Raw genomic sequence first — 72,089 nt, forward strand, 5'->3', positions numbered from 1 at the left:
GAGTGGGTTTCCACACCCTCCTCCAGGGGATTTTCTCAGCCCAAGGAGTGAACCCGTATCTCTTATGTCTCCTGCATTGGCAGGCAGGTCCTTTAACACTAGCGCCATCTGGGAGGCCCTTCATAGAACTCAGAACCAGACGAATACAGACTGTATCTATTCACAGCATTGGGGCATACTAACCTTTACTATCATCTGCAAATAGAACTATTTATGGCTACTAAAGGATTTTAAGAATTAAACCTAACAATGAGTGTGCAAGTAGGCAGTTTAGCATCAAACCCATTTTTCTATACTTTGTCTGAGATTACATTGTCCCAATGTCCATTTGTCTCTTCTATATTATCAATATTAACAACAAAAAATTTCATTTAATAGTGGTAACACTGTATTCACTAAAACTCTGTTTCCCAGACTCCTGATAGAGGATAATCTAAAGGGTTTTGACTAATGAGAGGTAAAAATAAGTTGCTTTTCAGGATTTACATGGATGTCAGAAACAGCATGTGCCTTTTTTCTCTTTTCCTTTCCACTTCCTGCCTGGCCCCTGAACAGGAAGGTGGAGCAAAAAACTTGTCACCACAGAGGGGCACAACTACAGGCTAAGGATGGGCAAATAGACAGGATAGATCTCAATGACATCATGGAGCCACTGCATGACCCCTTGACCCCTTTACGCAAATCTTCATTTTGTGACAAAAAGTAAACATCCTAACTGTTTAAGTCACTGTTTGTGAGAATTTCTATAAGAGCCAAACAAATTCCCATCTGATATAACAAATTTCCTTTTATTCAACTTCTTCAAAGGGTTTCATAATCCATCCTGAATAGCACTGCTAGGTTAACATTTGTAAAATAAAAATAAATAACACATTGAAGACTTTGAGTCAGCTTCTATACTAAGAATACAAACATGCCTTAGTAGCAAAATAAGTTACTGGTGGAGCCAGAGTTCAAATCCAGGAGGTACACAATCAGACTCAGTCTATGCACCATTCCCTGTGATTTAGGGCCTGGTATGGTATGAAGAGTTGACTCATTGGAAAAGACTCTGATGCTGGGAGGGATTAGGGGCAGCAGGAGAAGGGGACGACAGAGGATGAGATGGCTGGATGGCATCACCAACTCAATGGACGTGAGTCTGAGTGAACTCCGGGAGTTGGTGATGGACAGGGAGGCCTGGCGTGCTGCGATTCATGGGGTCGCAAAGAGTCGGACACGACTGAGTGACTGAACTAACTAACTAACTAACTATGGTATGAGTTTTGGTTTCATGACTTGCCAATTGTGTGACATTGCCAGACATAGACCGAAAGACTTGGTTTGACCTTATACAGTAAAACTAAATACATCCCAAGAAGTAGGGACCACTACTATCACATATTACAGATGAGGAAAGAAAGGTTTGAAGAGATGAACCAACTTCCCAGGAGTACACATCTAGTGATGAGCAGAGCCCCGGAAGCAGCTCACTGATTCCAAAGCCACACTTCTAATGAGTACGCTCTGCTGTCTTAATTCCACATATAGAACGTCAACAGCCAATTCCTGCTATGAGAAATTTACTACTAAAAGCAGAAAACCTCTTCAGGAAAGTCTGAAAGCTTATATGCATACAGAAGCCTTTTCTGGTTGGAAATGAGGCCACATCATGTTAGATTTTCACTCTGTTCAGCTGTGTTTTAGAGGGCTCATGCTGACTAAATCCATGAAACATGATATAGTCTGCTGTTAAGTCACTAATAATATGACAGATTTCATACAGCTTAAAGAGTCAAATATATTCCTCAGAATATTTTGTTCTTGGTGGCAGATATTTACATTTGTAGGAAAATCCAAGAATTAACCCTTCAATGCCTAGGGATAGAGATAAATCAGTCTCTACTATCTAGTATAAAATTATCAGCCTTCTTATTGCATTTGGTTTTTAAATTCTCTCATGTGAAGCCAGACACCAGCATTTCTGTTTCCTTCCCCTTAGCATCTGAATATCTATGATCCAGGAAGTATTTCTGTGAATTTAGAGCCTAAAATGTCACCACATGCTGCTGCTAATAATAACACATCATAATAACTGCTGTGAAAGTTCTTTAGCTGTCAGCTCTATTTTTATTTCATTTAAAAAATAATTTCAGTGCCCATTGCTGTGCCTATGAGTGCATTTACAAACCAAAAACATATTTTCCATTTTGAAAAAAGTAAAAGAGCAACATCCAGCTCATTCAGATCTTAAGCCTCAGGCGAAAGAACTGCCTAGGCTTCCTGCAGACAAAAAAAAAAAAAAAAAAAGTGGTGAAGTTTAAGTGGCCAAGAACTGAATGAGGGTAGCAACAGAAGTTAGATTCATGGAATCCCAAAAGCAGGTGTCCTTCAAGGTTATCTGATTCAACTATCATCTGTTGTATTAACATTTCCCTCTTCATGAACACATATAAAAACGCAAACAAGATATCCCAGGGAATGACTATTTACCATAGTATTTCCCTTCATTGATGGGAAATTCATTCTGAATTAATCAATTCCATTTTAAGTCTTTAAAGTCAATGGCAAAATGTTTTTGTTTGTTTGTTTGCTCTTACTTGTCTCTTCTATTTTTGTTTTTCTATTAAGACTACACTATACTCCATGAGAAGGAAATGGCAACCCACTCCAGTATTCTTGCCTAGAAAATCCCATGGACAGAGGAGCCTGGTGGGTTACAGTCCATGGGGTCACAAAAGAGTCAAACCGGCCTTACTGACTAAACAATAATAGTACTCCATGAAGCTTCTACTCAGTAACTCTGCTTCTGAGTCCTGTAGCCAACAGACTAGTCTATCCATAATCTTTCAGTTATCCAAAGATGGCAAGCATTTCTTTAAGTCCCAAGACTTATATTATGCAAAACAACTTATATATAAATTTTAAATAACTCTAAAACATTTAGAATAGAACATATTCAGCTGACTCTAAAAAAAATTGTCCATATTAAAATTAGCAAGAATTCCAGATGTGGTTTAAGGAAGTATAGAACTGAAATGGATACTTATAAGCTGCAATGATCTTTCCTATGAAACCCTTCCTCACTGAAGGCTATAAGGATGGTCTGGATACCTTCAACATCACTATCTTCAACACCAGTCATCACATAAATGCTTCATCTTTTCTGACAGTATGGTAAGTGTCCCATTTTCAAACTTATCTCTCCTCACTTCTCGTCTCCTCTTTACCTCCCACCTTCCTGGAGTTGCAATCAGCAGATAACTGCTAAAGGACTTTGGCATGTGATTTCTCCTATTGCAATATATTCTTAATTCTTAGTTTTCTTTCAAATGAAAATGCATTCACTGTTTCCCTGACCTCGTAAGTCAGATTTCATGTTACACAGTCTCATAACACCATTGATCTCTATATCCACAACTTGTAAAACATATCAGCCATTGTGATTTTACATTTATTCAATAACCATCTGTCTACCCATTTAGATTACTTACTCCATAGGGAAGACAGATTGCTTTTGTCTTTGCTTATGTATCCTCAGCACTAAGCTCAAATCTTAGTTCATAGTGGATGATCAGTAAATGTTTGTTGAATAAAACATTGCAGAGATGATTGAAAGGAAAGTGAAATACAATTTTCATAGAGAGAAACTAGGTAGATTGGTGGCAATAAATTTAGTAGAATAAATAAGCTAAAGCCTCAATGACCCTGTGAATGCAAGTGTGCATACATATATCTGTTTCCAAGTATGTTTATGAGTTAGGTTCACGTGGTAGAATGGGAATGAAGATGAGCAATAAGAATCAAGCTGAATCTCAATACTTAAGCCAGTATGGGGGAGGGTGTCAACAAATCAGGAGAATCTGTGAATTAGATATTCTTAGACTCCTGGTCCTCTTCTTGACTTATACAGGGAGGCCACTTCTGCAAAAAACTGGTGGTTTTACTTTCTGGAGAGTAGAATAACAGAAGTCCACCTTTAGAGACAGAACTGAGTGATGGTAAGAGTAGATGTGAAATGAAATGAGGGGAATAAAGGGAATGTCTACAGAACTGCCAGACAAGTCTTACTTCTCTAGAGTAAGGCAGTCAAATTTATGCTATCCAGATTGGTATTCAAATAGCACTGTGTTCAGTTCCTCAGAGAAGTAAAGATCAAGGCAAAATTAGACCCAAAGGTGATTTAATGGGGAAAGCATGTTAGACTAGAGTGGGAAAAGGAGGAATAAATCGGAGCCTTCAGACCACACAGTGGAAGGAGAGGGGGAAAGGGGGAGTGGTGAGGAGGGGTTTCTGATCACGCTGCAGTTCTAACAAAGTGCTGCCTAGACCAGTGAGGAGTCCTTGAACTAAAGTGGTCCGTTAAAGGGATTCCACATGGTACATGAAACAACTGCATCAATACCTCAGTGGGGACTATAGGGGTTCAGTAATTGGCTGAGGCAGTATTTCAAAAGAAAAGCCTCAACTTGGAGGCAGATCAAGTGGGTAACAGCTGTGGACATCAGTCAATTATGTTCTCTGTGACAGAGATATGAGTGAGAAATATTCACAGTCACCACAATTCCTTTTTGGAAAAACTGAGCTGCCTCCTTAAAATATATATTGACATTTGGGGTTCTCCACAAAGTACAGTTAGTATTGTTCGTAACTACTTAAATATGTAAACAGAGTCTAAAATACAAGTGCAATTGATATATACAGCATTCAGCTTGATTTGTAATATTTTACATCTGCAACAAAAAAGAGATCTGAAAACAAATATGGTAAAATCTTATAAACTCAATAGTGGGTATACTGGAGAAGGCTATGGCACCCCACTTCAGTACTCTTGCCTGGAAAATCCCATGGACGGAGGAGCCTGGTGGGCTGCAGCCCATGCGGTCACGAAGAGTCGGACACAACTGAGCGACTTCCCTTTCGCTTTTCACTTTCATGCATTGGAGAAGGAAATGGCAACCCACTCCAATGCTCTTGCCTGGAGAATCCCAGGGACAGGGGAGCCTGGTGGCCTGCCATCTAGGGTAGCACAGAGTTGGACATGACTGAAGCGACTTAGCAGCAGCAGCAGTGGGTATACAGCTGTTATTATGTCTTTCGTATATATTTTAAAGGCTCCAAAATATTGTTTAATATTAAAAATCAGACATGGAGGAATGTGAGAAATAATCTGTTGGGGAATACTATGCAGTTAATATACCTGGAACACAAGTTTTATGTGTAAAAGGAGAGGAGATCAGAAAAGGATGCATGATTAGACTTGATTATGGTCAGCAAGTAAAGGAACTTATGTATTAGGATATAGATTTGAAGCAAAATGAACAGACAACAGGGAGCTAAAGAAAAATTTGAAATCTGAGAAAAACTGTGTTCTAGACACTTGCAGATACCTACCAACCATCCTATCCTTTATCAGGCAATAATTATAATTTTGTATTTTATATAGCTCATGAAGTTCTCATAGCAAGTATACTGGGGTGGTTTGCCATTCCCTCCTCCAATGGATGGAAAGAATGGAAGAACTGTACAAAAAGATCTTAATGAACTGGATAACTATGATGGTGTGGGCAGTTACCCAGAGTTAGACATTCTGGAGTGTGAAGTCTAGTGGGCCTCAGGAAGCACTGCTGAAAAAAAGCTAGTGGATGCGATGGAATTCAAGCAGAGCTGTCCAAAACCCTAAACTGATGCTATCAAGGTGTTGCACTCAATATGTCAGCAAATCTGGAAGACCCAGCAGTGGCCACAGGACTGGAAAAGATCAATCCTCATCCCTATTCCCAAGAAGGGTAGTACTAAAGAATGTGCTGATCATCAGACATTTGCACTCATCTCACATGCTAGTAAAGTCATGCTTAAAATCTTGCTTGCTAGGCTTCAGCATTATGCAAACCAAGAATTTCCAGATGTCCAACCTAGGTTTAGAAAAGGCAGAGGAACCAGAGATCAAATCGCCAACATTCACTGGATCATAGAGAAACCAAGGGAATTCCAGAAAAATCATCTACCTCTGTTTCATCAACTATGCTAAAGCCTTTGACTGTGTGAATCACAACAAACTGTGGAAAGCTCTTAAGGAGATGGGAATACCAGACCATCTTACCCATCTCCTAATAAACCTGAATGAGGGTCAAGAAGCAACAGTTAGAACCCTGTAAGAAAAAATTGGTTGGTTCAGGATTGAGAAAGGATTTTGACTGGGCTGTCTGCCGTCACTTTGTTTATTTAACCTATACACTGGGCACATCATGAGAAATGCCTAGGTGGGTGAGTTACAAGCTGGAATTAAGATAGGCGGGGAAAACATCAACAATCTCAGATATGAGGTTGCTACCACTCTAATGGAAAAAAGTGAAGAGGAACTACAGAACCTCTTGATGAGGGTGAAGGAGGAGAGCTAAAGAGCTGGCTTAAAACTAAATATTAAAAAAAAAAAAAAAAAAACTAAGATCATGGCATCTTGCCCATTACTTCATGGCAAATAGAAGGGGAAAATGTGGAAGTAGTGACAGATTTCCTCTTTTTGGGCTCTCAAATCACTACAGATGGTGACTGCAGCCATGAAATCAGAAGATGATTGCTTCTTGGCAGGAAAGCTATGACAAACCTAGACAGTGTATTGAAAAGCAGAGACATTACTCTCCCAACAAAGTTGGTATAGTCAAAGCTATGGTCTTCCCAGTTATCATGTATGGTTTTGAGTGCTGGGTCATACAGAAGGCAGAACACCAAAGAAATGATGCCTTCAAACTGTGGTGCTAGAAAAGACTCCTGAGAGTCCCTTGGGCAGCAAGGAGATCAAACTAGTTAATTTCAAGGGAAATGAACCCTGAATACACATTGGAAGGACTCAAAATCCTGGAGCTAAAGCTCCAGTATTTTGGTCACCTAATGCAAACAGCTGACTCTTTGGAAAAGTCCCTGATTCTGGGAAAGACTGAGGGCAGATGGAGAAGAGGGCATCAGAGAATGAGATGGCTGGATGGCATCACTGATGCAATGGGCATGAACTTGGGCAAACTTTGGGAGATGGTGAGGGACAGGGAGGCCTGGCATGCATGGGGTCAGTCCACAGGGTCACAAAGAGTTGGACATGACTGGGCAACTGAACAAAAACAACAATTATAACTTTGCATTAAAAATACCATTCCTCCCCTACTCTTAGTCCATGTGGATTCTGTGTGGCTGATACTATCCCCTTGCATAAGGTAATACATATGACCCAGATGCAGCAAATGAAGGCATTTAATACAATACCTGGTTCAGGGATAGGACCCTAATCCAATGGATCCAACAAGATTGAAATATGAATCCATACAACTGCTAAACTCCTATACCATCAGCCCAGAAATTCTGCCACAATAAGCAGAGAATCAATCAAAAAATGAGTTACCACAAAGGAACATTAACACCAGAGAAGGGGAAAGTTGATGACTGATCATAATGTTTGGATCCAGAAGCACCTAGATTTGAAGCCAAAATCCAATAAATTATTTTGTTGTTGTTGTTGTTTACTGAAAGTGACTTAAGCAAAAATTTGGCTAAGGCTTTAGGCTACTGAACAGAAATATTTTGAATTCTGACAATGTTGGAATAATAGAATAAAGTCAGAAGTTGAAGAGAAGGGATACTTTATGTGTGCTAATTTATTTCTATTTTCAATACAAGTGATAGACTTAAAATTTAAAGTTAATTAATACAACGTAAGTATATTGGAAGACACAGATGTTACTCAAGACCAATAAATATATTGTGATGGTAGTATGTAAGTGAAGGGAAATTGTACCACCAAAATATAGTATGGTGGTAGAAGTGAGGGGAAGAAGAAAGTTGTAGCTATAGAAAAAATTAATTACTATTTAAAAAACAACTATAGATTAATACCAGAAAACTTCTCATTTATTGTTTGTGGGAGTTGCTGTTACTCTAGCCTCTAAGGGGCAATTTGGAAATTTATCTTTTTAAATTAAAAATGTACATATTCTTTGGTTCAGAAGCTCTACTCCTAAAATTTATTATGTGAACTTAATTATACAAGGACATAATGAAGTCTGCAGAAGATATTTAATGCAGGACTTTTGTTTAAAAAAAAAAAAAAAAAGAAACAGGTTAAATATGAATCTATCAGTTCAGTCGTTCAGTCGTGTTGACTCTTTGCAACCCCATGAACCCCAGCACGCCAGGCTTCCCTATTCATCATCAGTACCCAGAGCCTACAAAACTCATGTACATTGAGTCGGTGATACCATCTAACCATCTCCACATCCTCTGTCGTCCCCTTTTCCTCCTGCCTTCAATATTTCCCAATATCAGGAACTTTTCAAATGAGTCAGCTCTTCACATCAAGTGGCCAAAATATTGGAGTTCCAGCTTCAACATCAGTCCTTCCAATGAACACCCAGGACTGATCTCCTTTAGGATGTACTGGTTGGATCTCCTTGCAGTCCAAGGGACTCTCAAGAGTCTTCTCCAACACCACAGTTCAAAAGCATCAATTATTCCGTGCTCAGCTTTCTTTATAGTCCAACTCTCACATCCATACGTAACCACAGGAAAAATCATAGCTTTGACTAGACGGACCTTTATTGGCAAAGAAATGTCTCTGCTTTTTAATATGCTGTCTAGTTTGGTCATAACTTTCCTTCCAAGGAGTAAGCATCTTTTAATTTCATGGCTGCAATCATCATCTGTAGTGATTTTGGAGCCTCCTAAAATAAAGTTAGCCACTGTTTCCCCATGAATTTCCCATGATGTGATGGGATCAGATGCCATGATCTTAGTTTTCTGAATGTTGAGTTTTAAGCCAACTTTTTCACTCTCCTCTTTCACTTTCATCAAGAGGCTCTTTAGTTCCTCTTCACTTTCTGCCACAAGGGTGGTGTCATCTGCATATCTGAGGTTATTGATATTTCTCCCGGCAATCTTGATTCCAGCTTGTGCTTCATCCAGCCCAGGGTTTCTTATGATGTACTCTGCACATAAGTTAAATAAGCAGGGTGACAATATACAGCCTTGACGGACTTTTTTCCTATTTGGAACCAGTCTGTTGTTCCATGTCCATTTCTAACTGTTGCTTCCTGACCTGCATACAGATTTCTCAAGAGGCAGGTCAGGTGATTTGGCATTCCCATCTTTTTCAGAATTTTTCACAGTTTATTGTGATCCACACAGTCAAAGGCTTTGGCATAGTCAATAAAGCACAAATAGATGTTTTTCTGGAACTCTCTTCCTTTTTTGATGATCCAGGAGATGTTGGCAATTTGATCTTTGGTTCCTCTGCCTTTTCTAAAACTAGCTTGAACATCTGGAAGCTCACAGTTCACGTATTGCTGAGGCCTGGCTTGGAGAATTTTGAGCATTACTCTACTAGTGTGTGAGATGAATGCAATTGTGTGGTATTTTGAGCATTCTTTGGCATTGTCTTTCTTTGGGATTGGAAGAAAAACTGACCTTTTGCAGTCCTGGGGCCAATGCTGAGTTTTCCAAATTTGCTGACAAATTAGTGCAGCTGTTTCACACAATCATCTTTCAGGATTTGAAATACATCAACTGGAATTCTATCACCTCCACTAGCTTTGTTCATAGAGATACTTCCTAAGGCCCACTTGACTTCACATTCCAGGATGTCTGGCTTTAGGTGAGTGATCACACCATCATGATTATCAGGGTCATGAAAATCTTTTTTGTATAGTTCTTCTGTGTATTCTTGCCACCTCTTCTTAATATCTTCTGCTTCTGTTCAGTCCATACCATTTCTGTCCTTTATTGAGCCCATCTTTGCATGAAATGTTCCCTTGGTATCTCTGACTTTTTTGAAGAAATCTCTAGTCTTTGCTATTCTATTGTTTTCCTCTATTTCTTTGCATTGATTGCTGAAGGAGGCTGTCCTATCTCTCCTTTCTACCGTTTGGAACTCTGCATTCGAATGGGTTTATCTTTCCTTTTTTCCTTTGCTTTTTGCTTCTCTTCTTTTCACAGCTATTTCTAAGCCCTCCTCAGACAGCCATTTTACTTTTTTGAATTTCTTTTTCTGGGAGATAGTCTTGATCCCTGCCTCCTGTACAATGTCACGAACCTCCGACCATAGTTCATCAGGTACTCTATCAGATCTAGTCCCTTAAATCTATTTCTCAATTCCACTGTATAATCATAAGGATTCATAATCATAATTCACAATCGTTTGAATCTATAGGACATATATTGAATGATGCTATGAGGTCACCACAAAGGATGAGATAGTTTTATAGGACTGGAATCTAAAATATATATTTTAGGTGGAACAAATCAAAGTGAATAATATGTAGAATAAACAGTAGAAAAATTGATACACAGATTCTTTCAAATGTAAGGAGCTTCTCTGCAATGAATTGCCAAGAAATTAGATTACTAGTAGACAAAGAATGGGGACTTATTTTACCCAATTATTTATTTCACTCATTTATTCTTTTGATCCTTATTTTTTTTTTTTGTTTTTTTTTTTTTAATTTTTACTTTACAATTCTGTATTGGTTTTGGCATAGATTGACATGAATCTTTATTTTTTATAGTATGTGGAAATATTATCTATTCAAAGAATAAATGATCTTTTTTGTTAAAATGAGTAAAGCACAAGCAGAACCAGAAGACTTTATAAATAAGATTGAAAAGGAACTGCCAACCAAGATGGGGCAGAAACAATATGGATTGCTGCAGATCCAAAAGATTTTGAGGAAGAAGATGTGATTATTTCAAAGAGGTCTTGTACACACATTTTTGGGTTTTCTACACATGCATTTATCAAATCCCTGACACCCAGATAACTCAGTAATAGCTTGTAAAAAAAATTGTTGGTCTGTAGAACTATTTTAGATCATGACTGAAAGATCTATGCTGCAAATGCCCATGGAGTACAGAAAGGTGAGTAAGCTGTCAGTCCTCTTCTGAGCAAGAAAGAAAAATCTGCCAGTTATGCAGAGGGTGTGAATATATATATTTTTAATCTAAATGTATCCCTAAGCATCCTCTCAGGGTAACACTAGTTATTAAATCTCAGGTTACATTTTGCAATTGAGCAAGACTTTAAGTGAATGAGCCAAAGGATCAGGAATTAGAATGCCTTTCATTCTGAAAATGTAATTGCCTCCAGTGTGCTATACTCTTCATACTCGAACTGTAGGTGAAGAAACTACTGGGTATGTGTCAAACCTTCAGCTGAATATTGTTTTATTAGCTTTTATTATTAATATATTATGTCTGTTCATAGTCATTTCCCAAAGTTTACAATAAATGTTTCATCTCATATATTTCATAAAATGCTTCTGTATCTTGAAGTCATCAGGAAGATGCCAAATGTGCAGAGGGAACAGGTGGGAGGGGACACATGATGGGTTTATTTATGAGAAAATCGTCTCCTTTACGTTTTTTGTCCAGAAACTTCTATCACAACCATGTTAAAGACATCAAAATATTTAAACCATTTGTTTAGAATTCTCCACTGTTCCATCTGTTTGACTCTAGAATGCAAGCCACAGAAATCAAGATCAATGTTCCACATGCAAAAAAATGTGAAACTATGATAAATTGATTAAAAACAGAATATCTCTCAAATATATCATTTTTCATCATGGAGACTATTCTTCCTTATGAATCTAAGATGATAGCAAAACTTACCTCCCTGGACTGTCCTCTTTGTGACCCCCTCACCCCCTGCCAAGGTCTAGTCCAGAGCTGGGTTATATTTTGATATAACAGACATGCCACTTTCTCTTATCCTCTCAACCACTGTTTGGAAAGGAAAAGCTGTTCCTATCTTACTCATTTTCCTCAGCTACCTGGAAATACTAAAATCAATTCATACACACCTTTTCTTTATTGACAAACGTGTTCATCAGAACCTACTAGGATGATAGGGTCCCTCAAGACAGATGTTTGAGAGAAAAAAAAAAGTGTCATGTGTCAAGTATAATGACCACATAATATGCATGCCACTACAGAAAATAAATTGTGTGGCTCACTTAAAGTTGATACTGCCCAAGTTTTCTGGTTCCTTCTTCCATGTCCCGGAAAGTGATCTGAAGGAAAACTATGGAAATAAGCATCTTGAATAAAATCCATGATACTTTATATACATGGAAGAGAACAGTGTATGTAAGTTTTCTCAAGGAGGTACCAGAAAGAAATTTGTTAATAGCAATGAAGGCAGAAATCTTGATTATTATTTCTAACATTGATATTGGGTTTGTTGTTTTAGTCACCAAGTTCTGTCCAACACTTTGAGACCCCATGGGCTTACCCACCAGAATCCTCTGTCAATGAGATTTTCCAGGGCAACGGTACTGGAGTGGGTTACCATTTCCTTCTCCAGGAGATCTTCCCAAACCAGGGATAGAATCAGTGTTTCCTACATTGACAGGTGGATTCTTTACCTCTGAGCCAACAGGGAATTACATGGTATTAGATCAATAAAGAAGTTGGAAAACTTTTAATTTTTATAACCTACATATGATAAGTCTATGCCCCAACCAGTAATGCTGAAGAAGCTGAAGGTGAACAGTTCTATGAAGACCTACAAGACTTTTTAGAACTAACACCCAAAACGGATGTCCTTTTCATTATAGGGGACCAGAATGCAAGAGTAGGAAGTCAAGAAACACCTGGAAATTTGGCCTTGGAATGCGGAATGAAGCAGGGCAAAGGCTAATAGAGTTTTGCCAAGAGAACGCACTGGTCATAGCAAACACCCTCTTCCAACAACACAAGAGAAGACTCTACACATGGACATCACCAGGTGGTCAACACCAAAATCAGATGGATTATATTCTTTGCAGCCAAAGATGGAGAAGCTCTATACAGTCTGCAAAAAAAAAAAAAAGACCAGGAGCTGACTGTGGCTCAGATCTTGAGCTTCTTATTGTCAAATTCAAACTTAAATTGAAGAAAGTAGGGAAAACCACTAGACCATTCAGGTATGACCTAAATCAAATCCCATATGATTATACAGTGGAAGTGAGAAATAGATTTAAGGGACTAGATACGATAGATAGAGTGCCTGATGAACTATGGACTGAGGTTCGTGACATTGTACAGGACACAGGGATCAAGACCGTCCTCATGGAAAAGAAATGCAAAAAAACAAAATGGCTGTCTGGGGAGGCCTTACAAATAGCTGTTAAAAGAAGAGAAGCAAAAAGCAAAGGAAAAAAGGAAAGATGTAAATATCTGAATGCAGAGTTCCAAAGAATAGCAAGAGATAAGACCTTCCTTAGCGATCAATGCAAAGAAATAGAGGCAAACAACAGAATAGGAAAGACTAGAGATCTCTTCAAGAAAATTAGAGATACTAAGGGAACATTTCATGCAAAGATGGGCTTGATAAAGGATAAAAATTGTAAGGACCTAACAGAAGCAGAAGATATTAAGAAGAGGTGGCAAGAATACACGGAAGAACTGTACAAAAAAGATCTTCATGACCAAGATAATCATGATGGTGTGATCACTCACCTAGAGCCAGACATCCTGGAATGTGAAGTCCAGTGGGCCTTAGAAAGCATCACTATGAACAAAGCTAGTGGAGGTGATAGAATTCCAGTTGAGCTATTTCAAATCCTGAAAGATGATGCTGTGAAAGTGCTGCACTCAATATATCAGCAAATTTGGAAAACAGCAGTGGCCACAGGACTGGAAAAGGTCAGTTTTCCTTCCAATCCCAAAGAAAGGCAATGCCAAAGAATGCTCAAACTGCCACACAATTGCACTCATCTCACATGCTACGAAAGTGATGCTCAAAATTCTCCAAGCCAGGCCTCAGCAATACGTGAACCATGAACTTCCAGATATTCAAGCTGGTTTTAGAAAAGGCAGAGGAAGCAGAGATCAAATTGCCAACATCTCCTGGATCATCGAAAAAGGAAGAGAGTTTCAGAAAAACATCTATTTGTGCTTTATTGACTATGCCAAAGACTTTGACTGTGTGGATCACAATAAACTGTGAAAAATTCTGAAAAAGATGGGAATACCAGACCACCTGACCTGCCTCTTGAGAAACCTGTATGCAGGTCAGGAAGCAACAGTTAGAACTGGACATGGAACAATAGACTGGCTCCAAATAGGAAAAGGAGTCCTTCAAAGCTGTATATTGTCACCCTGCTTATTTAATTTATATGCAGACTACATCATGAGAAACATTGGGCTGGAAAAAGCACAAGCTGGAATCCAGATTGCTGAGAGAAATATCAATAACCTCAGATATGCAGATGACACCACCCTTATGGCAGAAAGTGAAGAGGAACTAAAGAGCCTCTTGATGAAAGTGAAAGAGGAGAGTGAAAAAGTTGGCTTAAAACTCAACATTCAGAAAACGAGATCATGTCTTCTGGTCCCATCACTTCATGGGAAATAGATGAGGAAACTGGAAAAAGTGTCAGTCTTTGTCTTTTGGGGCTCCAAAATCACTGCAGATGGTGACTGCAGCCATGAAATTAAAAGACGCTTAATCCTTGGAAGAAAAGTTATGACCAACCTAGATAGTATATTTAAAAGCAGAGGCATTACTTTGCCAACAAAGATCCGTTTAGTCAAGGCTATGGTTTTTCCAGTGGTCATGTATGGATGCAAGAGTTGGACTGTGAAGAAAGCTGAGCACTGAAGAATTGATGCTTTTGAGCTGTGGTGTTAGAGAAGACTCTTGAAAGTCCCTTGGACTGCAAGGAGATCTAACCAGTCCATTCTAAAGGAGATCAACCCTGGGTGTTCTTTGGAAGGTATGATGCTAAAGCTGAAACTCCAATACTTTGGCCACCTCATGTGAAGAGTTGACTCATTGGAAAAGACTCTGATGCTGGAGGGAGTGGGGCGGAGAAGAAGGGGTTGACAGAGGATGAGATGGCTGGATGGCATCACTGACTGGATGGACATGAGTTTTTGTGAACTCCGGGAGATGGTGATGGACAGGGAGGCCTGGCGTGCTGCGAATCATGGGGTCGCAAAGAGTCGGACAGGACTGAGTGACTGAACTGAACTGAACTGTGATAAGTATTTTTGTCATATAAACATCTATTAATCAAGTTCATAATGTTTAACTGTTTTTTGCTTTTCTCAGTATTAAGGTTGCTTTCTTGCAGCTCAGAACTTTTATTTAAATTCAATAGAATCTTAAGGGTATTATATTCTTATATGGTAGCTGTCAATGAAAGGGCGGGATGGCAGATGAGAGCAAAAGCAAATACAGTGCTAGACAATCATTTGACAAAACATTTAAACATAACTTCTTTAAAAAGCAATACAGGTGAGGCGGTTTTCATTGTAAATAAAGAATGGTATCTCCTAATAATTGTTGGCATTTATTAGCATTAATAGTCATCAAATATTTCTACTTAGGAAAATATACATGTTAAGTCTTGGCTAGACAGTTTGAATTAAATAAAATAGGACCTTTTCTTTGGTTCAACATGCATTTTAATCAAAGGATTTGTTCATTTAGTCAGAATCTCTATTTGTTATCCTTTTTCCTGACTATAGTTTTTTTCCATTGGTTTGATAATGACAATCATTTGAACTTCATTTTCCCCCATAGTTGTTCCTTTTTTGTTCTGGAAAGAAAAGAAAAGAAAGTGAAGGAGCTTAGTTATGTTTGACTCTTTGCGATCCCATGGACTGTAGGCTGCCAGGCTCCTCCATCCATGGGATTTTCCAGGCAAGAATACTGGAGTGGGTTGTCATTTCCTTCTCGAGGGGATCTTCTCGACCCAGAGATTGAACCTGGGTCTCCTGCATTGCAGGAAGACGCTTTACTGTCTGACCAACCAGGGAAGCGTTGTGAAGCTAGTTAAAAAACATTTTTATATTTGGTTCATTTCAGTTCAGTTGCTCAGTTGTGTCCGATTCTTTGTGACCTCATAGTCTGTAGCACACCAGGCTTCCCTGTCCATCACTAACTCCTGGAGCTTACTCAAACTCATGTCCATAGCATCCATGTCACCATCCAACCATCTCATCCTCTGTCATCCCCTTCTCTTCCTGCCTTCAATCTTTCCCAACATCAGGGTCTTTTCCAATGAGTTGCTTCTCTGCATCAGGTGGCCGAAGTATTGGAGTTTCAGCTTCTGCATCAGTCCTTCAAATGAATTCCTTTAGGATGGACTGGGTGGATCTCCTGGCAGTCCAAGGGGCTCGTAAGAGTCTTCTCAAACACCACAGTTCAAAAGCATCAATTCTTCAGCGCTCAGCTTTCTTTATAGTCCAACTCTCACATCCATACATGACTACTGGAAAAACCATAGCTTCGACTAGACAGAATTTTGTTGGTAAAGTAATGTCTCTGCTTTTTAATATGCTGACTAGGTTGGTCATAGCTTTTCTTCCAAGGAGCAAATGTTTTTAATTTCATGGCTGCAGTCACCATATGCAATGACTTTGGAGCCCCTGAAAAATAAAGTCTCTCACTGTTTCCATTGTTTCCCCATCTATTTGCCTAGAACTAATGGGATTGGATGCCATGATCTTAGTTTTCTGAATGTTAAGTTTTAAGTCAACTTTTTCACTCTCCTCTTTCACTTTCATCAAGGGGGTCTTTCATTCTTCTCGCTTTCTGCCATAGGGGTGGTGTCATCTGCATATCTCAGGTAATTTTTTTCATATTATATGCATATATACATGTGTGTGTGTGCATGTGTGTGTGTGTGTATATGTATAGTATATGTAATGTAAGTCACTCAGTTGTGTCTGACTCTGTGAATCCACAGGACTCTAGCCCACCAGCTCCTCTTTCCATGGGATTTCCCTGGGCAAAAATACTGGAGTGGATTGCCATTCTCTTCTCTAGAGGATCTTTCCGACCCAAGTATTGAACCGAGTTTCCTGCATTGCAGGTAGATTCTTTACTGTTTCAGCTACAGGGAAGATCACCATGGTATATGTAGTTGTATGGCAACTTTCTTCAGATTATGCAAGTCATAGAAATTTTATGCTAAGTACTTACTTTTAGTTCCATTCAATCTTCAGTTTTTAAATTAAGGTTATTTTATAAAATTCTTTGAAACTTACACTAACATCACATATAACAGTTTGAAAATTATCAGTCAACACTTTCTGGAAAGCCAAAAAAAAAAAAATTCTAAAATAAAAAACTCAGAATTCAACCTAGGTTTTTTCCACCTTAGTCATTTGCTTATGATGTTTGGTCAGAGGAAGCTCCCCTGCTCTTTTCCCCATTGTGAGTGGTGGGAAAATGTTCTTATCTTGGTTAATGCTTAGTTTACATATTATACAAGAGCACCATTGTAGACTATAGCCCAGCGAACCAGAAATGGCAAAACAAAACAAAAAAAGCCTGACCTGGGTTAACAGGAGAGTACTTACTAGATTTAAACTTACAAAGAATTTGATATGACATCCATGTTTCTACACAATACAGGATCTGTTTTCAGCCACATTTCACTCTGCTAATTAAACTTGCCATAAAAATTGATCCAAAAGTTTTATCCAAAACAGACACAGACATCACTGGTGATATTTTCAATATAGTGCAGGGTGTAACCAACCTTTCTTGAAGATTATCTGGTTTTCTAGTGTGTGTATCACTTTGACAGCAAAGTACCATTCATTAATGTTTTTATAATTCTATAATAGGAGAGATTAATTTTTAGAAAACTGATATCCATGCATATAATTCATGTCTAAAAGGACTATTGGAAATAGTCCTTGTCTAAGAGTATTTGTTGCAAGAGACTCTTCAACAACAGCAGTTCAAATGATTTCTGGTCATAAGGGATAGTAATGCAAGGATTACTATCTCTTATTTAGCACACATTAACCATTAACCAGTCATATATTCACTAGCAAATTTATTTCTGCATTTCTTAACTGACAAACTAGAAAAACCCCAATTCCTCATATTCCTTTAAAACCAGGTTTAACATCAAATTGGTTCTTTCATTAACATTAATAAAAACTTTGACATATTCATCTTATATTGTTATGAGCATCATGTTTTTAACTTTTTGAAAATTATACTTTAGCACTCTAACAAGTCTGCAACTAATAAAATAGCCCTTCAGTGATGACTAAAGGAACAAAAGGCTGATCACAGAAACACAGAATAAACTGGCAGGCAAATAGAAAATACTCAATTTTAACAGCAAGTTAAAAATCTACAGAATTAAACAAAGAGGAAATAAGGAAACCTAGTTTCTTAGGGCAGTACAAAAATCTTAGAGCTCCATGACACCAATGTGGTAAGCAAGGCAAGCTTCTCATGGAGGAAACTGATAAAGAGCAGCCAGGTGGCTTACTGTGTACCTTCAAGTGTTGCTTCAAAAACAGACATAAAAAAGAACATGGAAGAGGAACATGAGAGGACTATTTGTAAGTAAATGTGAAACATTTCCAAAAAATAGTGATTTTTTTTTTTTTTAAGCTGCACCACATCACATATGGGATCTTAGTTCCCCAGCCAGAAATCGAACCTGTGTTTCCTGGAAGCACAGAGTCTTAACCACTGGACCCTCATGGAAGTTCCAAAAATAGCATATTGAGAAATTAAAAGAACAGGTTTCTGGATTACAGAGCATTGGGTTCAAATTCTATCATCTCATTTACCAGATTTTTTATAAAATTTAAGCTAGTTACTTAAATTCTCTGTGCTTGTGCTTTCTTAGGGAAATCATTATTCCAAAGAGAGAATAATGATATTATCTATCTGAAATGAATATTAAATTTGAAAATGTACATAAAGCACTTAGCACAGTGTCACACACATACTAATGTAATTTGATAAATAACTTATTACTTCTAATGACTTAGGAAGATTTTGAAAGGTGTAGATAATCTGCAGTGCCTTGAAGAAAAGAAGCCATCAAACTTCAAACATTAATGTTGTGATCTTATTGTACGCTGAGGCTGGTGGATCCAGGGGAATAACTGGGTTTGCAGAAGCTAAGATAGATACAAATGCTGGGTGCTAAGTCTTCCCTGAGTAATGGTATTTGACAAACAGTAATTATAATCCACAAAGGAGACTGTAAACTATAATACAATTCAGATTATACAAGATTAGGGTGACACATATTAGAACAGATGGAGAAAAATATAACCAAGCAAAAAAGAAGTAAAATTGAACAAGACCAGATGTGAAGCATTCAGGTTCACTAAGGATATTTCTATTCCTAATAAATTAGAAGCCTGTATCTAAATCCTTCTAATTATTATTTTAAAATTTTAACCTACAATTGTGCTTACATTCACCATATAGAGAGAATATATGTTATCCTATCATGCCACTATCATTTCAGTTGCCTGCATGCATGCATACTCAGTTGCTCCATGGTTTCCAACACTTTGCAACACTATGGACTGTAGCCCACCAGGCTCCTCTATCCATGGAATTTTCCAGGCAAGAGTATTGGAATGGGTTGTCATTTCCTCCTCCAGGGGATCTTCTCAACCCAGGTATCAAACCCATGTCTACTTCATATCCCACATTGGCAGGTAGATTCTTTACCTTCAGTGATTTATTTCTAATTCTTGATATTCAGAAATACCACTCTGAACATAATTGGCTATCATAAGTAGACAGACTAGTGAAAAGAATCCATTACAGAAAGGTGTGAGAAGTACCAAATACTGCAGAATATAAATTTCTCTTCTCATCACATATTCCACCCTTTTATCAATCATAAAATAGCAATGTTGGAAGCATTCCATTTATCCTTCTAATCTCAGCCAAAATCTGATCTCAAAACAACAGAAGGAGATCAATTCTTCATTTCTAACTGAATGAAATCTAGGATAAAAGAAAGAGTAAAACCTTCTGAAGATTCTTCCTATTGATGTCAGGCCAGAAGTAAAAAACATAACTCACTGTCATTCCTCAATCTGTTCATAACCAATGGAAACAACAAGAGTCTTAGTTTGAATCTTCCTTCAAATCTCTTGCTTAATTAGTTTAAGATAAAGTAGAAGAAAACATGTTAATCTTGACATCATTTGGCCCTAAAAGGAAAAAATACTCATGCATTGTCACCAATGCATTGAATTTCTAATTGTCAATGTTCCTGAGAGCCAAGGGGCATAATGGGATCTCTATAGAAAAAAAGGAGAATTTCTTGGAATGATCTAAGGGATTTCTATCTGAGGTCTTTTAGTATCAAATAGAGGAATATAAAATGCTTCTCCTTTTTCACTTTGAATATTGCTAGGTTTCATATTTCAACACATCATATTTTACAGCTCACTCTTATAGGATATTTTAAATATTTCTATGTTAAAATGGGGATAAAATGGTTATTGAAGTAAGGTCAGAAAAATAGATGTTAAAATAGTGTAACATTTATTTCACTCCTAATAGTAGAAACCATCGAAAGAAATAAAAGTTATCTATTTTGTAATCCAAAATAAATAGCACATTTGAAAAACCAACAATTCTGGTATCAGCAAAATCTAAAGAAAATACATAAGAAAATAAAAATAAAGAAAGAAAATTGATAACCATAAAATAAAATGGATAGGAAATAATAGTCAATTTGATGATTTTTTTTTAAAATTCCACACTTCACTTAAATATTAACCTTTCCTTCTTAACAACAAATTTTGGAGTTCAGTTCAGTTCAGTCCCTCAGTCATGTCTGACTCTTTGTGATCCCATGAACCACAGCACATCAGGCCTCCCTGTCCATCACCAACTCCCAGAGTCTGCCCAAACTCATGTCCATTGAGTTGGTGATACCATCCAACCATCTCATCCTCTGTCATCCCCTTCTCCTCCTGTCCTCAATCTTTCCCAGCATCAAGGTCTTTTCAAATGAGTCAGATTTTTGCATCAGGTGGCCAAAGTATTGGAGTTTCAGCTTCAGCATCAGTCCTTCCAATAAACACTCAGGACTGATCTCCTTTATGATAGATTGGTTGGATCTCCAGCCTGTCCAAGTGACTCTCAAGAGACTTCTCCAACACCACAGTTCAAAAGAATCAATTCTGCTCTCTGCTTTCTTTATAGTCCAATTCTCACATCCATACATGACTGCTGGAAAAACCATAGCCTTGACTAGATGGACCCTTATTGACAAAGTAATGTCTCTGCTTTTTAATATGCTGTCTAGGTTGGTCATAACTTTCCTTCCAAGGAATGTCTTTTAATTTCATGGCTACAATCACCATCTGCTGTGATTTTGGAGCCCCCAAAAATAAAGTCATCCATTGTTTCCACTGTTTCCCCATCTATTTGCCATGAAGTGATGGGACTGGATGCCATGATCTTTGTTTTCTGAATGTTGAGTTTTAAGCCAACTTTTTCGCTCTCCTCTTTCACTTTCATCAAGAGGCTTTTTAGTTCCTCTTCACTTTCTGCCATAAGAATGGTGTCATCTGCAAATCTGAGGTTATTGATATTTCTCCCAGTAATCTTGATTCCACCTTGTACTTCTTTCGGTTCAATTTTTTTCATTATGCACTTTTCATATAAGTTAAATAAACAGGGTGACAATATACAGTCTTGACGTACTCCTTTTCCTATTTGGAACCAGTCTGTTGTTCCATGTCCAGTTCTAACCATTGCTTCCTGACCTGCATAGAGATTTCTCAAGAGGCAGGTCAGGTGGTCTGGCATACCCATCTCTTTCAGAATTTTCCACAGTTTATTGTGATCCACACAGTCAAAGGCTTTGGCATAGTCAATAAAGCAGAAATAGATGTTTTTCTGGAACTCTCTTGCTTTTTCCATGATCCAGGAGATGTTGGCAATTTGATCTCTGGTTCTTCTGCCTTTTCTAAAACCAGCTTGAACATCTGGAAGTTCACAGTTCACGTATTGCTGAGGCCTGGTTTGGAGAATTTTGAGCATTACTTTACTAGCATGTGAGATGCGTGCAATTGTGCAGTAGTTTGAGCATTCTTTGGCATTGCCTTTCTTTGGGATTGGAAGGAAAACTGACCTTTTCCAGTCCTGTGGCCAACTGCTGAGTTTTCCAAATTTGCTGGCATATTGAGTGCAGCACTTTCATGGCATCATCTCTTAGGACTTGAAATAGCTCAACTGGAATTCCATCACCTCCACTAGCTTTCTTCATAGTGATACTTCCTAAGGCCCACTTGACTTCGTATTCCAGGATGTCTGGCTCTAGGTAGTGTGAGTGATCACACCATCGTGATTATCTGGGTCGTGAAGATCTTTTTTGTACAGTTCTTCTGTGTATTCTTGCCACCTCTTCTTAATATCTTCTGCTTCTGTTAGGTCCATACCATTTCTGTCCTTTACTGAGCCCACCTTTTCATGAAATGTTCCTTTGGTATCTCTAATTTTCTTGAAGAGATCTCTAGTCTTTCCCATTCTATTGTTTTCCTCTATTTCTTCTCACTGATCACTGAGGAAGGCTTTCTTATCTCTCCTTGCTATTCTTTGGAACTCTGCATTCAATTGGGTATATCTTTTCTTTTTTCCTTTGTTTTTCTCTTCCTTCTTTTCACAGCTATTTGTAAGGCCTCCTCAGCCAATTTGCTTTTTTGCATTTCTTTTTCTTGAGGATGTTCTTGATCCTTGTCTCCTGTACAATGTATGAACCTCTGTCCATAGTTCATCAGGCACTCTATCAGATCTATTTCTCCCTTTCTTGACAACGAATTTTTGAGAGGAAGGACTAAAAGAATTTAAAATGGTGTCATTCTCAAATGTAAACTTTGAAGTGACTTTGAGAATAATGTTTTTTAAATAAATAATAAAGAAAGCCCCCAACTACAATTGGCCAGGGGGAAAAAAAAAGACACATAGGCTTTTTTGTGATTTAACTACATTATATTTCTTATTATGAGATCTGAAAGTAATATACCTGAGTAAAAATATTTGAGTATATTGTTCCTACACAGCCACCTTTGGACACTGTTTAAGCAGCAACATTCTCTGATGTTAGTGAGTGACTGAGGTTTTCTTTTGCTCTCTTAATGTATCTATTAAGTTTCTTAACAGGATAGGAAAAAAAAAAAAATCAAGGATTTAAGGAGGGTGGGGAGGGGGAAATAATATCCAGACAGCAGCTGCAGAAGATAATGGATGACTAACTTTTTTCATTTTTAATCGCATGGACTAGATAAATAATTTAAAAACCTTAAATATATAATGCTTTCAAAGAAGGGAAATGGACCAGGTTTCCAAAGATATTGACTTCCAAAGTGCTATACAGAGTGGCAAAGTATTAAATTTTTAAATATTCTGATCCTAATCTTTACATTACGGACTCTCTGTGTATTGATTGGAGCAGTACATTTTCTTTCTTCTACCAAAGGCCATTTACAGATATCACTTGCTGTCATTCTGGGAAATGCATTATTGCACCATCATTATCTCCCCACATAATCAGAATCTCTCAGAGTTTATTTTATAAGTGTTGTTGTTGTTGTTTAAATACATAAAACTTGATGTGTGGTCTTTAGTTTCATGAAGAAAAGTTTCTTGTGTATTTATTTTTCACTAGAGTTACTTAAATACTATGATAACCATTCAATTCTGAATTTAAATACTGAAACTGGAAATCTGCTGTTGCTAAAATTTATTTTAAAATACAATGCAAAATTTGTTAACTTTTATAAGGACAGAGCTGTGACTAGCTCATTAGGTCAGCCTCCAAAGAAAATGGCATGAGCAACAAGCTCTCTCTGTCTCCATGTGATGCTATTAGAGAGTGGGGATTTACTATGAAAGCTTTTATTGATTCATATGATAAATACTACATATACAATGCCTTCAATCACTTAGAAATTTCATTTTTTTAAGAAGAGTTCAGTTAATGCATCTCTAATTATGTATTCAAAGCATTGTCTACCATGTCAGGTATGAATCAGCTCTGTCAGTATTTCTACAAACAGGAAGGTTAGGGAATCAACATCTATTTTTTTTCTCCTTTGCATGAAACACAAGCATTAGTTCATCCCTGTCCAGTGTTAAAATAAGTGGTGTTTCAGTGAGTACCAACCCTTTAAAATGCTAAAAAAAAAAAAAAAAAAAAAAAAAAATTAGATAAAAGGAAACAAACGTGAGAAGAACTGCTTTTTAACTTACAGGAACACTGATATAGTTCCATAATTATCTTTGGAGTCAAGAAGAACAAGGATCCTGTTGTTCAAAGAATACTTTGCTAATTTTGTCTTTTATTATATCATTATTATCCATCAAGATTATGCTCTTCCCTATTCTGGTCCTGACTCGAACTTGCTCACATCATTAACTCTGCCTCTCATCTCAGATCTCAAGTCTAATCTTGAGAAGCTCCAGGGAAGCTTTCCTCCTTCTTCTTAAATAACTAGCATGCAACTCCTAGCTCCATGTAGTTCTTTGTGATGATATTCACCACAGTTTCAAAGCCAAGCTTACTTCTGTCATTCTTTTTAATTGTCTGCTTAGCTCACTAGATAGTGAGTGAAAGGAGAGTTAGAAAATGTCTCCCCCACCTTCTCCTGCCTCACTCTCTCTTGTCAAGGAGACTCTAGAACTAAAGAAAGTGCTTAACAGCTGTCAAGTAAAACTTGTTGGATAAATGAACAAATGAATGAATAAGTAAAGCAATGAACCTGTGAACCCTGAAGATGGATCATGAACAATTAAGTCTTTCTAAAGATCTTAGAACCATAGAAAAACGTAACAGCTCATATGAAAGTGTCTCTCTTGGCCAACCCATAATTTTACATGAAAGTTTTTCAAATGACTAATGGCAAAGATTCTTTGCACATTGTCCTGTGCATTGATACCAGTTTATTATTTAAGATTTTACTATTAATTCTTGTCATAAACACTATTATAATGTCCTCAATTACTCAAAAGGATGTCATTTTTAAGGAGTATTCCCAGAAACATATCTCCCAAATGCTTATAGTGCTAATAATAAAATGAGATGTAAACAATCTTCTGCCTTGAAATGTGCATACAAGCTAATGGTAAAAATACTTTTAACACTGTCTAATTTTTATCCAATGCAAATGAAGATTCTTATTCATTTAGGTCCTAATATCTAAAAGTTGTGTTATCTTTGCGGTCTTCTTTCCTAGATGCTACTATGACTCTTAAAGAACAGCAGAGTACCCTGCTGCCAGATCTAAAAATTCCATATATTTTAATGCACGCTGCCACCTGATGTTGTGGCATATTATACATCTTAAAAAAATGTTTAATCTTCTTTCTCTGTTAGGAGGTGATTTTTACCCTGAAGGGGACTATTTCATGAATTCAATATCAAATATTACAGTAGGCCTAGAAGGGGCCTTCAGGGCTTTTCTCAATCTCTTCTTGAATCTTCAAACAGGAGAGTATCTTAACCATTACATAAACACGTACTGGCCCATGTGCTGACGCCTTAATGAATTCAGGACAGGACTAATGAGAGTTAAGCAGTAGATGTTAAATTTTAATCACATCTAACTCTTTAATACCTTTCATTTTGATTTTTCAGTGGATGCTGAGTGTGGCAGAATGCCAGAATATGGGTTGAACTGATTTAGAGCTACACAGAACAGTATAAATAGGTCCAGCAAACACCCTTTACCTTGATAAGAGCAGAATGCTGCAAGCCTACTAGGGAAGCCATTGTCTCAGTTCACAAATTTAAGAAAAGAGAGTAAGAGAAACAAATATTATATTCTCTTTCAAATATCATCAGTGTATTGACATGAGCCACATGTCCAATCAAAATCTCATATTGCATTTTAAGGTTATTTTCTTGTCTAGTCTTTATCTGCATTTCCTGGATATTTTTATAATTCTTTTCCATGAAGTGAAAGTGAAAGTTGCTCAGTCATGTCTGACTCTATGTGACCCCATGGACTATACAGTCCATGGAATTCTCCAGGCTAGAATACTGGAGTGGGTAGCCGTTGCTTTCTCTAGGGAATCTTCCCAATCAAGGGATTGAACCCAGGTATCCCACATTACAGGTGGATTCTTTCCCAGCCACCAGGGAAGCCCAAGAACACTGGAGTGGGTAGTCTATCCTTTTCTCCAGTGGATCTTCCTGACCCAGGAATCGAACCAGGGTTTCCTGCATTGCAGGTGAACTCTTTACCAGCTGAACTACCAAGGGAAGCACTGACCAATTAAAATTTTATTTTGTGACTGACTGACTTTCAATCCAAATATCAATTCAGTTCCTACTCTAGATTTTTGAATACAAATATGGGGAATATGAAAGAATACCTTATCAACTATATTGAAAAAAAAAAAGAAACAAAACCAAAAAACTTCAACCCCTACACTGGTAGCTATGTTTGCTGGGACATACTGGTGACTTGGAAGACAAATTAAAACAAAATTATAAATACATCATAAAATATAACCAGGTTGGCTACATAATTTGAAAGGTCCAGTGTAAAAGGAAAACATAAAGCCTCATATTCAAAAATTACAAATTTCAAGATGGCAGTAGCCAAATATTAAACTAAGCATGGAACCCCTCTAAGTGCAGGACTCTGTGTGACTTAACAAGTTGCAAACCCATGAAGCTGGTTCTAAATAACATAACTTCCATCTTATATTAATTATTAAGGATGATACCTGTAATACCTGTTCTTTTTAAAGTGATGGAGTATCAATGACTCTAAAGGAAATTCTCCTCTTTGGTTAAAGTTGGCCTTTATCTGTTTGATATTTAACCTGTTCAGATGATGCTTGCTCTGTTAAAACAATATTTGACTACTATTAGTCGATTGATTGAAATAGGCACAAGTAGTATTTTTTTTTAAAAAAAGACAATACATAATGCTTATGATATTTCTCAGAGAAGATAATAAAATTCCAGGGAAGTTTGAGGCCTTATGATAATTAGAAATGTTTTACAGTGATAGACTAAGATCATTCAAAGAATTAGTGGACAATAAAAGCATAAATTAAATTTTTATCTTAGCCCAAATAATGAATTTTGTAAGAGCTGAAAAAGATTTATGGCTAAATCTAAGTGGAAGCAAGGGAGAAAAAAAAAGAGAGAGAGAGAGTACAAATTTAAGTACAAATGAAAGTTAAGTTAGAAGCAAGGTGCCAATGTGTATTTAAGAAGCGGCTGTTACAATGAGGTACCACTTCACACCAGTCAGAATGGCTGCGATCCCAAAGTCTACAAGCAATAAATGCTGGAGAGGGTGTGGAGAAAAGGGAACCCTCTTTCACTGTTGGTGGGAAAGCAAACTAGTACAGCCACTATGGAGAACAGTGTGGAGATTCCTTAAAAAACTGGAAATAGAACTGCCTTATGACCCAGCAACCCCACTGCTGGGCATACACACCGAGGAAACCAGAATTGAAAGAGACACATGTACCCCAATGTTCATCGCAGCACTGTTTATAATAGCCAGGATATGGAAGCAACCTAGATGTCCATCAGCAGATGAACGGATAAGAAAGCTGTGGTACATATGCACAATGGAGTATTACTCAGCCATTAAAAAGAATACATTTGAATCAGTTCTAATGAGGTGGATGAAACTGGAGCCAATTATACAGAGTGAAGTAAGCCAGAAAGAAAAACACCAATACAGTATACTAACACATACATATGGAATTTAGAAAGATGGTAATGATGACCCTGTATGTGAGACAGCAAAAGAGACACAGATGTGTAGAGTGGACTTTTGGACTCTGAGGGAGAAGGAGAGGGTGGGATGAGTTGGGAGAATGGCATTGAAACATGTATACTAGCATGTAAGAAACGAATCGCCAGTCTATGTTTGATGCAGGATACAGAATGCTCGGGGCTGGTGCATGGGGATGATCCAGAGAGATGGGATGGGGTGGGAGGTGGGAAGGGGGTTCATGTTTGGGAACACATGTACACCCGTGGTGGATTCATGTCAATGTATGGCAAAACCAATACAGTATTGTAAAGTAAAATAAAGTAAAAATAAAAATTAAAAAAAAAGTGGCTGTTCTTCTCTGTTCCTGTTATGCTTTGTGATTTACACTTAAACATGAAGTTTGATCACTAATAGATTTGTTGCTTAAATAAACATAATAGCGGTATGAGGATACTGAATGATACAGCCCTGCTCTGTCTCCTGTTTAATGATGACATGAATGGACCTGAGGCTACTGTGCTTCTTCACTGAGACATCACAAATCTGCTGCAGACTTCTGAAGGAAACAAATGGTATTTCCAAAGTTAAAACTGGGTCCTGGACCTTTCCTGAAAGCAGGATCCCAGAATTACCACAATGATAAAGCTCACTGGGAGACTTACAGTAACAATGTACTTAAGGGTGCAGCATCTTAGAACTTCAGAAACTGTGATGTTAAAGCCATTTGCCATTTATTTAGGATTCTTAAAATCATTTTATATAATAGATTTGACTTTCAATCAGAAGCATCTCAAAATTATATATAATAAAAGGTGCATTACTGCTTTAAATCAGAACTTGAGTATAAAACAAGTATGGCACATGCCTAGGAGAAGGAACGAATCAATATATTTAATCCAGTTCTGCAAAACGATGGTTGGAGGGGTGGGAGGAAGAAAGAAGTCTTATGAATTGTAACTGATTCCTTGAAATCTTTAAAACTGATCGATAATAACTTTATCTAATAGAAGTAATAGGATCTATTAGGGCTATTTACTAATAGGGCTCCATCTTCAAAGTTGTAAACTTCCGTGAGTCAGAAGATCCATTTAATTGCCATCCTCTCTCAATTTATTCATCTGGCCAAGAAACTGAAGTTAAATTTATCAATAATGTCCACTCACAAAACAGGCTGTGTTTCCAAAGATAGTTAAGTCTGTGAATTAAAACTGGATGAAGTCGCTCACTCAGTTGTGTCCGACTCTTTGCAACCCCGTGGACTGTAGCCCACCAGGCTCTTCCATCCATGAGATTCCCCAGGCAAGAATACTGGAGTGGGGTGCCATTTCCTTCTCCAGGGGATCTTCCTGACCCAGGGATCGAACCCAGGTCTCCTGCATTGCAGGCAGACGCTTTAACCTCTGAGCCACCAGGGAAGCCCATAGACTGCTAGCTTAGCAATTTCTTCATTAAACCACTCACTACTAAATACAGTAATATCCTGATCACATTAATTCAATTATCCTCTACAGTTAAATAGAAACAGAATTTCAATGAGTAACATGACACTTCAATAGTTACTATGTGATAACTAAAAGCTTCACCCCAGACCACATCTGGCCATTTTTCCTCTATATCCAGCTTTGCACTCTAGGGCCTGTGCATTTGCTGTTCATTCTGCCTCAGATGCTTTTCTCCAGGCTTTCAGTGGCTGACTTCCACTAGTCACTTTCCAACTGAATGTTGTAGAAAAGGTTCATTTCAGGATGAATCCATCTAAACATACCTATCTAAAGCAATGAAAAATTACCGTATCGTCTTTGACCTACCACTCATCATATCTTCCTTTTTTCATTATGTAAGTTATCTTATTTGTGTATTTGTTACTTATTAACTTCCTTTTTAAGGTCAGAGAACTTCCATATTGTGCATTTCTATGTAACTGGGACATAGCACAATTCCTGACACAGATTTGTTGAATAAATGAATACATGTATTAATTAAAACTTAACAGCAACCTTCAACCTTCAATACTTCAAACATGTACTAATTTTCTTTATTTTTAGATGAGGGAAATTAAGTTCAGAGACATTAAGTAAGATGCTCAAGTACTCATAAACAGAAAATGCTAGAGCTATGATTAAAAGCCACATCTGATTAAGCTTGAGAGATTGTAGAGTTAACTTCTATTACTTCAAAATTATCCCTTCTTCTGTAAATCAGAGCTCAGTTTCTTTTCTTGTTGTCCAAATAGAATCTACTTTCATCTCTTACCAGTATTGAGAAATGGACTCAACAGAAGGATAGAGGAAAAAATTTTTTCTCACTTACCCTATAGTAAATTAATCAAACATCACAATAGACTTATAGTCTCCCATCTTCATTTGATGCAATTTCTCCTTCTTCCTCCTCTGCCCTTCTTCTCTCCTTCCCTCTCTTATTTCCTCTTGCTCCTCCTCCTCTGCTGCTTCTCTTAGCCATCCCCTCCCTCTCATGTTCCTTCTTTCCTTCTTCAGAGAATTCAGGACTTTTCAACATCTCTTCCAAATTAATATAAATATCCACTGAGGCAGTCAAGAAACAGCCCTCATAGAATCAGCACTTATCCCAATTCAAGTCCATGTGAGAATTATAAAGGGAGAAAAAAAGTGCTTTTAGTCATATCAGGTACACCTTGCTTAGGCACCTTAATAAGTATATTAACTAACTCTCTTCACTGTGGCATTTTCATTCCAAAGTGTTCTGACTAAAAGAATAAGAGAAAAGGAGGCCTCCCTTCAGGCATGCTCATAATATAGAAGCCAAGGGCAATACAAGTTTGGTGAGGTAATATCTTCAGTATCCAGGATAAAATTCTAGATATATTGAGAGGTTTTATGCTGAATATGCCCCAGCACATGCTTCTTTTTGTCATAAGCAGCAAAATCAGGCTTTTAATGAAATCTTTCCAATGAGTCCCTGGAGAAATCACCTTAACTTATGATCACACTGTAGATGATTCCAAAAGTACTTTCTCTTGAATAATATACAGTTTAACTTATTTTGCCCTTGTTTTTTGTTTTTCACTACCCAAAGAGGACAGTGTCCATTGTGTGGCTGAAGCTATTTTGAATTAATAGCCATGGTTCTGAATCTTGCCTCTACAAATAAATACTAAGAAATAAGATTCGTTTTAGAGAAAACGAAACTCAATAAGAAAAAAAAAGAAAAGAAAATCAAGACCAACAAAATGATACATATATTTATAACTGCACAACCAGGCTTATGGCATAATGCATTACAGTTTCACAAACAATCGATACAAATTATTGGATATAAAATTACTTTTTGATGACCACTGTGAAAATACAAGCTGTTCAAGTCATTCCTCACACTATTATTGATTTTACTCTACTTTTTCTATTGCATTTTTAAAGTAGTTGGTGTCCATTTTTAAGTCTCTAGTCTCTAGTAAAATACTAAGCAAATTCATGTAGACTAGAATTTTCCAAGGAATATCAAGGAAAAAGAGATTCTTGAGAAAACTTTGCTTTGAATTTCACATTCCAACAAGTATTTCTTTTTATTTAAGATTCAAAAATGTCTTCAAAGTCACCTCCAATAAACATTTGAAACTGTTACAGAATTTTAAGGCTAGCAGTAATTCTATTTTTATCATATTTTTTCCATAGTGTAACACTTTGTTGATGTTGTTGTTGCTTTTTACTCATTAGGTCATGTCTAACTCTTTTCCAACCCCGTGGCCTGTAGTCCGCATTGAATGGGACTTGTGTTTCCTGCATTGATAGGCAGATTCTTTACCACTGAGTCAGCCAAGTGGTTCCCATGAAGATGGTAATGCTTTCTCTCAAACATGAAATCACAGGCAATTATCATGTTTAAATACAGGATTTTCTGTATTTTAAATGCTTATTTATCAATTAGTATTTAATATTAATTTAGGATCATTAAAAATTAGATGTAGCTGCCTCTACGACCAAATTTTGATAAAGCTAGTAAGTTTCCAACAAAATGTTTTAGGCTGGGGTCCAAGAAAACAGGGCTTCCCAGGTGACTCAGTGGTAAACAATCTGCCTGCCAATGCAGGAGATGCAAGAGATTCGGATTCAAAACCTGGGTTGGGAAGATCCCTGGGAGTAGGAAACGGCAACCCTCTCTAGTATTTCTGCCTGGAACTTCCATGCACAGAGGAGTCTGGTGGGCTACAGTCCATGGATCTCAAAGAGCTGGACACGACTGAGAGACAGCACACACATACACATCTTCCAAGGAAACAGATCAGTTCAGTTCAGTCGCTCAGTCCTGTCCGACTCTTTGTGATCCCATGAATCACAAAACGCCAGTCCTCCCTGCCCATCACCAACTCCCAGAGTTCACCCAAACTCATGGGCATCGAGTTGGTGATACCATCCAGACATCTCATCCTCTGTCATCCCCTTCTCCTCCTGCCCCTAATCCCTCCCAGCATCAGAGTCTTTTCCAATGCATCAACTTTTCACATGAGGTGGACAGAGTATTGGAATTTCAGCTTCGGCATCTGTCCTTCCAATGAACACCCAGGACTGGTCTCCTTTAGGATGGACTGGTTGGATCTCCTTGTAGTCCAAGAGACCCACAAGAGTCTTCTCCAACACCACAGTTCCAAAGCATCAACTCTTCAGCACTCAGCTTTCCTCACAGTCCAACTCTCACATCCATACATGACTACTGGAAAAACCATGGCCTTGACTAGACGGACCTTAGTTGGCAAAGTAATCTCTGCTTTTGAATATGCTATCTAGGTTGCTCATAACTTTTCTTCCAAGGAGTAAGCGTCTTTTAATTTCATGGCTGCAGTCACCATCTGCAGTGATTTTTGAGCCCCCAAAACAAAGTCTGACACTGTTTCCACTGTTTCCCCATCCATTTCCCATGAACGGATGGGACCAGATGCCATGATCTTCGTTTTCTGAATGTTGAGCTTCAAGCCAACTTTTTCACTCTCCTCTTTCACTTTCATCAAGAGGCTTTTTAGTTCCTCTTCACTTTCTGCTATAAGGGTGGTGTCATCTGCATATCTGAGGTTATTGATATTTCTCCTGGCAATCTTGATTCCAGCTTGTGCTTCTTCTAGCTCAGTGTTTCCCATGATGTACTCTGCATAGAAGTGAAATAAGCAGGGTGACAATATACAGCCTTGACGTACTCCTTTTCCTATTTGTAACCAGTCTGTTGTTCCATGTCCAGTTCTAACTGTTGCTTCCTGAACTTCATATAGGTTTCTCAAGAGGCAGGTCAGGTGGTCTGATATTCCCATCTCTCTCAGGATTTTCCACAATTTATTGTGATCCACACAGTCAAAGTCTTTGGCATAGTCAATAAAGCAGAAATAGATGTTTTTCTGGAACTCTCTTGCTTTTTTGATAATCTAGCAGATGTTGGCAATTTGATCTCTGGTTCCTCTGCCTGCACAAATTTTATCAGGGAGCGCCCTTAATAATATCTTCAAAAGAGTTAAATAGGCAGAATTGGGCAAAGAGAGAATTTTCCAGGTCAATGCTAATTCCTAATTCCAGGTCAATTAGGTCAACTAATCCTAGAGGGAGTTTGGCAGCTGGAAAGAACCTCTGGACTTGTGTAAGTTAAGAAAAGGGGAGTCCATGAATTTGTATCATTGCTTTAATGACTCCTTAGATGCAAGTCAACACAGAGAAGACAGAAGGTATGACCTCAGGGAGGACAGCTACTTTCAAACAAAGCCAATTTCCTAGAATAGCCTGAATGAATGGATAGAGGAATGAATGAAAGGAATGAAAGGATAGAGGAATGCCTCTATCCTCAAAGAGACACCTGGATGCTACACCACAGTGTACACTCTAAGTAGTAAAGGGGTATTTTTATATTATGAGACCACACGGTCTAGAATTATTTGCATATGAGAGCTTGGTAACTCCCTAGCCATTCATATCTTGCCTCTCTCTCGATGCCTACTTCTCTGAAAATAATTTTTACTTTTAGGTCTTTCATTCTACCCATTGTTTATCCCTCCTTGAATTTCAGTTTCTATCTGAACTTCTGTTTTGTTTTGTTTTTTCTATCTATTTCAGAATTTCAATTGAAAAACAGTGGTCTTTGAATATTTTGCTTGAGTAATGCTAAAATAATTTTCAAAATAACCATGGACTGGACCCCTCACACATTTTTAAAGATGATTTTTATAATTTTATAATTTATTTAAAAGCATGTAAAGAATATAATGTGTGGTGAACTTTATATATTGAATATTATAAAAATACATTCCATCTTGATATTAAAAGTATTACATAGCATATAAATATAAGAAATATTAATATAAGGCATAGTTCTTAGCCTATGGTATCCCAAATTATTCTTAGATAATTGAGACATATATTTGAAAACAACAATTAGTAATGAAAGGAAGAATATGACACTATGAAAATGAGTTAGTGTGAATATCCAGTCTATTGTGAAATGAGATGGCCATTCTACTGCCTAAAACCTTTCAGTTCCTTTCCAGTGTCATTGGGAAAAGATGTAACTTTTCAGCCACACATACTATACTATTTTCAGCTTTTATTTCTGCTGTACATTTCCTTATATTGAGAGAGTAAATCCTAGGCAGGTAGATAAGAAGTCTGGGGTTTTCAAAGAGGAGATCAGTTCAGTTGAGTTCAGTTGCTCAGTCGTGTCCAACTATTTGGAACCCATGGATTGCAGCACACTAGGCCTCCCTGTCCATCATGAACTCTCCCAGTTAACTCAAACTCATGTCCATTGAGTCGGTGATGCCATCTAACCATCTCATTCTCTACAGTCCTTTTCTCCTCCCACCTTCAATCTTTCCCAGTATAAGGGGCTTTTCCAACGAGTCAGTTCTTTGCATCAGGTGGCCAAAGTATTGGAGTTTCAACTTCAGCATCAGTCCTTCCAATGAATATTCAGGACTGATTTCCTTTAGGATGGACAGGTTGGATCTCCTTGCAGTCCAAGGAACTCTCAAGAGTCTTTTCAAACACCACAGTTAAAAAGCATCAATTATTCCATGCTCAGCTTTCTTTATAATCCAACTCTTACATCCATACATGACCACTGGAAAAACCACAGCTTTGACTAGATGGACCTTTGTTGGCAAAGTAATATCTCTGCTTTTTAATATTCTGTCTAGGTTGGTCATAACTTTCCTCCCAAGAAGCAAGCGTCTTTTAATTTCATGGGTGCAGTCACCATCTGCAGTGATTTGGGAGCCCCCCCAAAATAAAGTCTGTCACTGTTTCCATTGTTTCCCCATCTATTTGCCATGAAGTGATGGGACCAGATGCCATGATCTTAGTTTTCTGAATGTTGAGCTTTAAGCCAATGTTTCACTCTCCTCTTTCACTTTCACCAAGAGGCTCTTAGTTCTTCTTCACTTTCTGCTATAAGGGTGGTGTCATTTGCATATCTGAGGTTATTGATATTTCTCCCGGTAATCTTGATTCCAGCTTGTGCTTCTTCCAGTCCAGCGTTTCTCATGATGTACTCTGTATATAAGTTAAATAAGCAGGGTGACAATATACAGTCTTGATGGACTCCTTTTCCTATTTGGTACCAGTCTGTTGTTCCAAGTCCAGTTCTAACTGCTGCTTCCTGACCTGCATATAGGTTTCTCAAGAGGCAGGTCAGGTGGTCTGATATTCCCATCTCTTTCAGAAGCCCAGTTTTATTTAAAGATGGCTTTTCAAAGCCATCTCCATTTGCACCTCAACATTGCCTGTGGCCTCTCAAAATGTTTTTCCAGCTTCCATCCTTCCTCCTTCCATCCTCTCTCTTTCCTTTTTCTCTTCTCTTTCCCCTCCTTTTCTCTTGACTTGACTTTAACCAAGACACCAAAAGTTCTGTGAGATGCCACTTCTCTTGTTCCCCAGCATCCCATATGCTCTTCTCTCTTGGTCCTTATCACACAGTGTGTCATTACCTCCTTGTATCTCATGTCAATTGCCAGGATCTCTGAAGCTAAGGGCCTTCTAACTTGTTCAGTGTTATATATCCAACAATTAATATACCATCTGGTAAATAGTTCAAACATAATTAATATTTATTGAATAAATTAAATAGTTACTGAATGATGAAATTAATAAAGTTAACTATTAGAGGAGGTAACCTTTAACATTTAAAGAATATATGAGAATTGTACTGGAAAACAAAAAGTAAAGGATTTCTTTACTTTCTTTCTTTCTTAAAAGAAAGTTTCATTTCTTGAAAGATGACTGTTTCTTTAGAAGCAGGCTACTTTTCTAGAACTACATTGTAAAACCTAGCACAATATTAGTAGAAAAATAACAAGTTATACTCTCCTGGCAAATTTAAGTAATATATCTTTACTGACAAAATATAAAGATTACATTTCTCTGTCTCATCCCCCTCTTATCCCTCCCAATATAGGACTTCCACAAGATGGAAATAAGTTTTCTTTCTAGGAATTTAAACTTAAAACAAATACTAGATAAATAATAGATCAGAGTAGTGATAAGCAAATCCATTTTTAACTGAGTACTCTCTATGTTACAAGTAGACTTGTTTCACACATTTATGCCACACTTAATCCTGTGGCTAAAAAAACAAAATTTCTAAATTTGCTCTATCTCTTGGGTTCTGTCTATAAAATGTAAATATGTCTGGTTGATTGAAGTGTCCAGATGTTTTGGTGTGATATAAAAACATCTTTAGACTACCAAGTATTTCACAGCAATAATTGTACTTTAAATAGCTGATAGAATTATTTTATTGTTGACAGTTTTTGAACCTAATTTTGGTGGAATATTGTTCTCTTGGAATAAAACTATTTTCAGATTCATTTTTCTTGCAGAATATAGTAAAATGCATTTGTGCCTCCAGCTGCTTCTTACTGAAACTGTTTGTAAGGTCTGCTGATATAAAACTTTCATATCTACACTGTCTATGAGACTACCAGAATTCTTTTTTATCTCTGGCACTGACCATTTGATTGACTCTGAACAAATCATACCATGATCCTGGTCTCAGTTCTTTCATCTATAAAACTAAGACATCAGTGAGGTGATTGCTAAGGCCCTTTTCAGTTCTAGTATTCAATGACATTATAATTTCAAACTCTACCTAAAAAGAGATATTGTGACATTCTTAACTGAGTTAAGAATCGATGGCTTGTGCTACAGATTTTGATTCCCCCACAGGTGAAGGGAGAGGCTTCTATAATACAATATAATCTGTTCCAGTACATCTAGACTTTGCCCCTTATTTTCAGAAGCCTCTTAAATTTGATTAAGTTTATGATAAAGAAGGCATGGATTATTTGAGCATAAAGCCCATTTATAGCTCATTTATTTACCCATTTTTATTTCAGTCTGTATCATTTTCCTATACGTATGACTGGTAAGCAAGACTGTAGTCACTCAAGGACACATATCTTAGCTATCATGTTGGTAACAAGAATAATGAAACAACAGCTGCAAGCATTTATGAAACAAACGATTATGTGTCAGACATTAGTCATGTAACAACCCTAAGAAATATGAACTATTATCTCCATTTTTAGTGATGAACAATCTAAGTCTCAGAGGTATTGGAGACTTTTAACATCTCTGCAACACCATTTCTAAGGGAAGCATAGAATTTAGGGCCAATGAACAACGATTATTCTGTGTGAACTCCGTTCAATTTAACCCAATTCCACAACAGAAGTCAGAAGTAAGAACAACTGATTCTTAATATGGAAAATATTAAATATTAAGAGTCTGGAATTCTCAAGGAGGAGGAAAGGACAACGTTTTCTTTTCTATATTCCTTAGTTTTGAGTGAGTGTGTGAAGTCAGTCGTGTCAGACTCTTTGCGACCACATGACTGTAGCCTGCCAGGTTCCTCCATCCATGGGATTTTCCAGGGAAGAACACTGGAGTGGGTTGCCATTTTCTTCTCCAGGGGATCTTCCCCACCCAGAGATCAAACCTGGGTCTCCAGCATTACAGGCAGATTCCTTACCCTCTGGGCTACCAGGAAGAACAGAGAAGAATCCTTTGTCTTAGTAAGAATTATATAACAACAATGTACTCTGCTTGAGGACATGTTTCTCCTTTTTGAGAACCTTTTCACTAATCCTGTTATCTTAAATTTTGTATTATGGGAGTAGGTCCTGTAAGATCTTTCTATTATTAGCTCTAATCCTGTCATCTTAAAATGTAAATTGCAGTAGTGGGTCTAGTAAGATCTTTACAACCTTGAGACCTTCTTTTGATTTATTATAGCAATCAATTTAAAAAAACTATAACTCTCTGCCTTACAGAGAAGACTGTATATTGTCACCCTGCTCATTTAACTTACATGCAGAGAACATCATGAGAAATGCTGGGCTGAATGAAGCACAAGCTGGAATCAAGATTGCTGGGAGATATATCAATAACCTCAGATATGCAGATGACATCACACTTATGGCAAAAAGCAAAAAAGAACTAAAGAGCCTCTTGATGAAAGTGAAAGAGGAGAGTGAAAACGTTGGCTTAAAACTCAACATTCAGAAAAATAAGATCATAGCATCTGGTCCAATCACTTCATGGCAAATAGGTGGGAAATAGTGGAAACAGTGGCAGACTTTATTTTGGGGGGCTCCAAAATCACTGCAGATGGTGATTGCAGCCATGAAATTAAAAGACGCTTGTTCCTTGGAATAAAAATTATGACCAATCTAGACAGCATATTAAAAAGCAGAGGTATTACTTTGCCAACAAAGGTCCATCTTGTCAAAGCTATGGTTTTTCTAGTAGTCATGTATGGATGTGAGAGTTGGACTATAAAGAAAGCTGAGGGCTGAATAATTGATGCTTTTGATCTGTGGTGTTTGGGAAGACTGTTGAGAGTCCCTTGGACTTCAAGGAGATCAAACCAGTCCATCTTAAAGGAAATCAGTGCTGAAAATTCATTGGAAGGACTTATGTTGAAGCTGAAACTCCAATACTTTGGCCACCTGATGCGAAGAACTGACTCATTGGGAAAGACCCTGATGCTGGTAAAGATTGAAGGCAGGAGGAGAAGGGGACGACAGAGGATGAGATGGTTAGATTGCTTCACCGACTCAAAGGACATGAGTTTGAGTAAACTCCAGGAGTTGGTGATGGACAGGGAGGCCTGGTGTGCTGCAGTCCATGGGGTCACAGAGTCAGAAACAACTGAGCGACTGAACTCAACTGTTTCCCCACCTGCTTTCTTGATTAAAAAATAATAATAATAACTAAAGAAAATAGATTTAGAATTCAAGGATTTTCTGATATCTTAGTTTTTTTTTAGAATATTGCCTTACTTCCCTTAGCTTCAGAAACTCCATGTATCAATATGAAAACCTACAGTGCTGATATTCTCTCTACTGATTCCAGTTGTCTTGTTCTCTGTCTCCATTTTAGTCATTTTCTCTAGGTCAAAAGTAAATGAATACTATAATCTGCCAACATAATTATTCTTATATACCCAAATTATAGTATTAAATGACAGAAGAGGGGGCAGAAAATAATAGTGTTTTTAGATGACAGAATACAACCTGTTTTCTCCAAAACTATGAAAAACTTGACTCATGGGTATAAACAATATAAGACAGTAGACTTGGAAAACAGCAAAAATAAATCAATAAATAAAACAAAACATAAAACAGATCATTACAGCTACCTACATCATTACTATCAACTTCTTGACTGAAACTCTTTCCAAAATATCAAAAACAATTTCTATAAATGTCCGTTCATTTCCATTACATTGAAATGTAACATGCATAATTTTATTCCAAATTGAAACTTATTTAGCTTTGTGTAGATACATGCTTCACCTACAAAAATCAGGGATGTTAAATTTACTTTAAAATACAAATTCTAAATAACTATATTTATTTATAAATAAACCAATATGCAACTTGGGCTGAGACTTCATTTCATATTTATTTACAACTATATATCTCTCTGATATTTAATTAGTGTTGTTATTTATCTAATAGTCACAGATGCCTGAACCAAGCAAATAACTGAATCGAGCAAATAACTGAAAAGCATACCTTTTCATTTAGCTAGCTAGACAGTTACTTTAATATAAGCTTACCTCCCCTATTTTGTAAAATGCAAAGATCTATCTTTCTTGTTTTTCCTACCTATTTCATTTCATACAGAGGTTTCATGTTTGAATTCTAATTTGCTAACCTTGAGAGCTGGGGTCTTCCATATATTTAATGAAGTTGGTTAATAAATCTCAGTTCTCCTCGAGTAAGCAATCCTACTGCAGACTCAGCTCTCTCTCCCTTGACTTTTCTGGAGCCCAAATAAGATTTGTGCTCTGACAGGGTGAGCATTTACTTTATCAGAAAGCATATTAGGGTGGGCATGTCTCAGCATAATGTGCACCAGAATCAGAGAAGATGACTAATTTGTTCTGCTATTAAGCGGATAATAAAATGATTTAGGCATGCAGATATGAAACAGCAAGCACTTTAAGAATTATATGTAGCATATTTCATCTTATATCTGGCCAAGACTAAAAATATTGTATGTATTAAGTGACATTTACAGGAAAGACAAGGCTTACAGAACTTAGAAATGTTTACCTAAGATGAGTTAAGAAGATAATAACTAAGAATTGAAGTTAGGCTCAGCTATGTGCATTTTGCAAATTTTGTTTTATACTAGCTTAGATTTGCCAATTTCTTCCATGCCTAAACGTTTTTTAAAAACAACACAATGTCAGGAAATACACATCAACGCACTATAAGAACATTAATTAGAATTTTATTCTAAATAGTAACCTGTTGATTACCAAGATAACTGCTAATGCATATGCATGCATGTGGGTTTCTGTGTATATAGAAAACACTAATTGTCTTTAAAAATCCAGCTTATGTTTATAAGACAGGCAGTCTCTGCTAGGACTGTAACCTGGTGTACTCCTTCTCAAAATAATTTGAAAGTACATATGAAGAGCCTAAAAGATGCAAAAATTCTTTGTGATGGCAATTCTACAATGTCCAAGAAATATCCTGAAAAATCATCAGTGATCTTAGAGTAAGATGTTCATCACAGACTTTTATCATAACAATACTTATGGAAATACTCAAAATATTACACAAAGGAGGAATGATTAAATTTTAACATGTTCATAGAGTATCATTATCATTAAAAATTATATTTTCAAAGTTTATACAGAGAAATATATACAGCAAATTTTTAAATAAAACATCAGATTCAAACATCTATATCTTATGAGAGCAGTACAGAAACCAAAATATGTAAAATAATTACTTTGTTTATATCTGGTTGAGAAACTTATCTTCTTTAAATATTTCAGTATTTCCTATGCTACAATGAAAACAGGCTTCTTAGTAATTAAAAAATAACAATAAAAATAACCATCACATAAATTGATTATACTATAAAACACTTTTTTACTGGTCACATTTCATTAAATCATAGTATCTATTAAAGTTCCCCAATACCTTTTTGAAAAGTGATCAGTTATGTAGACTATGAGAGTCATAACTAAAAAAAAAAGGTTTGAAAAATACACACAATTTACCTGTGGTGTTTATAAGAAGTTTTATAAACAGTTAACACTCAATATTTCAAGAACAAACTACCTACATTCAATTTTTTTAAATGATTTGTTTTCTCTTTAGTTTTTATACAATTGTTCATCACTGTGCAAGTAGTCATCATCATCTTTTTTTTTAATGAAGTACAGTGGTTTCAAAGCAGTCTAAAGGGCCTATACACATAGGAATCAAACTTCATTTATAAGTCTAGCAAACTATGAAAAAGTGAAATCATGACTCTTGTACAAATATAAAAAGAAACTAGTCAAAGATTTTCTTCAGTGAAATAAGAAAACTAACAGGCTGTTGAAACTAGTTTAAATGAGAATTTGACTTACAGAGATTAATATTCTGTACCTGACAAAATTCATTTTCCTTGCTATGGTCAAGAATCATTTGCATTGCCCTCAGTTTTCCACAATTTACCCTCTACTTTTAAATAGTTTAAAGTGAAGTGGACAACAGAAAGTCATTCAAAGAATCAGAATGCCCTATAGTCTCCTCTGTCCATTTCTAAGCCCTCTACAATTTATCCTGACAGCCTCAAGTGTTATTTCTCATGAATTTTGGTTAAACATTAAAATTTTTCAGTAAAAAAAAATGTACTTTATATCAGAACCGAAATTTCTCTTTCACACTAAAGCATTAGAGTTACCTTCCATAGATCATATACCTATTTGTTACCAGCATATGCCTCCAGGTTACTGTCTCCAACTTTGTTTCCTTTGCCCCTGTGTTTAAGATTAATAGGGCATGGTTTAAATAACTGCCTGAGAAATATGGAAAAATCTTCCATAAGCATCGAGAATGAAAGCACAGACAGTGGGCTTGGGTGTGTCTGCTTTGTTTTTCAATGCCATGTAACTGCTATAGTGGCTGGAGTACAGGACAAGCCAAATGAACATTTGGGGAAGGAAAAAGGGAAGTCTAAGAAATCCTCTTTGTATCTGGACATCTTGATCCCTTAGGAAATAAAGTGTAGAAGTATTACATCTCCTAGAAACTAAGGACAATGCTCTTCATCTAAACTGGTGAGTAAAATACTGTTCCAAAAAGATTAGTCAATTGTAGGGAAAGGTGCCACTAAGAAGACAGAAAACCTCCCCTGAGATAAAGAAGAACCAAAGCAGGGTAATCATATATCGAGGTTGGGATGAATTCTGGTTATAAGACAAGTTTCCACTAACTTCCCCTATATCCTAAGCTGTGAAAAATCAGGAGGAATTTTCTCACAAAAGGAACCACTAAAAAGCAAATAATTTAGGAAGGTTATGAGAAAGTGGTTTGAAAGTATGTCATCAGTAGTAAGACTATGTAGAATGGCAGAAAGCGCTAGGGGAAACAGTTTCCTTTTCTTTGGGAGCAAAAAGAACCGTGGCCCCCAGTGAAGGAGGTGGTGCACAGTCAGAGATCTCGTGGCCGCCGAAGAGTAGAAAGCTCATTACTGTAACATCAGACAGGAGCATGGGCATAAAATTAGCAGTGATATGAGTAACATTAGTATATTAAGAGAGAGAGAAACAGCAAAATCAGCAGTACTGCCCCCCCGAAGCCACGGAAATTTGGCAACTTTCTCCCTCCAAACATTCTAGATAGAAATATGAATACAAAACTGGACATGCGGAAGATGCTGGCCCATAGAGAAGTGGCTAACCCAATTTCATTTTAATGGTAGGGATCGTAGTCTCTATTATTGGGGCCAAATTTTGATTTTCCCAGTGTTGGGTAGTGTTGAGGGATATAAGAGCTTTAAGCATTCTTTTAGATGCTGTGGCCTATTTACTTCAAGTAACTGGGCCTGAGGATGTATAGTGAACAGAGCAAAAATGCAGAGCAAGCCAGTGAGCCTGGGCCTTAAATGCTGCATAGGCAGCAGCCCGAGGGCCCTAAGTGCTTGCCTTTATTTCTATTTCCAAATCTAAAACTAGCTAATATCCCAGCATCACTAAGACTCCTGAGCAGTGAAGGAAGGAAATTAGACACTGGAAACCTGAAGAAATGCTATTCAAAGTCTAATCATTTTGATAATGCATGAAAAACCGCATGTGTTGATTGCTGAGTGCTTTAAATGCTAACTCATGTTCTCTGTATCCTTTTATTTTCATGGAGACAATTCCAGCGGACATGGGTTACACACTCTCCCTGTGTTGATCTCTCATCTTAAATTTGAAAAACATACTCTAGGAAGGAAATGTACATGAGAATCATCTTTATTATCCTCCAGATATTGAGGCAGACTAATATTGGCTATAATACTTGTCAATATGACCAAATTTATGCTTCCTCTAACATATATAGGCTGTTTCTCCATAGAGTAAAACTGCTGCTAACTACAAAGACTTAAGATTATAGGATTTTCACAAATTTCCAATAAACTAAAAATCACAATATCTTTTACTAATATGTATCAACTTCCCAATCATATACATCCAAAACCTATCAAATCAAGCCTTATATTTTAACATCAGATGTTCAAAACTCTCTTCAATTGGTCTTTTAAAATCATTCCAATTTGTTCTAATTGCATTGTTTCAATTAAGTTCTAATTATGCTACTTTTCTTATGATTCTTATGGTTGTGGCTGTTGAAAGAATGATGGCAATTCAAGGAGTAAACAAGGTACTCCTGGTTAAAAATGTTGAATAGGTAAACCAGGAAGTCTAGGCAGGTTAGGAAATTAACTGAAGCCAGAACCAGAATCAAGAATTAAAGAGAATGGGATGTGACTGCTGAGTAACAAGAAACCACAACAGAAATATTGCTTAAGATCAGAAGGAATGAAATAAGAAATCTTTTAGGGATGGACATTTTGTAAAAACCTAGGCATCTCCCAATAATTATATTCATGTCCTATAAAACAGGCATTATTCTAGCTGTTATAAAAAAAATAAAATAAAAGACTGATTATAGTTTTTCATTCGAAGACTTTGTCATGTATTGTGGGGAAAGAAAACAATGATCACTGAATTTTCAATAATGATAAAGCCTAAGTTTTAACCATGATTGTAACTTAAATGATGATTAAAGTCATAGAAATCAAATTTCTGTACATTCAGCAGCTGGGAAATACATGGTTGGTAAAACAGGATATTTGAGATTTTTCATAGCTCTGTTTCTCTTTACCATCTACTCTGGACTCCCGTGGTTACCAGAAATAATAAGGTGGACAATGATATTGATCACAGATAGCAAACTGGAAGACTGAAAAGAAGACACTGGGGTTCTGGCAGGGCAAATGATTTGCACTGAGACACGTAAAAGTAGAATATAGGGAAGAAACGAAGATGCTCAGACATGGTGACCAGAGAGAGGGAAGCTTGGGAGAATCACCTGACGGAATAAATCACAGGATTCAGATTTAAGGACGGAAATTCAGATCTTGACACCATTACTACAATCTAGGTCTGTAGTATTGTACATGATAGTTATTTCTCTGAACTTCATTGGTGCTTGGACCTACCTTACAGTGTGCTGTGTGCCAAGTTGCTTCAGTTGTGTCTGACTCTTTGTGACCCCATGGACCATAGCTGGCCAGACTCCTCTGTCCATGGGATTCTCCAGGCAAGAATACTGGAGTGGGTTGCCCTTTCCTTCTCCAGGGGATCCCTTCCAACCCAGGGATCAAACCTGAGTCTCATATCTCCTGCATCGACAGGTGGGTTCATTACCACTAGCACCACCTGGGAAGTTATTTTCACAAACTTCTATAGCTCCACAGTACAGAAGTTTGTGAAAACAAAATGATATATATTAGTTACATTTGTGATAGGGTGTCTAAATTAAACATTTCTTACTTACTAAGATAATTGTATATTTTCCTCAAGAATAAAAGATCAATTTCTTTAAGAAGAAGATTCAACTTATTGAATTTACTCAATTCATTTTATCATTTTATTTGTCTACATATATATGTGTGTGTATATACATATATATATATATTTATCTTATAACTAGAAATGTCAGCTTGTTAAAAATGCTGATTCCATCTCATCACCACCAAATATTCTGATTCAAAAATTTAAGATTTGAGACTCAGTCCATAAATTTATTTATTAACATCTGAGGTGATTAAGAAAGCATCACTATGAACAAAGCTAGTGGAGGTGATGGAATTTCAGTTGAGCTATTACAAATCCTGAAAGATGATGCTGTCAAAGTGTTACACTCAATATGCCAGCAAATCTGGAAAACTCAGCAGTGGCCACAGGACTGGAAAAGGTCAGTTTTCATTCCAATCCCAAAGAAAGGCAATGCCAAAGAATGCTCAAAAAACCACACAATTGCACTCATCTCCTATGCTAGTAAAGTAATGCTCAAAATTCTCCAAGCCAGGCTTCAGTAATACATGAACCATGAACTTCCAGATGTTCAAGCTAGTTTTAGAAAAGGCAGAGGAACCAGAGATCTAATTGCCAATGTCCGCTGAATCTTTGAAAAAGCAAGAGAGTTCCAGAAAAACATCTATTTCTGCTTTATTGACTATGCCAAAGCCCTTGACTGTGTGGATCACAATCAACTGTGGAAAATTCTGAAAGAGATGGGAATACCAGACCACCTAACCTGACTCTTGAGAAACCTGTATGCAGGTCAGGAAGCAACAATTAGAACTCTACATGGAACAACAGACTGGTTCTAAATAGGAAAAGGAGTCCGTCAAGGCTGCATATTGTCACCCTGCTTATTTAACTTCTATTCAGAGTACATCATGAGAAACACTGGGCAGGAAGAAGCACAAGCTGGAATCAAGATTGCTGGGAGAAATATCAATAACCTCAGATATGCAGATGACACCACCCTAATGGCAGAAAGTGAAGAGGAACTAAAAAGCCTCTTGATAAAAGTGAAAGAGGAGAGTGAAACAGTTGGCTTAAAGTTCAACACTCAGAAATGAGGATCATGGCATCTGGTCCAATCACTTCATGGGAAATAGATGGGGAAACAGTGAAAACAGTGGCTGACTTTATTCTGGGGGACTCCAAAATCACTGCAGATGGTGATTGCAGCCATGAAATTAAAAGATGCTTGCTCCTTGGAAGAAAAGTTATGACCAACCTAGATAGTATACTCAAAAGCAGAGACATTACTTTGCCAACAAAGGTCTGTCTACACAAGGCTATGGTTTTTCCAGCGGTCATGTATGGATGTGAAAGTTGGACTGTGAAGAAAGCTGAGCACCGAAGAATTGATGCTTTTGAACTGTGGTGTTGGAGAAGACTCTTGAGAGTTCCTTGGACTGCAAGGATCCAACCAGTCCATTCTAAAGGAGATCAGCCCTGGGTGTTCTTTGGAAGGAATGATGCTAAAGCTGAAACTCCAGTACTTTGGCCACCTCATGCGAAGAGTTGACTCATTGGAAAAGACTCTGATGCTGGGAGGGATTGGGGGCAGGAGGAGAAGGGGACGACAGAGGATGAGATGGCTGGATGGCATCACTGACGCGATGGAAATGAGTTTGAGTGAACTCTGCTAGTTGGTGATGGACAGGGAGGCCTGGTGTTCTGCAATTCATAGGGTTGCAAAGAATCGGACATGACTGAGTAACTGAACTGGACTGAACTGAACTGAGATGATTCTAATGTAGGAAGTCTGAGTACTACACTTTGAGAATTACTGCTTTAGTGACTTTATTGCAAATGTGATCATATACTGGATTCATGTGGAGAACTTTTAAAAATACCAAAGACTGACTCTACACGGAAGGGTTCTTCAAAGACTGGGGTGTGGCTTGCACACTGGAATCCAAAATCTCCCCATGTGCTAATGGGAAGCCAATGATGAGATCCACTCATTTTTAGCACCTATTAATTTTTTTCAAAACTTAACATAGCAGATTTTGAATAATACTTAATAGTATATAGAACCTAGAATTGAATAGTCCTCTAGGTTTTAGTATGATATGGATGTAGTGACTTCACTTTCACTTTTCACTTTCATGCATTGGAGAAGGAAATGGCAACCTACTCCTGTGTTCTTGCCTGGAGAATCCCAGGGACGGGGGAGCCTGGTGGGCTGCCGTCTATGGGGTTGCACAGAGTTGGACACGACTGAAGCGACTTAGCAGCAGCAGCAGTCGGACTGTAAAAATCATAACTCATTTTCACCCTTTATGTAAGAAACTTGCCAAGGAAATTAGCTTTGAATAGTCTTATTTGATTTTCTTTCCTTCCCGTATGTCTCTTATGGTGCAATTTACTATCTATTTTCTCTCCTCTGTTCATTTTCTGTAGACCTGCTGCATCCAGTGCTTTCTTCACTATCCCAGGTGCATTATTTTACATTAATATTCATTAAGTTTAACCCCAAGACTCCACTGAACTTCCTGCATTCTCCACATCTTCCTGTTTCTTATAGTTCTTACAACCTATTGTGGTGGAAGTGGTAAACTAAAAATTTTAGGTTATTTATAAGAAAACAAAATAAAAATAACTTTCCAAAATACACTTTCTGTTCAGAAGTTACAATCCTCAATTCTCACTCCACATCAGTTCAGTTCAGTTCAGTTGCTCAGTCGTGTCCAACTCTTTGCAACCCCATGAATCACAGCACGCCAGGCCTCCCTGTCCATCACCAACTCCTGGAGATCACTCAGATTCACGTCCATCGAGTCAGTGATGCCATCCAGCCATCTCATCCTCTGTCATCCTCTTCTCCTCCTGCCCCCAATCCCTCCCAGCATCAGAGTCTTTTCCAATGAGTCAACTCTTCACATGAGGTGGCCAAAGTACTGGAGTTTCAGCTTTAGCATCATTCCTTCCAAAGAAATCCCAGGGCTGATCTCCTTTAGAATGGACTGGTTGGATCTCCAAGGGACTCTCAAGAGTCTTCTCCAACACCACAGTTAAAAAGCATCAATTCTTCAGCGCTCAGCCTTCTTTACAGTCCAACTCTCACATCCATACATGACTACTGGAAATAGTCAAATGAAATTCCTAAGAGACTAGATTTATAAAGCCAATATTAAAAATATCTACTGTAATAAGAATACTCAGTTATGCAAAAAGGTCAACAACAAATTGCATTATTCAAAATGCTTTCCTTCCAGCAAGTTGAACTCCCTTTGAGGTTAACAGTTCTACATTCACAAATATACGCAATTCCATTAAATGAACTATCATTCTCTCCTTAATACAGCTTGTCAACCAAATGATTTGTTTTGGATCCACCTTTTTAACTTGCAAGATTACTGGCAAACCACAAAAGCTGACTAGTTAAGATACAAAGCATTTAGGTTCTATCACAAAAGAAACAGTCCAACCATGTGAGTTTTCATGGAATCTAGTCATTACTAGCATTGAACAATTAATTAATAGAAACACATCTCACCTAATGGCCTTCCCTGGTGGCTCAGAAGTAAAGAATCCACCTGAAATGCTGGATATGCAGGAGACATGGGTTTGATCCCTGAGTGGGGAAGATTCCCTGGAGAAGAAAATAGCAACCCACTCCAATATTCTTGCTTAGGAAACCCCATGGACAGAGGAGCCTGGTGGGGTACAGTATATGGGCTTGCAGAGTCAGGCACAACTTAATGACTAAACAACAAAACCATCTCATCCAACAGAAAATTATATCATCTAAGTAAATTATGTACACATACATATGAATATACATGACACAAAAAATATGTCCTCTTAAAAGGAGTAATCAATCCTAACAAACAAGTTTTAAAAGACAAGGCCCTGGCTTTCTTTAAGTTTTCACTAATAACATCTCAATCATTCTGACTAAACTAAATTAAATAATTTTGAATTGAGTTTCTAAATAACTGATGAACCACTCTTTGGCTAATGGCTATTTCTAACCACACAGGCATATTATAAATTAAGAAATTATTTTGCTTCTAAAAAACTCTAAGAATATCACCTAAATTTGAACTGATGTCTTCTGTAGGTAACTGAATGAACAATTTTTAACTGCTTTACTTTATGATATTTATTTTTTGTTTCACAACTGCCTATAATACTATGTGTTACTTTGCAAAAGAAAAATAAAAATGTTACTCTTTAGAAAAGGAAACAAAGTAATTTTACTTTCTAAAATATAAATTAAATTAGTAGGAATACTGGCAATAAAGATACCTTACACCTAATTACAAATAAGATCCTTTTTTATATCTATCTATATAAAATTTTCACTAGGAATTTATTTTTGAAAAATCTTACCAGGAATACAAACATGCCCTTTTATTTAAGGTTCTGAACATTTATAAAAATAATGCATTAAAATTAGTTCCAAGTTAAATTTTCATAATAGCTACACAGTATTTTCACTTATTTCAAATATCAATTTTCATCAACAATAAATAATGAAGGTGGGAAGAGAAGGGAAAGGCAGAGGATGAGATGGCTGGATGGCATCACTGACTCAGTGGACATGAGTCTGAGTGAACTCCAGGAGTTGCTGATGGACAGGGAGGCCTGGCATGCTGCAGTTCACTGGGTTGCAGAGTCAGACACGACTGAGTGACTGAACTAAACTGAGAATGGAACCATGAAGTATATAAACTTTTGAAACTGGTGGTTATCACTCTAAAGAAAGACCTTGAGATCCATCTAAATGTGTTTTGTGTTTATCAATAGTTTGTCCCTTTTACTGTACTGGTGTACCACAGTTTATCCATTCATCTATTGATAGTGAACTAAAGGTGAATTAAGTTCCTATTGGGCAATTTTGTATAGAACTGCCACCACCATCAATGTATAAGTTTTAGTGTAATCAGTTTTCATGTCTCTTGGATAAACACACAGGATTAAGATTGTTGAATCATTGAGTAGTTGTGAGAAACTACTGTGTCATAGCACAGTTGGGAAAGAATCCACCTGAAATGCAGGAGACTGTTCAATTCCTGTGTTGGGAAGATCTGCTAGAGAAGGGATAGGCTACCCACTCCAGTATTCATGGGCTTCCATTGTGGCTCAGCTGGTAAAGAATCTGCCTGCAATGTGGGAGACCTGGGTTTGATCCCTGGGTTGGGAAGATTCCCTGGAGAAGGGCAAAACTACCCACTCCAATATTCTGGCCTGGAGAATTCCTGGACTATGGGGTCACAAAGAGTCAGAGACGACTGAGAGACTTCTACTTTCATTGTGTAACTGAAGCATGCTGCTTTCTCATAAACAAAAGAGTTGCATATACTCCATATTATAATCAGTCCTTAGTATGCTCAATAATTTTTATTTTATCCCTTTTAGAAGGTGTGCAGTAGTATCTTACTGTGGTTTTAATGTCCATTTTCTGATAGCTTATGGCATTATACTTTTTCTTTTGTGAATATGCCATCCTTTTGTACTCTTGTAAAGTACATATTTGGCTTTAGCTTTCTTGGGATTTTCTACAGATATTTTGTGCCTGAGAACAAACAATATGTATTCCTTTTAAATTGCTTTTTCCTTTCCTCATTGCACTGGCTAAAACTTCTAGTAAAAGAGTAGTGAGAAGAATACTTTTGACTTATTTCCAATCTTGGGGGGAAAACTTCACATATATATGGTTTTAAACAGTTTCATGTCCCCTAGTTTCCTGTAGTTTCATTTACTTTGAAGTTGTTTATGGAGTGATAATTGCTCTGACTTTTCATATGGATTCTTTTCTTAGAAAATCAAATGAATTTATGTGTTGTTGTCATGAGACATCAAGATTACTACCAGAAATTATATGGATCCAAGTTTAAAAACTTTTAGTTCCAGACATAAGCTAGAAGGGAAAAGGCACGGTTTCCTGTGGAAACTGGACTGTTATTTACTGTTATGACAGACCAAAATTAGCAAGTGCTTGTGTGCTAAGTCACTTCAGTCATATCCGACTCTTTGCAACCCTCTGCATTATAACCCGCAAGGCTCCTCTGTCCATGGGATTCTTCAAGCAAGAATACTGGAGTGGGTTGCCATGCCCTCCTTCAGGTTATATTCCTGACTCAGGGATGGAATCCTCATATCTTATGTCTCCTGCACTGGCAGGCATGTTCTTTTCCACTAGTGCCACCTGGGAAGTCCAATATTAGCAAGCATCAGTGCCAGTTATCTAAGTTGATTAACATACATGAACATTAACTATTTGTTTGTCGTAATCAAATCAAAACATCTGTTGGAAAGCCACCAGGAAGAACTGTGCCAAATTTAACCCATACCTTAATCCATACCTATTTATTAGAAGACTACACTCACATCTGAGAGATACGTCTATTGATATCTGATCAGATATGAAAGTTGGAAGAGAATGAGAAGTATGTTATTTTGTATGAGTATCACTATATAATTCACAGTTAGACAAGGCCATAGGATAAACATTAGTTTGTGTTACTTTGCTTCAATGGTCAGCTCATCACAACACCATGCAATTAATTTTTACAGAACTCTTAATAGAAATGAGAAGGATGCACTAATGAGAATTTTCTTAGTATCTCACCTGATACTATACTATAAATATAAATTTATATTTATATGATATATAATTTATATCATATATATATGATATAATATGATATATATTTTTATATACATTTATATTTATATTTTTTATATTTATAGTTATATGTTTATTTTATATATTTTTATATTTTATATAATATATATATGATATATATGTATATGATATATAATTTTTTAAATGAATTCCTTGAAAAAAAACAACAAAATGACAATTGGCTGTTATAGCTGTGCGTTGAATACAAAAGCTTATTATTTTATTCCCTTTACTTTGTGTATATTTGTTAATTTTCAAAATAAATTAAAAAACAATTTTTATGAAATCCCAAGATCTCAATAAAATCTTTCCATAAACACCATATGTGTAGACTTTTATGAAATTCTAATATGCTTGTGTAAGTGGAATAATAAAATGTTACCCAAGAAATAATTAAGGCCTCATAGAAATCAAGACTGAAATTAAGAATTTCACATGATGCAGCCTTGAAACATTTGGCTCAAAAATGGGACAAATGAAAAATCACCCACCAGAAAAATAAGTAAAAATGAGATTGACATAAAATTTTTAAAAAGCATGAAAGTGATAAATTAAAAATTTATAAACAATGAACAATATTTGAGTTTTAGTATTTTAAAGTCAGATGTTTATTTTCTATGTTATTCACTTTATAAATACATGTGGATGAACAAAAGTGAAAGTGTTACTCAATCATGCCCGAATCTTTCTGACCCCATGGACTAAAGGCCACCAGGCTTCTCTGTTCATGGAATTCTCCAGGTAAGAATACTAGAGTAGATAGCCATTCCCTTCTCCAGGGGATTTTCCCAACCCAGGGATTGAACTCTGGTCTCTCACAGTGCAGGCAGATTTCTACCATCTGAGTCACCAAGGAAGCAATCACATATGGGTTGTAGAGACTAAAGTAACTAAAATGGCTAGAGTCTATTTTAATTTATAAAAAGGGCCAAACAATTTATCGATGGTATTAATTAAGTTTCACACTCAACCAACTGCTTTTTTGGCACAATTCACTGTAATGACCTATTTATTTGTAAGGGGATTTGACATATAAATTGGTGATCAATCTCCAAATAGCCAATCTAACAGACAATATAGATCATTGTCTGTGCTTTCAGTTCAGTTTAGTTCAGTCACTCAGTTGTGTCTGACTCTTTGAGCCCCCATGAATCACAGCATGCCAGGCCTCTGTGCTTAGAGTCAGTCTAATAATAACAAGTAAAATTTATTGAATACTTGTTCTAAGTCAGGAACTCTAATACATGACTAGAGCTGGAATTCCATTTAATCCTCACCACAGAAACAGCAATGTAGGTGCTATTATTCTCATTTATTACATAAATGAGAAAACCCAGGTTTAGATATCTTGCCTTCCATGTAGTTTTAGAAATTTGTGTGAGTGTGCACTAAGTTGCTTCAGTCGGACTCTTTGTGATCCTAAAGACTATAGCCCATTAAGCTCCTCTGTCCATAGGATTCTCCAGGCAAGAATACTGGATTGGGTTGCCATTTCCTCCTTCAGGGGATCTTCCATATCCAGGAATCAAACCAGCATCGCTTACATCTCCTACATTGTCAGGAAGATTCTTTTCAACTGAGCCCTTCAGAAGCTTGCTGCTGCTGCTGCTAAGTCACTTCAGTCGTGTCTGACTCTGTGCGACCCCATAGACGGCAGCCCACCAGGCTCCCCCATCCCTGGGATTCTCCAGGCGAGAACACTGGAGTGGGTTGCCATTTCCTTCTCCGATGCGAGAAAGTGAAAAGTAAAAGTGAAGTCACTCAGTCATGTCCGACTCTTGGCGACCCCATGGACTGCAGCCTACCAGGCTCCTCTATCCATGGGATTTTCCAGGCAAGAGTACTGGAGTGGGGTGCCATTGCCTTCTCCCTTCAGAAGCTTATCTATGTTTAAACACAGAAATTAAAGTACGGAAGACTGACAAAGGAATGTAACAATAGTTTAACACTTATTGGTAAAAACACTAATATTTTCTCATTCCTAAATTATACTGTAATCTTTGAAAGCATTGCAGTAAAAAGCAAAATTCTAAGGAAGTAATTAAAAATTGAGTACTCTCTGCTCATGTGGGAGTATAGGTTCCACCTTCTGAAGGGAATATTATGCATATCTCTAAAATAAAATGCAAATATTGCACAGAGTGGGCTAGATATCCCAGTTGGGTTTCCATAAAAGTTATTACCTTGAAATCTTAAATACAAGAGTAAATGTATATTCAGCAAATGTACAATTTTAAAGGAACATCTTAATGCAAGTTAGCAGAATTATGAAACTAAGTACTTAGCTGGATATGGAAAAACAAAGTGAGATGAGTGCAAGGTGGTAGAAAGAAAAGTATAAAAAATGGAGGAGGGATAACTAACAAAGCAGAAAAGGACAATACTCCTTGAGTACAGGATTTACCTGGAAAATGCTGAGGTCTTTTGTTATATGGGAAACAGAATCCTTTTACTTAAATTTATATTTTAAATGAAAGAGTAGATAATTTCTAATGTCTATCTACTCCAAAACCTACCTTCATTTAAGACCCACTTTGATCTAAGAACTTTAGTGCTAAGTTCCATTAAGCAGCTTAAAGCATATCATGTCTGATGTTCAAGTACATTTTTTTCTGAAATTTTAACTCAGGAAATAATTTCAAAGATAAAAAGTGATGACAGAAATCAGTTGCCTAAGAACAGCAAAAAATGAATTATTTGTACTTATATAAGTCATATGTGTGCTATTCAAAAATATTTGCATTTTAGCAAGGTGAATAATATTATAATCAAGATTTTCATATAGTTTGACAAATTCTTTACCTAATTAGATAAAATGAGCAATTATCAATATTAATCTATCTCTTAGTTAATTTCAATTTAAAGAAAATTTACCCATCAGAGTCAGTAGCAACTCAACACACTAAAAATTTAAAACAATTTAAGATTAAAGTCAAGAATTTTACATATAATGTTCAAGCATTATATAAAAATTATATGATAAATTATTTCTATAAAATATTTTAATGTTATCAGCATAAAATCACTATCAATTATATTATGGTTTACTCACCCTTGAAGAAAGTTTTGCCATGTGCAAACAGTATTTCTTAATTTTAGTTTTCTCTCCCATTTTTGAATGCTGAAATATTATATAAATAAAACTGAAAAATAGCATGATATTGCTCAGTTTGTTTAAAAGGTCTACTCAATTTAAACTATATCTCCAATCTATAATAAAAAAAGGATTATATTAATGTTATAGAAGTATTTTAATGTGTTTAATTAAATATTCTTCTCAGCTATACACTTTTGCTTCCTTGTTATGATTTTCTTATATGAATGAAATGTCATATTTTATATTCATATACAATTAGGTTTAGATTTAACAAATCTCTAAAATGTATATGCATGCAATCATTTAATACTTCAAAAGTAGAACAGTAAACCAATTTTTTGACTGTTATGAGGTTTATCTCACAGAATTAATTATAAACAACATTCATGCCAAATAAGAATGAATGCTGCTGCTAAGTCACTTCCATCGTGTCCAACTCTGTGTGACCCCATAGACGGCAGCCCACCAGGCTCCGCTGTCCCTGGGATTCTCCAGGCAAGAACACTGGAGTGGGTTGCCATTTCCTTTTCGAATGTATGAAAGTGAAAAAGGAAAGTGAAGTAACTCAGTCGAATCTACTCTTCGTGAACCCATGGACTGCAGCCTACCAGGCTCTTCCGCCCTTGGGATTTTCCAGGCAAGAGTAGTGCCACTTAAAAATGCTGCTTTTCTGTCAAAAAACATGATTGGCTTCTTCTGAGAATTTGCTGTTGTTCACCTTAATTCTTCTATTATATTTCATAAAACCCAATATACATCTAATTGCTTTGCCAGTATTCATTCAGAATTCCTATAGAGTATCCAACAGTAGTTGTAAGGTCAAATTCTATATAAGTTTTATCAAGAAATGTCATCTTTAGGAAGATCTAGGAATTACTGAATATTATTTTCCACTTGTCTAGAGGATGAAATTGCTATCACCATAATTAAAACCATCATATCTCTTGGTAAAAATTCAATTAATGCTCTATACTACACATAAAACTCATGACTTTTTGGACAAAGTTCTGTCTTACACACTTTTTTCTTCATCAACTTTGTTACCTCCATTTTCATAGACTTTTCCTTAATAATGGTTTAAAATCAGTGCTTAAAACTGAAAATGTTTTTCATTGCTCATATTAGTCTAAATCTGTACTTTTTAAAAAAGTATAAAACCAATAAAATATTCATTAATTTTGATGTCTTTTCTTCCTGTTTATTCAAGTGTGGGGTAAGAAAAATTTTAGCATGATTTTTATTTATGCCACATCACAGTTAAAAGACTTTTGTCTTTGGTCTAATTTAGTTAAAGAGAAATTACTCCTTATTTTATGTATAATTTCTTCACAAATTATTACCTATAAATTAATGTATATTTTGAGCTTATACCTTTTATAGCAATTATTTTATTATTTCTATTTTATTTTCCAAGTAAAAATAACTCAACGATATCTACTTTATCTATCAATTTGAAACACTGTGCTAATACCATGAATATGAAAACACATTTGGTGAAAAATGCTTGAATCAAAGAATATACTGAGAATAAATAAGGCTATTAAATAGTGACAGTAAAGTTATTCCATTAATTGGACATAATTATAAACATTTTGAACCAAATAGCATAACTTCAAGTACAAGAGTCAAAAACTTTAAAAATTTTGAGGGGAACTAGAAAAATTCAGTTTTAGCTGAAAATTGCTGACAAAAACAAGCCCAGGAGCTGAGTGTGGCTCAGATCATGAACTCCTCATTACCAAATTCAGACTCAAATTGAAGAAAGTAGGGAAAACCACTAGACCATTCAGGTATGACCTAAATCAAATCCCTTATGATTAGACAGTGGAAGTGAGAAATAGATTTAAGGGCCTAGATCTGATAGATAGAGTGCCTGATGAACTATGGAATGAGGTTCGTGACATTGTACAGGAGACAGGGATCAAGACCATCCCCATGGAAAGGAAAGCAAAAAAGCAAAATGGCTGTCTGGGGAGGCCTTACAAGTAGCTGTGAAGAGAAGAGAGGTGAAAAGCAAAGGAGAAAAGGAAAGATATAAGCATCTGAATGCAGAGTTCAAAAGAATAGCAAGAAGAGATAAGAAAGCCTTCTTCAGCAATCAATGCAAAGAAATAAAGGAAAACAATAGAATGGGAAAGACTAGAGATCTCTTCAAGAAAATTAGAGATACCAAGAGAACATTTCACGCAAAGATGGGCTTGATAAAGGACAGAAATGGTCTGGACCTAACAGAAGCAGAAGATATCAAGAAGAGGTGGCAAGAATACATTGAAGAATTGTACAAAAAAGATCTTCACGACCCATGATGGTGTGATCACTAATCTAGAGCCAGACATCCTGGAATGTGAAGTCAAGTGGACCTTGGAAAGCATCACTACGAACAAAGCTAGTGGAGGTGATGGAATTCCAGTTGAGCTGTTTCAAATCCTGAAAGATGATGCTGTGAAAGTGCTGCACTCAACATGCCAGCAAATTTGGAAAACTCAGCAGTGTCCACGGGACTGGAAAGGTCAGTTTTCATTCCAATCCCAAAGAAAGGCAATGCCAAAGAATGCTCAAACTACCGCACAATTGCACTCATCTCACATGCTAGTAAAGTCATGCTCAAAATTCTCCAAGCCAGGCTTCAGCAATATGTGAACTGTGAACTTTCTGATGTTCAAGCTGCTTTTAGAAAAGGCAGAGGAACCAGAGATCAAATTGCCAACATCCACTGGATCATGGAAAAAGCAAGAGAGTTCCAGAAAAACATCTATTTCTGCTTTATTGAATATGCCAAAGCCTTTGACTGTGTGGATCACAAAAACTGTGGAAAATTCTGAAAGAGATGGGAATACCAGACCACCTGACCTGCCTCTTGAGAAATCTGTATGTAGGTCAGGAAGCAACAGTTAGAACTGGACATGGAACAACAGACTGGTTCCAAATAGGAAAAGGAGTACGTCAAGGCTGTATATTGTCACCCTGCTTATTTAACTTCTATGCAGAGTACATCATGAGAAAGCCTGGGCTGGAAGAAACACAAGCTGGAATCAAGATTGCCGGGAGAAATATCAATAACCTCAGATATGCAGATGACATCACCCTTATGGCAGAAAGTGAAGAGGAACTAAAAAGCCTCTTGATGAAAGTGAAAGTGGAGAATGAAAAAGTTGGCCTAAAGCTCAACATTCAGAAAACGAAGATCATGGCATCCGGTCCCATCACATCATGGGAAATAGATGGGGAAACAGTAGAAACAGTGTAAGACTTTATTTTGGGGGGCTCCAAAATCACTGCAGATGGTGATTGCAGCCATGAAATTAAAAGACACTTACTCCTTGGAAGAAAAGTTATGACCAACCTAGATAGCATATTCAAAAGCAGAGACATTACTTTGCCGACTAAGGTCTGTCTAGTCAAGGCTATGGTTTTCCCAGTGGTCATGTATGGATGTGAGAGTTGGACTGTGAAGAAGGCTGAGCACCAAAGAATTGATGCTTTTGAACTGTGGTGTTGGAGAAGACTCTTGAGAGTCCCATGGACTGCAAGGAGATCCAACCAGTCCATTCTGAAGGAGATCAGTCCTAGGTGTTCTTTGGAAGGAATGATACTAAAGCTGAAACTCCAGTACTTTGGCCACTTCATGCGAAGAGTTGACTCATTGGAAAAGACTCTGATGCTGGGAGGGATTGGGGGCAGGAGGAGAAGGGGACGACAGAGGATGAGATGGCTGGATGGTATCACTGACTCGATGGACGTGAGTCTGAGTGAACTCCGGGAGTTGGTGATGGACAGGGAGGCCTGGCATACTGCGATTCATGGGGTTGCAAAGAGTCGGACATGACTGAGTGACTGAACTGAACTGAACTGAACTGATGGGGTTGCACAGAGTCGGACACGACTGAAGCGATTTAGCAGCATCAGCAGTTCTTAGTAACAGAGAAAACACACAAAATCAGTAAGAATTTAGAACACATCAGTAAGAATGAAGAACACTAGCAAGTAACTTGACCTAATTTGACATTTATAGAACACTTCAGTCAAATGTAACAGAATACACATTCTTTTCAAGAGTACATGAAATATCTACCAAGGCAAAAGATACTACGGACTATAAAACAAGAATCGCTAAATTCAAAAAGATTCAAGTCACATCAAGTGTGTTCTTTAGCCACAGTGGAATTAACAATGTCAGTTGGATAAAGGTCACAGGAAAATCTTCCAAATGATTGGAAACAGGGTTCTAAAAATAAATATGAGACAATGAAGGAACCACTAGCATAGCCTAGACACTAGAAATATAAAACAAATTTCTTTAAGAAAACCCTGGCACCGGTGTCAGTGTGGATCCTGCACTTAACTCCACAAAACTCCACCCATATCCTAAAATTTCTTTTACTGCAGAAAGCAATACTCAGGCATCTATAGAATGCTGCTCCACCTCATTTGTTCCATGTCCTCAAAGCAAAAGATAACTGGACTAAATATCATGTTAGGGTAGTAGTCTGCTATAGTTTAAATTGGAGAATACTGCACAGTACACCTTCTTTAAGACTATATTATGATATATTATTTTCTGGTATTGTTCTGTATCCATTTACTTGCTTCTTTCTGGATTTCTATTTATTCATGGTTCTGGAACTACATATGAATTAACAGAAGACCTAAAGAGACATTTCTCCAAAGAACGCACACAGATGGCCAACAAATACATGAAAATATGATCAATATTGGTCAGTATTAGAGAAATGCAAATCAAAATTACAATGAGATATCACCTCACACTGGGCAGAATGGCCATCATTAAAAAAATCTACCAACAATAATTGCTGGAGAGGATGTGGAGAAAAGGGAATCCTCTTGCACTATTGGTAGGAATGTAAATTGATACAAGCACTATGGAGAACAGTAGGGCAATCCCTTAAAAAACTAGGAACAGAATTACCATAAGACCCAGCAATCCCCCTACTGGGCATGCTGCCTGATAAAACCATAACTGAAAGAGACACATGTACCCCCATGTTCCAATGTTTGTCGCAGCCCTTTTTCACAACCGCTAGGACATGGAAGCAGCCGAGATGTCCACTGACAGATGAATGGACACAGAAATTGTGGTGCATATATACAATGCAGTGTTACTCAGCTTTAAAAAAAAGAATGCATTTGAGACAGTAACGAGGTGGATGAACCTAGAGCCTATTGTACAGAGTGAAGTAAGTCAGAAAGAAAGTGAAGTCGCTCAGTCACGTCCGACTCTTTGCGACCCCATGGACTGTAGCCTACCAGGTGCCTCCATCCATGGGATTTTCCAGGCAAGAACACTGGAGTGGGTTGCCATTTCCTTCTCCAGGAGATCTTCCCGACCCAGGGATTGAACCTGGGTCTCCCACATTGTAGGCAGACTCTTTACTGTCTGAGCCACCAGAGAAGCAATAAGTCAGAAAGGGAAAGACAAATATTACATATTAACACAAGTATATGGAATCTAGGAAGATGATACTGATGAACCTATTTGCAGGGCAGCAGTGGAGATGCAGACGTAGTGAACAGATTTGTGGACAGTTTGGGAGGAAGAGGGTGGGACGAATTGAAAGAATAACATGGAAATACACATTACCATATATAAAATAGATAGTGGGAATTTGCTGTGTAACACAGGGAACTCAACTCAGTGCTTTGTGACAACCCAGAGTTGTGGGATGGGGAAGAAGGTGGGAGGGAGGTTTAAGAAGGAGGGGGCATATGTATACTAGTGGCTGATACATGTTACCATATGGCAGAAACCAGTACAATATTATACAGCAAATATCATTAATAAATTTGTTTAAATGTGCCTTGTATAGTGTTCCCAGTTTCTTTAATGAATATTAACATTGTGTATCCTTTTCCATCACTTTACTTTTTAATCCATTTAAGTCTTCATTTAAAGAGTATTTCTTATAGATACCATAGAGTTGTCCCACTTTTTATCTACTCACAAAATCTGGCTTCCACTTTAATTTACTTTTACATTTCATATGATTGATATGCTTTGGTTCATGTCTATTATCATACTGTTGTATATTTGTCGCATTTATTTCTTTGTTTCCTCTGATTATTTTTATGATTCCATCATATCTTCTTTGTTAGCTAATTAGATATAACTCTTTGCTTTTTACTGCTTTTGCTCTCTCTCTATTTTCTTTTTTTTTTTAATTTTGGCCTCACCAACAGAATGTTCCTTGGCAGGGACTGAACCCAGTCACAGCAGTGAAAGCCCTGAATCCTAATCACTAGACCTCTATGGAACTCCCTCTATCTGTTCTGTTTTTAATTTTGGGGTACATTTTTACTTATCATTATCTTTAAGCAATAGTATACCACTTCACATATAGTATGAGGAACTTACAGTAATTTATTTCCATTCCCTCACCGACTGTTATACTCTAATTGTCATTCAGTATATTACATGTATACATAAGTACATAATATGTTGCCACTATTTTATATTTAAATAGTTATTTTAGAAATAGATTGAAATAGGAAAAAGTTGGCTTTACTGTAGATTTTCAATATAAAACAACAGTGAGGAAAATAAACCTAGCTACCTATAGAAATGGCACGTTTGACTGACTATGCAGTAAGCATATTAAAGAAACTCAGATAACTTCTTATTAAAGTATGGCTCTTAGTTCTTTGCTTCCTGAAATCATAATTTCTTGTGTATTATTATTTTAATAAAAATTCATATTTCTGTTGTTTCCAATTTTCAATAGCTTGATCCCAAATTTCACACTTTTATTTTCAAGTTGTCAGATGGTTCACACCTCCAGATTTAATATTCAGTTTTATCCAATAGCTCTTCTAATATTGATAAGTATGCAAACTAGAAAAATTCATCCATATGCTCTTATTTTAATTGTCTTAATGGGTTGGTTAATATAGCTTTTCCATTCATTTATTTTGATATTTCCTGCCAGATTCTCAATAACTCTCAAATAAATCATTAATACATCAGGATCAAGAACATAATATGAGATAAATCACTTATTTTTAAAAAACTGTGATAAAGATTTGTTGTCAGCTTTCCAGATACATATTTCACATTTTAAAAACCTGCAATATAATGCAATTTTTAACTCTGTAAAGGTGAAGTCTCAACTCAAGCTATAATTACAGTTTTGAGGAGATGAAAGAGGTTTACATTTCATACAGAAAGACTCCTAGACCTAAACACTATAAAGATTTACTCATGTGTGTCAATAAATTGAGATGGTCAAAATATTCCTTATAGTTAAAAGTCAAGCCTATATCAGAAAATATTAAAATTTTGAACTATATAAATTGCATGTTATCAATTAATACAGCATTTACTATAAATATATAACAAGACCAAAAAATTAAATACTACAGTAGGAAATGGGGTAAAAATTTAAAATCTTTCAAATCTAAGTGATGTGTTTATGTATGTTGGTATATTTAATTATCCATTATATAATTCTCTGAAATGTTGCTTAAAGATTGAAATATTTAATAATTTAAAATGCAAAAACAAATACCTTGCTTTATGTAAAGAATAATACTAATAGGAATCTCAAAAAAGTATTATCATTATTAAACTCTCTGTCTTTTTAAAGATTTATCATGATGAGTTTGAAGATTTTGCTTTGGAAAATGTAACTTTGCTTCAGTAAAACTCTTCTTATGGTATATGGGATATTAATCATTGGTTCCTGTGATAATTAAACCACCAATTAAAAATAATCAAAAGTTGAAGGGCAGCAACTTAATTGCCAAATTAGGTCCTACCCTACAGGAGAATATCTTCAATAGTTAAGGCAGAGGAAGAGAGAAATGCTTTTCATTTAGACCTGATTCAAAAAATACAAAAGTACATCTACTCTAGATCTAGACATGGAGTATGCTCCTCTCTTAACATGAAACCTTAAGCAAAGTAGCCACTGCTCAAGTCCCAGAAATACTCTTTCAAACTGTCTTTTCCATCCGCAACTTTGGGTCCTATCTTGTTCCTTGATTCCTCCTCATAAGTTAGGTATCTGGACCCACAGTGTTAATAGGATTATATTCTTTACCTGTGGCTCAAAGGGAAAATCTTTTTTTTTTTTTTTCCTTAATGGATTCAAGTTTATAACTATTAACTCTTGTAAAAATCTAGTTATGGTAGATGATATAATGGTTTTCCAACACTTTAAGACAGGATATTTTAAGATGCTACTATCATGACATAAAGATTGCATGCTTTTGTAATGAGAAAACAAAAAGACTATGTTACATTTGTTTAGAACTACAGTTTTATAAAATATAGTCACACGTTTTAGTTTTTTCATTTTACCCTGGAAACAAGAGTATGAGATTGGAAAAAATGAATTCATTTAATTCATATTTTACATAAGAGAAATATGTCATTTAAGAGAAGTTAAAGGATTTGGTTGAACAAAATTCATAAAAGAATAAAATAAACCTGAATGTGAAAATTTGGCTCAATGACAGAGGGGGACAGTAGAATCCAGAAAATATAGGTCAGGCAGTGTCGCTAAGCTCTTAGAAGCAAGGTAGACTCAAATATTACAAAGGAGCTGCAAGTTTTGAATGATATCCATGGGAATCTGACCTATCTATGGGAATAATTATAAGAAATCAACATCCTTAGGGACAAGAGAGATGGACAGCCAACAGGGTAATGTTCATTCTATACAATCAAAAGAAATCAAGGACAGACAGTCAAGAAAGTAAGGCAGCAGTCTCAATATAAACACAATCCTTGACTCTTTTCCAGCTCCTAGCTAGAAACTATTGAAAGAGGAGAAGACAGTCCAAGGAAAGAACAGCCCTGCCAAACTTCAGAAGGTATACATGATAGGGACACCCCTATTCCTTTCCTAAAAGGACCCATGACCATTTACTTGGCTAAATATACAAGTTATATTTTAGGGCTAAAGGGGAATACATAGATGTTTTGAGTGTGTAAATACATATTTTAATTCAAGAAAACTCAAGAGAGGCCATTCTAGTAACTAAACCTGGGGAATCATCTCATAGTTCAGTTCAGTCGCTTACTGTGTCTGACTCTTTGTGACACCATGGACTGCAGCACCGTAGGCTTCCCTGTCCTTCGCCATTTCCCAGAGCTTGCTCAAACTCATGTCCAATCATCTCATAACCTCACTTTCAACAGCTCTGAAGTTCTATTCCTTCTATCCAGCTCTACCCACTCCCTTACAGTTGCTTCTATAAGCGCTTCCCAATGAACTTTTTGCATGCAAGTCATCTCGGAGTTGGTTTCCCAACTTAAGACAGATGCTAACTTGGGTGTTATTACAATGACTTCATAAAAACGCAAAAGACCATTGTTTGCTTCTGTCAGAGTGTCAAGGTTAAAAGGTTAATGTGAGCTAGTATTATAAAGGATGTGAAAACAGCCATCAAGTTAAGGTGAGCTTAAATTGATACTAAATTTCTAAAGGCCCAGTTAGAAAAATACATCTATTCCAAGTGTATACACATTGATTCCAGGAATTCTTTTTAGGAATATGTTCAGAAAATTATGAATAAGAGTATAGATATTATGCATATAATTTTTCATCTCAGCACTGTTCATAACAATAGATTATAATTCTATATAAAAAATTAAAGTTTTGTTATATCAATATTCTTATATTAGATAGTAAGGATTACACTGTCACATAGTGTACATGTATATATATTTAAATGTTAATTTAAATAGTATGAATATATTAATTGGTTACACATATTTGGATAGACTATGAACCCAAATGTATCTATAACACAGAAAATAAATACATATTATAGTATCATTTATAGTCTCACCATGCTTATGTGTTCTCTTCTACATTTTATGCATTTCCTGACTTTTTAAATAAAAATTAATAATAAAGTTATCTTATTTAAAAATGATAACAAACTCTGGATCAGAATTTGGTTCTAAGTGAACTGATCTAAGTGATACATTATTTTTATCCTTATATTTTTTATGTGAGATAACTTCCTAGCCTTGATGGAGTAGAAGAAAAAATCAAAGCAAGTATAAATGCATTATCTTTAGAGAGAACAATAAATTAAGATGTTGTTTACACTCTCTTCATCCATAATTTTTTCCCCAATTGAGTTGTATAAGTTACAGGTAACAATAAATACCAAAATGGGCACATTTCTCTTTTCATGATCTTTCTCTTGTTCTCATTAAGGGAAAAGCTCTTTAATCTTTTTTTTTTCCCTTTAACTTGAATTTGGACTTTTGCCTATCATTATCAGATCAAAGCTTCTACATTGATAAATTGAGATAATTGGCATAGCACAGAAGTGGCACATAGGAAAGTTGTAATATATACTAATTATGTGGATTACAGGCATCATTAGCATTGTTTAACCTGGTTGGTGGGAAACAGGGTAGTCTTTTTGCCAGTAACATTTCCATGTCACTGTCCAATTATTTCTTCAGATATAGAAGTGCAATATAGGGCTTGGTGTTCTCAGAATAATGCTCTCCTAAATCTTCCTGGCACTAACAACATAACTGCATACTATAAAAGTCCCAGTCACTGCCCACAGCAGTCCAGCAAGAAAATTGCTTACTGCATATATCCTTTGTGTATGTTGCTTGCCATGACAGATGGGAACAAGAAAAAAAAGGAAGTTTCAACTACATCAAATTATGGCAGATATTGACAGCATAGAATACACACATATAGTAAGGGTAATGAAAAAAATGCCTCAGCAGTTTTAGAAGGAAATTCGCACTTAGTCAGACAAGCAGAGGAAGAATGTGAGCCCCCAGAGGTTATAAGACCTGTGAAGAAATGGATAGCTTGAAGAAAAAAGAGTAGTGACATAAGAAAATAAAGGATATTTCAGTCTCAGAAAGAAAATCAATGAAAATGATGAACTGCTATTCAAAGGAAATAAACTGATTATTCCAGTTTCCACAAGAAGGAAGGTGCTGTAGGTAATCCATCAGGATAAGCAGGATTTTGGAAGGTGAGAGAGAAAGCCTACATGCAATCATCTAACCATCTCTATTCTCATCTCCCTGAAAAGAGAATTAGTTAGATGTTGGAAGCAATTTAAAATTAATTCCTTTAGTTCAATGAAGCTCATATTGGTACATATATATATTTGAATTCTTTTCTATGCTTTTCTTTTATATTTTTTAAATAAAATGTTACAAAAGTATTAAAGATACAATGATGTTCATAAAAAGTTTAAAAAATAATAATAAAACAAAGCACCCATGAACCCTCCAAACAACTTAAGAGAACTTATATCTGTATCTAAGAAGATGCCCTGATTTCCCATCCTGGCAATATTTCCCCTTTATGCCACCAAGAGAAAATAACCACTGTCCTGAGTTCTGATTTAATCATGTGTTTGATTTTCTATCAACTGTAAATACACACATAACCAACATATTAGCCAATGAAATCAAATCATATACATATACACTTAGTTGCTATTTTCATTCAACTTTATGGTTTGGGATCTAATTATGTTTATTGTATATAGTCTTACTGAGGCTTCCCCAGTTGTTCACTTGTAAAGAATCTGCCTGCCAATGCAGGAGACACAGGTTCAATCCCTGGGTCAGGAAGACCCTGGAGAAAGAAATGGCAACCCACTCTAGTATTCTTGCCTGGGAAACCCCATGGACAGAGGAGCCAAGTGGGCTACAGCCATGGGGTCACAAAAGAGTAAGACATGACTTAGCAACTAAACAACAAACATCGTCTTATTGTATAATATACAATAATTTATCTGATTAATTGATTTTTGAAAGTTTGTTGCACTGTTTCAATGTTATTCTAATGAGGATGCCTTTGAACACAGGGATCCCAAGTATTTACATGTTCAAATGTATTACATAATAAAAGTTTTTTATAGTTTTTTTTTTAATCAAAATTTGAATCCCATTATGCTGTATCACATGAGAGTTCTCTTTGTTTTTCATCCTTGGCAAACCTAGTGTCATTCTATCATCTAACTTTTGCCAATTAAGTATTCCTCAATATGGTTTTTATATTTTCTTGAAGATTAATAAGGTTAGACACTTCCTCATAAGATATTCAATATCTATATATCTCTTTTGTGAACTTCCCTCTCATGACCTTGCCACTATTTTGGTATGAAGGTTACCTTTTGCTTACAGTTATGAGCAAATCCTTCACATATTCTGGGTATTAAAATTTGCTGCAAATTTTTTCTTAGATTCTAACTTATTTTTTAATTTTTTTTTTTCTGGTTTTCTTGTATGCAGAGACATCCTTAATTTTAAGGTCATCAAATTTATGAACTGTTTCCCATACAGGTTTGTATTTGGTGGTCTTGTTTTATTTTAAAAGAATTAAAGTGATCTAGTTTCATTCTTTTACAAGTGGTTGACCAGTTTTCCCAGCACCACTTGTTAAAGAGATTGTCTTTACTCCATTGTATATTCTTGCCTCCTTTGTCAAAGATAAGGTGTCCATATGTGTATGGATTTATCTCTGGGCTTTCTATTTTGTTCCATTGATCTATATTTCTGTCTTTCTGCCAATACCATACTGTCTTGATGACTGTGGCTTTGTAGTAGATTCTGAAGTCAGGCAAGTTGATTCCTCCAGTTCCATTTTTCTTTCTCAAGATTGCTTTGGCTATCCAAGGTTTTTTATATTTCCATACAAATCTTGAAATTATTTGTCCTAGTTCTGTGAAAAATATCGCTGGTAGCTTGATAGGGATTGCATTGAATTTGTAAATTGCTTTGGGTAGTATACTCATTTTCACTCTATTGATTCTTCTGATCCATGAACATGGTATATTTCTCCATCTATTAGTGTCCTCTTTGATTTCTTTCATCAGTGTTTTATAGTTTTCTATATATAGGTCTTTAGTTTCTTTAGGTAGATATATTCCTAAGTATTTTATTCTTTTCATTGCCTTCCAAATGGGAGAAAATAATAGCAAATGAAGCAACTGACAAACAACTAATCTCAAAAATATACAAGCAACTTATACAGCTCAATTCCAGAAAAATAAACAACCCAGTCAAAAAATGGGCCAAAGAACTAAATAGACATTTCTCCAAAGAAGATATATGGATGGCTAACAAACACGTGAAAAGATGCTCAACATCACTCATTATTAGAGAAATGCAAATCAAGACCACAATGAGGTACCACTTCACACCAGTCAGAATATCTGCGATCCAAAAATCTGCAAGCAATAAATGCTGGAGAGGGTGTGGAGAAAAGGGAACCCTCTTACACTGTTGGTGGGAATGCAAACTAGTACAGCCACTATGGAGAACAGTGTGGAGATTCCTTAAAAAATTGCAAATAGAACTGCCTTATGACCCAGCAATCCCACTGCTGGGCATACACACGGAGGAAACCAGAATTGAAAGAGACACATGTACCCCAATGTTCATCACAGCACTGTTTATAATAGCCAGGACATGGAAGCAACCTAGATGTCCATCAGCAGATGAATGGATAAGAAAGCTGTGGTACATATACACAATGGAGTATTACTCAGCCGTTAAAAAGAATACATTTGAATCAGTTCTGATGAGATGGGTGAAACTGGAGCTGATTATACAGAGTGAAGTAAGCCAGAAAGAAAAACACCAATACAGTATACTAAGACATATATATGGAATTTAGAAAGATGGCAATGATGACCCTGTATGCAAGACAGCAAAAAAGACACAGATGTGTATAGTGGATTTTTGGACTCAGAGGGAGTAGGAGAGGGTGAGATGATTTGGGAGAATGGCATTGAAACATGTATAATATCATGTAAGAATCGAATTGCCAGTCTATGTCCGATGCAGGATACGGCATGCTTGGGGCTGGTACACGGGGATGACCCAGAGAGATGTTGTGGGGAGGTGGGTGGGAGGGGGGTTCATGTTTGGGAACGCATGTACACCCGTGGTGGATTCATGTCAATGTATGGCAAAACCAATACAGAATTGTAAAGTAAAATAAAATTAAAAAAAGAGAAAAAAATAAAAAATAAAAGAATTAAAAAAAAATACTTCTAACATCAGATAAAAAGAATAAATCTCCACTATTAACTTTCAAAATTTTAGATTCTTTACCTTTACATTAAATTTTTTAAGCCAGGTGCAAACTAGGAAGACTTCTCAAGCAGACTGGATCTGCCAAAGACTTGCTTTTGAACTTCACTTTGACAACTCTGACAAACATACGTGTACTGTTTAAGCCACTCAGTCTGTGATATTCTGTTATAGCAAATCAAACCCAGTAGAGGAATTTTTAAATATACTCTGCACTTTCTTCTTATACTCAAATGCACTTTTACAGTAGTAAGGAATACAACATTTCCTCCTTTATTTACTTTAACAAAAATTAGCTAGTACTTCTAAATTGAATACTAAGTCTCCTGAAAGCAAATTGGAGGTTTACTCTTTCAGCTGCACATATTAATATATAATAATAATTCATTTTAGGAGATATAACAAAGTAAAAAAGATATTTCAAATCTGAAAACCTTACAGATTCATTGCTGCTTTTTGAAAAAGTCCCAGAAATCCAGGATTATGTACAGAAAATGTTTTAGATGTCAAAGTACTTTGCATGTGTAGAATTAAATAACCTAGACTGCCCTAGCATTACTCTCTGTAAGACAGGTTTGAGGCAAATATTTTATAGAGCAGGTACCATGGGTGAAGGATATCTCTGAGATTCACTCAGTGCCATAAATTTGGTTAATACACTTGCTGTCCATTTGGCTTAATTCCCCAAATAATAATAATAACATCAATAATGATAATAATGGCTAAGATTTAACCACTTTCTATGTGTCAAGCACTGTTTTAAATGATTTATGTTTATCAGCATGCTTAATACTTAAAACTATATTGCAGACTATTAGATAGCAAAGTGTATGCTTTCTTATCAAAATAATCTATAAATATTTCTGAGTTTAAAAGTATACATAAATAATATTTAAGAATAATTTCTTCCAAACTCCTGAGTTATTTACTTATTTTTTCAGCCCAAAGGCCATATATATATTGAAAACTTGGAAGTAATTAAGCATTCAAATTAGAATAATTCAGACATGACTTAGTGTCTAATAATAACAACAAACATTTAAAACTTTAGAAATTAGTATTAAACTACCTTTAGTATAGCTTAAAATGTAAGTAAAAATGCTTTTATCCAAGCCTAGAGTCAGAACAGAGACAGTTGATTAAAAAAAAGTGAAAGATTCAGCACTCCCCTAGTCACCAGTCATCAATTATGACCTTACTGGGAAGGAAAGACCCTAATCCACTGATCTTAGTGTAGATTGTAGACTTAGTGTCTACAACTTATAGACACACTCAAATTTAAATTCACATTTCTAAAATCAAAGGTTGAGGAAACTGGTACGACTAATAATTCCTCATCTGATTTGTTAGCTTCTCTATATTTAATGAATAAAATCAAATATCATCAAATTATTCACTTAAAGAACCAACTTTATATAAAAGAATAAAATTTCTTAAAATAAAAACTTTCAGAAAAATGGAGACTGTATAGTTAACATGATTATAAATCATATCAATGAAACAATAATTTGGAATAAATCTTCAGTCTTTACTAAATTTACTCGGATCCTTAAAAGAAACACTATAAAAGGCTATCTGGAGGGAAAGGGTGAATAGCGTATTGTTTAATGTGTACAGATTTTCAATTTTGCAAGATGAAAAGAGCTCTGGGTTCTGTCTGTGCAGCAGTGTAAATTATCTAAAACTACTAAACTGTACACTTAAAATTGATTAAGATGGCAAATTTTATATGTGCATTTTACCATCTTTTTAAGTGAAAAAAAAATAAAGAAAAAAGTTGCCTTTTACCTCCATTGCTAGTAAGAGCTACTTTCTCCCAACTTTCAAGAGTAACAAATAAGCAAAGTAAGACAGAAGAACAGAAACTGGAAAATTAAATCAACATTTGTTGACTGACGAGCTTGCAATGGCAAGTACTATTAGCCTCTCATTTTTAGATATAAATTTAAAGTCAATAATATTTGTCCAATCTAATGCAACAAGTGTTAAAACTAATACATAAACACAATTCTGGGAAGATCAAGTTCTTTTTTATGCTAGATAATTTTTCAAAATATCACATGAAATGCAATTCTATGAGGCCAACAAAGGCTTTTATTGAGTAAGTGCTCAAAAAGAAAATAATGCATAATATCTAGTCGGAAATTCAATGAACTTCAGATAACTGATCTTACTGGCAGTAATTATAAATACCATAAATTTAAAGTCTATAAAGAGCTTATACATATATATATATATATATGAACAGCCTTCTTTTATTTTCCAGGTTAGCAATTTAATTCAATTCATCCTAATAAAAATATATCCCACACCAAGAGTAGGAAACAGATCATAACAAATTAAAACCTTCACTTCAGAGATGATAGGTTTAAAAGTAAAGATGAGTCTTCTCAGAGAAGACTGTCTTTGTCTTAAATATTGGTTTAGCCAAAAGGTTCATTTGGGCTATGCCATAATATTTTATAGGAAAATCTGAATGAATGTTTTTGCCAATCCAATACATGTCACATGATAAGAATGACATAGAAAACTGTGATAACACCTTCAATGAAATAAAATGGGGAGAAAAAAAATCAAAGAGGGATATATATACACATGTCTTATTACCATGTTCCCTTTGTAGTTGGGTCAAGACTGGCCAGAGAGAAGAATGATTGAGATGACTGCTGTTTTCTAATGTTTACCAGGGAAGAACAATGAACTACAGGGCAATTTTTCATTGAGTAAAACAGCAAGGAAGTCACTCTTTATCCAACCTCAGAATGGAGCTAAGGAGATATGTGACTGACGAAGTGAAGAATTAATCATGGAACTCAAGATAGCCGTAGAAGCTAAAATACCCCACAGTTTCTCACATTGCAGTGGGAAAAGAATTTCTTGATTAACAATGAAGTTTCTCTTGCAAGGAACCTTTTGGATTATGAATATATCAGATCTAGCTTGTGAAACACAGACTGGTTCCAAATCAGGAAAGGAGTAGGTCAAGGCTGTATACTGTCACCCTGCTTATTTAACTTATAAGCAGAGGGCATCATGTGAAATGCTGGGTTGGATGAAACACAAGCTGGAATCAAGATTGCTGGGAGAAATATCAATAACCTCAGATATGCAGATGACACCACCCTTATGGCAGAAAGTGAAGAAGAACTAAAGAGCCTCTTGATGAAAGTGAAAGAGGAGAGTGAAAAAGTTGGCTTAAAACTCAGCATTCAGAAAACTAAGATCATGGCATCTGGTTCCCTCATTTCATGGTAAATAGATGGGGAAACAATGAAAATGGTGAGATACTATTTAGGGGGCTCCAAAATCACTGCAGATGGTGACTGCAGCCATGAAACTAAAAGATGCTTGCTCCTTGGAAGAAAAGTTATAACCAAACTCGACAGCATATTAAAAAGCAGAGACATTACTTTACCAACAAAGATCCATCTAGT

Source organism: Oryx dammah, unplaced genomic scaffold (genome assembly GCF_014754425.2).
Source record: "Oryx dammah isolate SB20612 unplaced genomic scaffold, SCBI_Odam_1.1 HiC_scaffold_1, whole genome shotgun sequence".
Classification (NCBI taxonomy): domain Eukaryota; kingdom Metazoa; phylum Chordata; class Mammalia; order Artiodactyla; family Bovidae; genus Oryx; species Oryx dammah.